This window comes from Diceros bicornis, chromosome 17 (genome assembly GCF_020826845.1).
Source record: "Diceros bicornis minor isolate mBicDic1 chromosome 17, mDicBic1.mat.cur, whole genome shotgun sequence".
In the NCBI taxonomy this organism is placed as follows: domain Eukaryota; kingdom Metazoa; phylum Chordata; class Mammalia; order Perissodactyla; family Rhinocerotidae; genus Diceros; species Diceros bicornis.
The window spans coordinates 52474259-52545760 of NC_080756.1; the positions used below are offsets into that span (position 1 = coordinate 52474259).

At 35.6% G+C, this 71502-nt stretch overlaps 1 protein-coding gene across 1 annotated transcript; it reads left to right on the forward strand.

Moving 5' to 3' along the window:
• The first annotated feature begins 28892 nt into the window (after positions 1-28892).
• On the forward strand, positions 28893-48882 carry LOC131416357 (killer cell lectin-like receptor subfamily F member 1). The gene is made up of 7 exons (XM_058558828.1): positions 28893-28925; positions 29022-29222; positions 32410-32496; positions 33638-33736; positions 38172-38341; positions 43865-43977; positions 44604-48882. The coding sequence occupies exons 2-7, from the start codon at positions 29162-29164 to the stop codon at positions 44719-44721; spliced, it is 648 nt and encodes a 215-aa protein (XP_058414811.1). The 5' UTR covers positions 28893-28925; positions 29022-29161; the 3' UTR covers positions 44722-48882.
• Positions 48883-71502: the final 22620 nt, after the last annotated feature.

The window sequence follows — 71502 nt, forward strand, 5'->3', positions numbered from 1 at the left end:
AGCTATAGCAATCAAACAGTATGATTTTGGTATAAAAATATACCTATAGATCAAAGGAACTGAATAGAAAGTCAAAAATAAACCCACACATACACAATCAACTGGGTCTTTGATAAGTGTGTCGAGAATACACAACAGAGAAAGGATAATCTCTGGAATAAACGGTGTCTGGAAAACTGGATATCCACATACTAAAGAATTAAATTGGATCCTTATCTTTCACTATATGCAAAAATTAACTGCAAATAGATTAAAGATTTGAGCATAAGATCTGAAACCATAGAACGCCTAGAAGAAAACATAGGGGAAAAAGCTTCTTCAAATTGATCTCCACAATGATTTCTTGAATATAATACCAAAAGCACTGGCAAAACAGATAAGCGGAAGTACATCAAACTAAAAATATTCTGCACAGCAAAGGAAGCAATCAACAGAACGAAAAGGCAACATATGGAATGAGAAAAAATATTTGCACACCATAAATCTGATAAGGGGTAAACTTTAAAAATATATGAGGAATTCCTAAAACTCAATAGCAATCAATCAATCAATCAATAACCTGCTTAAGAAATGGACAAAGGGGGCTGGCCCCATAGCTTGTCGGTTAAGCGCGCGTCCTCTGCTACTGGCAGCCCAGGTTCGGATCCCAGGCACACACCGACACACCACTTCTCTGGCCATGCTGAGGCTGCATCCCACATACAGCAACTAGAAGGATGTGCAACTATGACATACAACTATCTACTGGGGCTTTGGGGGAAAAAAAAGGAAGAGGATTGGCAATAGATGCTAGCTCAGAGCCAGTCTTCCTCAGCAAAAAGAGGAGGATTAGCACGGATGTTAGCTCAGGGCTGATCTTCCTCACAAAAAAAAAAAAAAGAAAAAAGAAAAAAAAGAAATGGACAAAGGACCTGAATAGACATTTCTCCAAAGAAAGCATTTTTTTTTATGTAGCTCACTGTCAAAGGACATGACAAAAGTGTCTTTGTTATTCTTTACACTCATATGACCTGTGTGTGTGGATAACGAACGATACTTGATTTCAGGAATGCTTCATTCTCAGATTCATGGATGCAAGCAACAGTAGTCACACTGTCTCAACAATACCCTTTATATTTTTTCTAGTTACAAAAGGAAATATCTGTTACCTAGGAAAAATAACCTAAACCCTGAAAAGACCTCACTCAACCATGTTTCTCAATATCTTCTGTGATAAGTAAAAAATCTAATTAAAATAATACATGTAAAAATGCTTGTACATGTATTATGTATATGTACATATATGCTAATGTGTTTTGTATACGTTAGAGCACTATATTACTATAAGCCAACATACTTCAAAATTTCCAGCTTTTGAGAACTGATGGTCTGATTATTTTATATATATATATATATATACACACACAGATATATATATATATATAAAATAACTTGCAACTAACATGTAGAAAAGTTTACAGCATATAAATGTAAGTTCAGTGATTTTCACAAAGCAAACATCTGTGAAACCTCTACCCAAATCAAGAAGCAGAATGTTGCTGACACCACAGAAGACACCCTCCTGCCCCTTCTCAAACTCTATCTATTTAGTCTTTCTCGGATATACAGAGATATCTATTTTCCTAATTTCCAAAACTGATGTTTGAGGTTTGTTTTTGAGCCCTCTATGAGTGGAAACATGCAGGATATATTCCTCTGTGTTTAGTTTCCTTCAACACAATATCTTAAGTTCAAATTCATGGTCAACATTATGTGAGCGAGTTTCATCCATGCTGTTATGTTCTGCTATAGTTAATTACTTTTCATTACTACATAGTGTTTCCTTGTATGAATAGGAAATATTGATAGATTAGATATTTGGGTTGTTTCCTGTTTTCTACTATTTCAAATAATTCTGTTATTAGAATTCATATACCTTTCTTTAGGTATATGTATGCCCAATTTCTGTCAGCTACGTACTATATTATATGATCTGGATATATTCAATGTTAATAGGTAATCCTGAATAGATTTTCAAAACGGTTTTATCAGTTTACACCCGCATCAACAGTATATCGTTTTCTGTAGCTCCATACAACTTGCCAAAATATGGTAGTTCAGTCTTTTAATTTTTAGCTATTTTATTGTGTATAGAGATATCTAATTGTAGTTTAAATTATTTGCATTTTGTTTATTACTACTGAGGTTAAGCACTTTTTCATAGGTTTATTATTCATTTGGCCATTATATTTTGTGTTGTGCCTTTTCAAGTCTCTTGCATATTTTTCTTTCAGTCTTTTTATTATTGATGTGTAGGAGTTTGATACATAGATAGATAGATAGATAGATAGATAGATAGATAGATAGAAAGAAAGAAAGATAGATCCCTTCATCTGTTACATGTGTTACAATATCTTCCACTCTGTGACTTGCCTTGTCATCCTGTTAATGGTTTCTTTTGAGAAATAGAAATTTCTAATTTTAAGGTAATATAGTTTATGCATTTTTCTATATTTTTGCACTTTTATCCTTTTAAAGAAATATTTTCCTACCTTGAGATCACGTGTTTTCCTGTTATCTTCTAGAAGCCTTATTGTTTTATGATTCATTCACACTTGCATGTATAATCCACCTGGAATTATTTTTTGTGTGTGGTGTGAGGTATGAGTCAATTTCTCCTTTTACTTAAATGAATATCTAGTAGTGCCAGCATCTTTTGGCAAATTGCCCTTTCTCCACAGCTCTACACAGTCACTGTAGTCATAAATCAAGTTTTCATGTAGACATAGTCATTCTCTGGACTCCAGATGCTATTTCATTGATGTATTTGTCTATTATTCTGCCAGACTACATGGTCTTATTACCATCACTTTATAATGAGCCTTGATATTTAGTAGAACAAGTTCCCCCCCTTTCCTGTTCTTTATGAGTAACTTAATTATTCTTAACTCTATTTTTCCATTTAAACTTTAGGATTGTCTTCACAGTTCTCACAAGAAACCTGCTAAGATTTTAATTGAGATTCAGTGAATTGATAAATCAAGTTGGCAAAAATTGACATCTTTATTAAGTGTTTTAATCCCTGTTCATGATTTAACCTCCTTTTATTTCAATCTTTTAAAATTTCTCTCTTTAATTTATTTCTATGTTTTATAGATTTTGGTATAGAAGTCTTGTATTAAATTTATTTCTAGATGTATTGCATCTGTGATGCCATTGCAAATAGTATTTGTGGTGGGCAAGATGCCCCCCAAAGATATCCACAACGTTGGAAAATGTGAATATGTAATGTTAGATGGCAAAAGGAAGTTTGTGGATGTAATTAATGTCATATATGGTCAGATAGAGAGATTATCTTGGATTGTCTGGGTAGTCCCAAACTAATCATATGAGCCCCTAAAAGCTGAGAAATTTCTCCGAGTAGAGTTAGAGAGATCCAGCAGAAGGAAAAGTCAGAAAGATTAGAAGCATGAGAAGGACTACACACACCATGACTGGTTTGAAGATGAAGCACGCAGTGTGATAAAGAACACTGTTGGCCTTAAGAAGCCAAGAGAGGCTCCCAGCTGACAGTCAGCAAATAAACGGGGACTCCAACCCTACAGCCAAAGAAACTGGTGTTTCCAACAACCTGCTTAAGCTTAGAAGAGGTTCTTCCCAAGATCCTCCAGAAGGAAACAAGGCCCCACTGGCACCTTGATTTTAGCCTTATAGTCCCCAAGCAGAGTACCAGCTGGGTAACACTGTGCCTGGACTTCTGAGCCATAGAAACTGCAAGATAATAAATATGTCTTGTTTTAAGATGCTGAATTTGTGGTAATTTGTTATGGCATCAATTGAAAACTAATACAAGTATTCTTTACATTTCATTTTCAGCTTGTTTCTGGTGAACACAAATACAATTGATTTTTCATATTGACCTTACATCCAGGTACCTTCTCAACTTACTTGTTAATTCTAATAATTTATCTATAGATTCTCTTGGGTTTTCTATAAGCAGAATTGTATCTGTGGCTATTGTGCACTATGTTTTTTTCTTTCAAATCTTTATAACTTTTTAAGAACTTATTGTATTTGCCAAGGCTACCAGTAATGATGTTGAATAGATGTGATGATAGGGAGCATCTTGTTTTGTTCTCAAAGAGAAAGTTTTGAACATTTTACCATTAATATGATGTTTGCTGTAGTTTTCTTGGCTTGTTTGATTGTTGTTTTTTGAGGGCGGGTGAATATATAATATCAGATTAAGAAAATAAGAAAAATTTCTTCTGAGACCTTAATTTTAATTATTATAGTTATTTGTTCTAGAATTTCAATTTTCTTCCTTTTTATTATTTTCAAATTTCAACCCAAATTCTAATAGAGGTATTTTATTTTCTTGAGCTCATTTTAAATATGCTATTATTTTTTAATATTTATGTGTTTGATATTTTAGATATTATTTAAAAAGCATAAGAAATAATTTTAAAAAGTATAAAAAATAATTATATATATACCTAAATCTAATTTTCTTTAAATAATATTTGAGTATACTTATTTTAAGGTCTGTGTCTGATATTACATTTTCTCCTGCCCTTCGAGGTCTTTATCTGCTGCTTATTATATCTATTTGTTACTTTTCTTTTTGTCTTGTCTACTCAAGTGCCCAGTTATTTTTTGTTGAGTTCTAGATTTTTTCCTGTGAAAAACTGTGGTAATTATCTGAGAATTGGAATGATGTTATATTCTTTGACCTTAACGTTCCCCTCTTCTTAACTAAACTCAAACAGGTTTCCTGACTTTCCTTTGCTTAAAGCATTTACTTGAGAAAACTTGTAATTGCAAATTCTTTTTTTGCCCCTTTGAAGTGTAAATCTTCTCCCAGCCTCTTACCAGTTTTTCAAGCCAAGAATGTCTTTCTCAAGGACTTGGGAACCATCCCTTTGAAATGTAAATCAAGGAGAGGCACCCCTACCTCCCAGTTTCTGTGAGAGAGTAGGAGCCTAACTAATCAACAGTTGGCAAATACAGATGGCCTATTCACATTGACCACGCCCCCAACATTCTCCAGAGCCTTTCCACTAGCTTATCCCAGCACATAAGAATCCTCTTGCTTTTGTTTCAGTGGAGTTGAGTCTAATCTCTCACTCCTATTGCAATAGTCTTAAATAAAGTCTTCCTAGTCTGTTTAACTTGTTCAGTATAATTTTTCTTTGACATCTTGTGGAAGTTAATTTGCTTCTAGCAGACCATCATAGTCACTAGCAATCTGGAATCACTTCCCTTCAATTTCAGTAACTGAAAGGATTTGGAGTTGAGCGTCATCTCCTTCAAAGGCCAGTCTATTTTTAGCTCAGCCTTACTCCTAGGGCAGTGTTTTTCAACCCGGAATGATTTCGCTCCTGAAAGGATATTTAGCAATGTCTAGAGATACTTTTGGTTGTCCAACACCGTGAGGAGTCAAGGTTGGGGGAGGCTCACTACTGGCATCTAGCAGGTAGAAGTGAGGGATGCTCCTAAACGTTGCGCAATGCACAGGACAGCCCCCAACAACAGAGAATAATCTGGTTCAAAATGTCATTAATGCCAAGGTTGGAAAATCTTGTCCTGGGATATAGCCTTTTGGTGAACCAACCAGATGCATTGATTTTTCAGTCCCCACACCCTGCTTGAAGACTGGGAATTACCCTAGCTCCTAAGCTGCCAAAAGCTCCTAGGCTGCCGAAAACTCTCACCAATTCAGCTTTTCCCTCTCTCTTTGAAAATCTTCTATAGGAAAAGCAGCTCTTCTTTATGGGTTTCAGCTTTCTCCTGGATTTGTATTGTATTATTCTTTACTAATTTGTTACCTCACTGATGCCTTTAATATTGTTTAAAATATTTTACTGACTTTACAGGTTGTCCTCAGTGGGAAGAGCCTAGGTTAATACCTACCTAGTGAATGATTATCCATGCTTTTTTTTGAATAGCCAAAGAAAATTACTTGAAGTCTCATCCTGCCTTTAGAATCTCTTCTGAGTAATTCTCAGAATTCTCAGGGATTGATTAAAAACTTGTTGGTTACTTAATACCTCCCACTCTTAGCTGTTGCTCTAGGCTGCTCCATTGGTCACATTTTCCTGATTTATACCTACTTCCATGTGGTGCAGTCCTCAACCCATACCACTTTTCTAAGTCTGAGGACACTTGCTTCCTGTATTATGCAAATCACCAAAAACATAAAATAATAAAAGTTTATATTGGATGATGATATTGTTATAATAAAGATAATAAAATATACCAATAATTATAACCAACATTATATAGTACTACCATATATCAGAGATTAAATACTTTACATATAATTAATTTATTTAATCCTCACGTCAACCCTATGACTTAGGTGTTATTAAGGTCTCATTTTATACATATGGAAACCAAGTCACAAGTCACAAAGAAATTAAGTACTTTGCCCAAGGACTTTAAATTTCAGATCTAGAATTTATACCTAGGCAGTCCGACACTTGGGAGAACATGGCTTATTTTGGCACATGAAAATATAGAATACTTAAAACCGAATATCAGGTTTCACTGCTGTTAAAGTTATGGCACCACAATCACACAGGGCCTCCCACTGATAGAATGTCTGCTTTTCCTCTAGCTTACACCCTGTTGCTAAAGCTTGCTACTCATCTTCAGATAGGACTTTTAAAAACAATTTCCTCTTTTTCCAATTCTTATACGTGTTTGTCAAAAACATCAGTGACAATTACTTAACTTTCTGAGGCAACAATAATAGCAGCAGAGACAAAAAACTGACCAAAACTTAAAAGGTAAAACTTCTTTGATCATCAGTAGATTTTTGATACTTACTTGTGTTGTTGCATGTGGGCTTTTAAAAGCTATAGAGGGCATCGAAAAGTGGGTTAACATACTCCTGGGAATCTAGAAGTCATACACATGTGTAGCACAATATGAGTGGCCAAGACTGTATGCATTTCCAGGAATGACCTGAGAAGGCCCTAGGCTCTCACCTCTGACTGACCTTGAGACTCTGCACAAACAGGAAGGGAAGACTAAGAAGTGTTTTAAATTGCCTAAGTGTTGAAGGTGTGTCCCCCTAGGCACACAGCAAAGACTGGGAGATTTATAGCTTAAAAAACTTAGAAACCAATAGGAAAAAAACAGACAACACAAATTTTTAAATGTGCAAAAGACTTGAAAGGGTATTTCACAAAAAAAAAAGGACATTGAAATGGCAAGTAAGGTCATCAAAACAGCCAAAATTGTCATAAGACAAATGGAAATTAAAACTAAAAGGAGTTCCCACACACCAGCTATATTGCCTAAATTAAAAAAAATAATAATAAACAAAAATAAAAACTAAGAATACCAAATGTTGGTGAGAATTTGCATCAACTGGGACTCTTACATACTTTTTGAGGGAACGTAAACTGATAACTACTCCCTTGGTTTGGCAGTCTCTACTAAAGCTGAACATAGGCACACCTTACAACCCAGCAATTCTACTCATTTGCTAACAGAAATAAATGTGTTTGTGTATCCAAGAGAGGTACAAAACATTCATAGCAGTTTTATTCATAATAGCTCTGAACTGAAAACAACTCAGATTCCATCAACTGTGAATAGATAAGTTGTGGTGCATCCTTACCATGACGCACTGTACTCATTACACAGGCAACAACACAAGTAAGTGTAACAAGTCTACTGATGAACAAAGAAACTAGACATAAAAGATTATCAACTGTATGATCCCATTTTTACGAAGTTCTTTAAAAGTCTGAAATGACAAAGGAAAACAGCCCAACACAAATTGCTGCATAATCTGAAAATACTTTTTTTTTTTTGGCTTAGGAAGACTCACCCTGAGCTAACATTTGCTGCCAATCTTCCTCTTCTTGCTGAGGAAGATTAACCCTGAGCTAATGTCCACTGTCAATCTTCCTCATTTTGTATGTGAGCCACTGCCACAGCATGGCCACTGACAGATGAGTGGTGTAGGTCCGTGCCCGGGAATGAGGCCCAGGTTGCCAAAGCAGAATGTGCTGAACTTAACCACTAGACCACCAGGGCTGGCCTCCAAAAATACTTCTTTATGGCGTATTTCAGTGTGGTTAGGTAACTTGTTCGTCAGCTTTGTTTCTTAATAAAACTAAATGCTCTGTTCTTTCAAGGTTCACATCTCATTTCAAGTGTCGTTTTCTCTCTGACCCTTCTGGGCTGAATGGACCTTGTGCTTGCCCTGTTGGAGTATTTTTTGCTTCCTATATTAATTGTTAGTAAGTAGTCTGTCTAATTCACTAAGATATCAGCTCCTTCTAGAGAGGACATCATTTTCAATTTCAACTTCCAGGTCCAGGGCAGCAGCAGAGATTAGCCTTTGAGTTTATAGGCTTTAGCGTCAAAAAATCTGGTTTTAAATTTCTGCTCTACTCCTGTTCTTGTTTTCCTCATGAGTAAATAGAGACAATAAAAGTAGCAAGCTCCTATATTTGTTGTGATGTTGTAATATTGTGATTTATAATAAGAAATATATATTTGGCCTTCCTCTCAATTTTTAGAACAGAGGTCCTAAGATCTTTGGAATTTCCTCAGTGATAAAGGTATATTAATATTCATAACAAACCCCTTTCAACCACACCTGAGTTTATGTTAATGAGCTGACTTTTGGAAAGCACCTAAGGATGGGGGCTGGTTGCTGGGGGAACCCACCATGTGATTGGAGAGTTAGAACTTTCAGTCCCGCCCCCTGACCTCCAATGGCCAATGATTTAATCAATCATGCCTCTGTAATGAAGCCTCCATAAAAACCCAGAGAGCTTCTAGGTTGGTGAATATGTGAGGATTTAAGGGAAGTGGCATGCTTGGAGAGGTCATGGACGTTCCACGCCCCTTCCCCACACCGTGCCCTATGCATCTCTTCCATCTGTCTGTTCCTAAGTTAATATCCTTTTATAATAAATGAGTAACCTAGTAAGTAAAATGTTTCTCTGAGTTCTGTGAGCTGCCCCAGAAAATTAATCAACCCCAAAGAGGGTTTCATTGGGACTTCCAATCTTTCCAATAGATCAGGAGCACAGGTGACAACCTGATCTTGTGACTGGTGTCTGAAGGGGTGGAGTGGGGTGGTCTTATGGGACTGAGCCCTTAACGTGTAGAATCAGAAGATATCTCCAGGTAGGTACTGTCAGAACTGAGTTGAGTTGTAGGACACCCAGATGGTGTCTGAGAATTGCTTAGTGATATGAGGGAAATTCCCCTTCATGCATTGTAATTGGGTTAGCAGAACCTGAGATGCCGTGAGGTTTAAATGAACGAATATCTAAAACACATAGCATTCTTAATAAATGTTAGCTTTTAGCTAATAAAGTCACCAGGGTATATTTGTAGGTTTCATGTAAATTAAGGTTACTGCTTTTATGTGACTATCTTTACATTAATTCATGAAAATTTTGTATAATTTTATAAACTGTACATAACATTTAATGAAATTTAATTTACTAATACCAATACAACCCAATGTTTCCTGAACAGAAAATGTTTTGGTATATTTATATTTATTTTGTATATATAAAATGAGCTTGAAAACTCATTGGTTAATACTATAAATTAAGTTGTTCCTTAATAAAGTTAAATAAAGCATTAAGAGTTAAGATATTATGGCATTAAGACATATTTATCTATGTTTTTATGTTTTTTCCTGTGAATGTAAAAGAATATTTTTTTAATTGCCAAACAGACAAAGCCTACTTAAAAATTCAGTAGGGGACTTTCAGGTGAACTTGTAATATCGAACAGGTATTTGCTTCTTCTTTCTTCAAAAACTCCATTAAAACAACTTGAATAAAAAAAATTATAATGGTGTAAAAAGGATTAGGAGAATATAGACACAGATGAGAAATGTCCATACATTTTGGAATGTCAAGTGACTTAAACCACAGAGTCTTGGATGCTAAGGAATTAGAGAGACTATGAACCTCTAAACTTTGGTGTGATGGACAAACTGCATGGTGGCCCCATGATCCTTCCACTAGGGTCTTCATGCCCTTGTGTGATCTCTTCTCCTTGTATGTGAATGGGACCCACAACTTGCTTCTAACCCATAGAATACAGCAAATATAACGGGATGTACATGATTGCATGTATCCAATACTGTTATATAAGATTGCAACATCTGTCTTGGAGAAGACTTTCTCCATTGCTGACTTTGAGAAAGCAAGATACCATTTTGTGGCAAGAAATTGAAGGCTGCCTCTGGCTAGTAGTCAAAAAGAAACTGAGGCCCTCAGTTTGACAGCACAAGGAACTGAATGTTGGCAACAAGCACATGAGCTTGGAAGCAGAAACTCAGATAAAAGCACAGCCCCAGCCAACACCTGGAATGCAGCCTTGTGAGGGCCTGAAGCGTAGAACCCATCTAAGCTATGCTCAGACTCCTGAAACATAGAAAGTGAGATAATAAATATGCATTGTTTTAAACCACTAAGTTTACTGTAATTTGTTGTTCAACAATAGAAAACATACAGTAGGTGTGCAATATGGGGAAAAACAGGAAGATTTGTTAAAAACACATGTAAGGAGCAGTTTGGTCTCTTGAGACCCTTCTCACCTTAGACAACCAAACTACAACCCTACATCTCTGTAGAAGATTGGAAGTGTACTGCCTGGCATAGCTGAACCAAAAGGAATCTGAATTCAGGTTGGGAGTCTCTAGGAAAGGCTAAAGGAGGAAGTACCTTATTAAAAACAGAGGAATTAATTTAAATTCTGAATAAGAGTTGGAAAGACCCTTGGACCTATAGTCTAAGCAGCTTCAAGATCCTTAACAACCAGGCTTATGGCAATCAGGTAGAAAAGTGAATTCCTCTTTGAGAAAACTGACCATAAAAAAGACCTACAAATACTGAGAATAAGAAGAAATGAACAGTCTCCACCTGAACATCCACAGTGATGTCCACTGGTTCCAGACACAGAACTTCCCTCTGCTTATTTAGTACCTCACTCTCACGTATTAATAGACACTTAAGGATCATTAGATATTTAGGAAAGCCTCTTTATAAAGCAGAGATCAAAAGAAGCACATATAAGATGAAGTTCACATGAAAATTGATGATAAAGGATAATAAAAATTTTAAATATTCTTATAATTAGTAATCTTGGGACAAGGAAGAAGAGAAAAAAACCATCACTTAAACCAAAAGAGTAAACTGAAAAAAAGAACATTTAAAGAACAAGGCAGAACCTTGGAAATTAAAGTTATAATAAAATAAATTAAGAAAAAGGAATTCTGTGAAAGGAGTGGAGGAAAAACTTGAGGAACTCTACCGTCTAGTAGAATCTAAGAAGACAAAGATTAAAAAGTAAGAAAAAGTATAATAATATTAGAAAGCCAACCCAAGAGCACCAATATCTCACTAACAAGAATACCAGAAAAAGACAGTAGAATAAAAGTCGGAAGAAAATTATAAAAGAAATATGAAAAAAATTTTTTAACAGTTAAGGATATGTTTCCTGTATAAAATATTCCACTGAATGCCCAACAGAAAGAGTGAAAATAAACCCACAAGACTCCTCACTATGAAGTTGCAAAATTCAAGAGATAAAGCAAAGATTCTTAAAGTTTCTGGATAGAAAAGTTAGATTGCAGACACAGGATCAGAAACTGTGTAATATTGTATTTTTTAATAACAATTATGTTATCTGACAGAAAGTGCTACTAAAATTCAGAGGAAATGTGATTACCAATCAAAATTTTTACGTTCAGTCAAACTATATTTCAAGTTCACAAGTATAATAAAAACTCATTTCAGGCAAATTATTGAAAACTGTCATCTCTCTGTCTCTCACTCTCTCGGTCTTGCACTCTCTCTCCTCTCTCTCATATATCTTGTCTTTTTGACAAAAATCTGTTGACCTCAATGTGAACAAATTTCTGTGCTGATGAGTAAATGTCTCTGAGTTACTTTCGACATCACTTATTAGTAAGAGAATATTGGTCCCTTGATGTTTGCTTAAACTGCTCAATTTCTTTTTCTGTATTTGAAGTTAATGATTCTATGGTTTCTTTTAAGCTAAAATTTTACTCTGTATTTCAGAACATATTTCCTCTTTTTGTAACTAACACTCCTGATTTGCACAACTTCCCTTTCCTTAGATCCCCCCCTAAATCTGTTTAATTACTTCACGCACTATATTGTCTGTGTCTTTGACATTTTAACACTATTGACATTTAATCTTTTTTTTGTGTGTGTGAGGAAGATCAGCCCTGAGCTAACATCCATGCTAATCCTCCTCTTTTTGCTGAGGAAGACCGGCTCTGAGCTAACATCTATTGCCAATCCTCCTCCTTTTTTTTTCCCCCAAAACCTCAGTAGATAGTTGCACGTCATAGTTGCACATCCTTCCAGTTGCTGTATGTGGGATGCCACCTCAGCATGGCCAGAGAAGCGGTGCGTTGGTGCACGCTCAGAATCCGAAGCCGGGCCTCCAGTAGCGGAGTGCGCGCACTCAACTGCTAAGCCACGGGGCTGGCCCTGACATTTAATCTTTTATTGTGCTGTTGTATCTTATTTTCCTGCCTTGTATTTTAATGATGTTCTTGGAGAAAGCGATCTTTCCAAAATCTTAAGAGTGTGTACAATTTTGTGTTAAATAACTATTATTCCTTAAGTATTACTATTTTTAGTCTCTTTTTCTAAACACAAAAATGCCTCTTTTAGAACATCAGATTAACTGAAAAGGAAAAATAAAGTAAAACCCCATTAAAGGGTGAGAGGAGTTAAAGAAGTACTAGGGTAAATGTTGTCACAGGAAGTCAGTGGTGAGCAAGGGAAAAATAACAATATTTATATAGTTTATTACATGTTACAATGTCTCATATCTTACAGTAGTACTCTAATATTATATCTCTACTGTAGATTAGAACATTGGCATTAAAAAGATAAATTTGTCCAAAGTTGTTTAACTACCACATTTTTAAGTCAAGACTCAACCGCAGGCTTTTTAAATTCCATATCCAGTACGCTGATAATGGATTATGATGGAAACTTGAAACCAAATAAAATAGAAAAAATAAAGCCAAAACAATTTAACAATATAATATTCACCTTTTAAAAAAAATATTTGTTTATAGAATATAATATGAATGGAAAATATGTTTAAAATGCATAACACCGTAAGCCACGATAGAATAACAAGAATCAGACTTAACCTCCCTTTATAATCAATGAGAAAATTCAACAAATATATCTGAAAATGCTTTCATACATTATATAACAGAGAGCTCAGGACTGTGATCCTTCAGAAAGGGAATCAAATAAGGTGAGCGCTAAGCTCACCCAAGACTTCACTGGGAGCAATTTTCCACAATGCAAGAGCAGGAAGAAGCATCCAGAGAGCCAGCAGCCTCACTGAGGTTGAGGAGACAAAGACAGGAGCTTTGGGAGTCTCAGGCAGCCGGAAGTTGTGGGAAGACTTCTAAAAAATAAGTTCACTTGATTCTGCTGAATACTATGATGCTTATATATAAAGAACAAAAATGCACAGAGCTGGGTAAATACCAACAAAGCAGTTATCTGCAGACCAATTCTCAGAGCTCAAACAGGATGGGGAGGCATTCAAGCTCTTATTAGCCAAAATGGAAAGTCACCAGTGATCACCAGGGCCATTCAGTACAGAAGCATCAGACCTTAGTAAGAGGAATAAAATATCCCTGAAGAGAAGGCTACATTAGCCCATACCTAGCAAAAATTAAAAACAGGTTTCAAAATTGTTAAATTTATCTGCAGGTACTTAACCGCCTGACATTCCTTAAATGAAGACAACAAGGCTAACATTCTTTGAACAAAGACCATAAAATCAGGCAACCGTAAACATAAAATTACAATATCCTGCATTTAATCAAAGATTATCTAACATGCCGAGAAGCAGGAAATGTGAAAAATATCAAGTAACTATGTAAATAAAAACAGACTGAAATGATACAAATGATGCAACTGACATACAAAGATATTAAAACAACTATCATACCTGTATTTAAATATTTGGGACATTCTTCTTTTCATACTAACCATAAAAACCCTCCCTTTCAAAAACTTAACTACACAACCCAAATGACCACCAACTGATGAAGGCATAAACAAAATGCAACATATCTATAAAATGGAATAGTATCTTGCTGTAAAAAGGAATGCCACTATCCATAAATGAAAATATATACATCATAAAGCACACAGCCCCTCCACTAAGAGAAAGAATGCCATTTCCAATCCATAGACTGTGTCTCTGTGTTGTATATAATAATAAGGACTCCTTTCTCTGATGCTGGAAAACAAATCCTTAATAATTCAACCTGGTGGTGATGTTGGCAAGAATGGTGGATTTGGTTTGCTCTCACCTCTTCTACTCAACATTGTACTGGGGATTCTTGCTGGAGCAATGAGGCTAACAAAAAGAAATAAAAAATACACCCAAATGGGAAAGGAAGAAGTAAAACTATCTCTATTTTTAGTTGACATGATCTTGTGTAAAAAAATCTTAAGGAATCCACAAAAACACCAACAATTAGAACTAAGAAATGATTTCAGCAAGACTACGGGAAACCAAATCAATATACAAAAATCAACTGTATTTCTATACATTAGCAATGAATAATCCAGAAATGAAATTAAGAAAAGTTTTCATTTACAATAGCATCAAAAGAATAAAATACTGTAGGGGAGGAAGAAATTTCCCTCTACTCTTCTAGGTTCTTCTGACTGATCTAAGAATTAAATTGACACGAGACAGATTAACAGAAGAAAAACTAACAAAGTTTAATAGCATGTATACACAGGAGAAACCGAGGAAAACTGGGTGACTTGCCAAAATGGCCAAAGCCACCCCCTTAAATACCATCTTCAGCTAAAGACAAAAGAAGATATTGGGGATGGGAAAAGTCAGGACTTCTTAGGGAAGGAAGGCAATTTACAGGTCGATGAAAAAGAAGAAACACTTGGAAAACAAGCATTTATTTGCCCACAAAGAAACAGAAAAACACAAAGGAGAGCCCCCAAAACAGGCTTTTCCAGGTTCCTCCCTCTCTACCATCTAATTCATGTTATGATAAGATGATAGCTGGCTTCCCAAGACAGATTTTTTTATCTGAATTCTTTTAGGCATTTAAGTGGGAGGTAACCAAAAAAACTTTCTGAGTCATTTGTTTCTTAAAAATAATCAGCCTTAAATAATACTCACATTAAAGAAACACATTTTGGGGTGGCAAATTTTGTTTCCCTTCAGTACTTAAGAATAAATTTAATAAAAGAAGTGAAGAGTTATACCCTGAACAGTGCAAAACATTGTTAAAATAAATTAAAGAAGATCTAAATTAAGAAAAGATCCTGTGTTTATAGATTGGAAGATTGAATATTATTAAGATTGAAATACCTCCCAAATTGATTTACAGATACAATGTAATCTCTATCCAAATCTCAGTTGTTGCTTTTTTTGCAGAAATTGACGTACTTATCCTAATTTTATATAGGTAGTATCAAAGGACACTATTTTTGAAGAAAATGAAAATAAAGCCTCAAAAGTGGAGAAAATACCTGCAAATCATTTATCTGATAAGGTACTTGTATATAGAATACACAAAAAACTCTTACAACTCAAAAACAACAAGAAAACCCCATTAAAAAGTAGTCAAAGATTTGACTAGACATTTCTCTGAAAAAGATACACAAATGGCCAGTAAGCACATGAGAAGATACTTTAAAACATCAGTCATTAGGGGAATATAAATCAAAACCACCGTATACCACTTCACACCCAGTAGGACAGCTATAATCAAAAAAGTGAAAAATAACCAGTGTTAATGAAGATGCGAGGAAATGGAATACTCATACATTGATGGTGAGAATGTAAAATGGTGCAGCCTCAGTAGAAAATTGTTTGTCAACTTCTCAAAATTTTAAACAAAGAGTTACCAAATGACCCAACAATTCCATTTCTAGATGTATACTTAAAAGAATTGAAGACATGTTCACACAAAAACTTACATATGAATGTTCACTGCAGCTTTATTAACATAAGGCATAAAGTGGAAATAACCTGAATGTCCATCAACTGATGAATATATAAACAAAATGTGATATACCCATACAATGGAACAGTGTTCTACCACAAAGAGGAACTAAGTACTGATATATGCTACAACCTGGATGAACCTTGAAAACATTAAATAAAATAGCCAGACACAAAATGATTCCACTTAAATGAAATGTCAAGAATAGGCATGTTATGCAAATTATATCAACATAAGAATGTTACATTAAAACAATCCAGCTAGCTGCCCCAGTATTTTTACTCTGGGGGGATCTTCCTTGTTCATTGTTCTAAATCATCACTTGTGAATGTTTCCTATCTGGGATTAGTAGCTGCACTTTTTGATGTTGCAAGTTATGAACTAGGGAACACTTTGATGGTTAAAGGGCCACAGATTCATTGCTCACCTGGCTCCAATCTTTTATGGAAAAATTCACTTAAAACTTCAGAAATCTACAGTTCTATTTGATTTCTGAGAATTTCTTAGGCTAAAAACCAAAACTAAGTATCCTGTTCTTTTTAAGTCCTTGCTGTTTCTGTCTTCACCTAGGATTGTCAACACAAATAATCCATAACCAATCTATACAGAAAAATTGGGGTGAGTTTCTTATGAGCCAAATTTGAGGACCCAATACCCTGGGGCCTACCTTCCCCAAGGCAGGAAGGGCACCAAAGAAGTGGGGTGTACAGAGTGGTTATATACCATCAAAGAACATGTATTACATATGATTGGAATGTCCCTTTTACAGCAGTCACGAGATTGCCTGGCCTGCCTAGCCAGCACAGTGATTCATACAGAAATTGATGAACACAGCAGGTAGCAGGTCTGTGGTCTCCAGCTGGGTGGTCACAGCAGGTCAGCAATCAATCCCTAGCCTACAGAGAGAGATGTTTATCCTTAAGGAAATGCTGATGTGGGGAAGTTACTTTATCTTAAGGGCATTTGTTCTTGTCTTTATGACATAGTAAGTGCTTAAAGCAGATATTCAATGCATGCTCAAAGGTCACATCGGGCCCTTTTGGAAAAACAAGGTCAGGCTAAATTAGTTTTACACCAAATGACTCCCTCATATACTCCAATATATCCTATTGCTTGACATTTATTTATCATTTTCTCCCTTTTGATCTATAATCTTTCAATAGAAAGCATTGTTGATCAAAATATTGTCCCTCAGCACCAGGGTGGTTGCTGCCTGCCCTGGGTCCATCATGTCCTTCGATGGGGTTTTTGTCTCATTTATTTGCCCAATGTCCACATTGAGGGGAATTAATCAGATATAGTGGACAAGCATAGAGGTACATATACATATATATTAACAGAGGAAGCACTTCATAGGTTTTAGATTAATTTTAGGTTGTTGCACAAACATTGTATATGTGCTTTTCTATGACTCCTTATGTTTACATTGTTCAAAATTATATAACAAGTACAGTAACAATGATAATAATTCAATATATTTGAAAATATTAGTTTAAAATGAGTTCTTAGGCCTAGTGCTTATGAGAAAAGGAAATTTGTCCAAGGTTTTAAGATCAATCAACCACCTCAAGTTCCATTACTCTAGCTTACGTGACAGTCTTACAACACTGAGTAAAGAAAATAGCAATTAGTTTAAGTATTATGATTAGTACAAGAATTCCAAGAAGTAATAGAAATAGGAATTGCAATCTGGATTGGAAAAGGGAACCGATACCAGAAGGAAAAATTAAAAAAATTAAAAAAAAGGAAAAAAAAAAAAAAGAATCAGGAAATTCTTTCCTATTCATCGCACCTCTGGATTATGGCACTTAATAGGCTCAGGTTTTTTTATGGTCTTAATACCAGATTAAATAAAAGGAAGATACAGATCCTCCTATTTTTTGATATTAGGACCTTTTGGAAGTTATAAATTAAGAAAGACTAACGTTTTCTATTCTACTCCATAAGACTATAAGATACTCACGAAAAGAGGATTTTTTTCTATCTTTTGAACTGTTAGTTATTTAGCTTCTATAACACTGGCATGAGAAAAATACAGAGACAGAAACAGTTTATGGTCATGGTCTTTCCCACTGTTGAAACACCACCCCATCCCCTCTAATCAACATATGTATTTGCTTCTGGTTTAAATGCTACAAGGGCCACAGATTTTCGTGTAATTTTTTCCTAATAAAGCCACGTTGCTAAGAGAAAAAAAAAAAAAAGCAGGAAGCCAACCAAAAAAATCAAGACTGAGTGTAGGATCATTTAAGGCATTTACCTGATTTTTCATCTGCTTTAGCAGAGATGACACATTGGAAGACTCATCAGGTATAAAAACATAGCATTCAGTTTGAATGATATATATATGTACCACCTTGGGGTGCAGTTAAAATATCTAAGGCCATTCTATTTTGAAGGGCAGTCTTTTTCATTAAAGACATTTTAGTATTTAATAAGGCTATTTCTGCTTGACTATCCTTAAGGGCTTGTGTGTGTGATATGACATCCCTTAGCCTCAAAGAAGGAACAAATATAGCTAGCTGCTTGGTCGCCATACCAGCGGAACACTGAATGAGCCCATCTGGCCTTAAAGAGAGGGAGATTGGCAATAAGTGTTAGCTCAGTGAATCCTTCCCCGTACCCAAGGGAAGCTCAGGATGTAGTGTTTTAGCCATCCAGGCAGTAGCCAAAGCCACAGATTTGTTCCACATAACCACTGAGTTCCATTAGGAGCCACCCGATAAACGCCTGGCCTTCGAGACCAGTCTGTTCCAAATCAATCGTTTTCTTTAAGTATGATAGTATTTTGAAAACCTTAAATGGAACAATTATAAAATAGGTATACAGTTTAAGCATAGCAAGGGTTTAAATGAGGAGATATAAGGTTGGGAATACAGGCGTGGTCTGGAGTCTTGGGACAGATGTCTACAGCAGATGCCATCTTCTTCTCATCCTGGTTTGGAGATATTTGTATTGGCCAGTTGAAGTCAGGTATCAGAAATATGAACATAAACCCACTCAGCTGGAGAAACCTCTTGTTAAAACAAGAAATGTGAATCCATAAGTCAATGTCTTTTGATTCAGCAGTGTATGAATTCGTTAAAAGTACCTGGTATGGTCCTTTCCAACAGGACTACAAAGAGTCTTTTATTTGATGTCTCTTTTGATAAATAAATTCTCCAGCTCCACAATCCTTAAGATGTGGGAGCTCTCTGTGAAAAGAATTAGCCACCAACTTCTCATTTTTTTTTCTCAAGTGTCTTAATGAGACCTTGAGAATAATTACGAGATTTTCTTTAAGCAAAGTTGGTTCATACATTTCTTTGTCTAATTGCATAGGTTGTCCAGTTCTTATCTTGAAAGGAGACAGCCAATGTTTACTAAAGGGTGTAGATCTAAGATTGAGGAGCACTAGTGGAAGAGCTTTTGACCATGAGATTAAATGCTTCTGAAAGCTTTGCCAATTGAGTTTTGATTATGCCATTAGTTCTTTCCATCAATCCTAAGGATTGGGGATGGTAAGCACAGTGGAAATGTTGCATTATTGGCCAAATATTACAAATATATTTAATTACTTGTCTGGTAAAATGAGTTCCCTGGTCACTACATAACTCAGTAGGAATTCCCCAAACAGGAATTATTCTCTCTAATAACAATTTGTCTAAAGTCATCACTCTTCTTCAAGGAAAGGCCTCAACCCAGTGTGAGAACAGAGAGATCATTACAAGATATATTTATATCCTAGACATGGTGGTATTTGGACAAAATCCAATTGCCATACCTCAAAGGGTCCCTTAGGAAGGGAAAGTGGCCTTGTGAGTCATGAAATAGTTTCCCTAGATTATATTTTGGGCATATAACACAACGAATATAGGCTTTATGGACCCCTGTGGGAGAAAGTTTTCAAAAGTATTACTTTCCCCACAAAACTACCTTGTCAGGTGCCCAATGGGTTAATTGGCATATATCCTGGAGTGGTGGCAATTGTGTTCCAATGGGCACTATAGGTTTTTCCTTTATTGGGCCCAAAGCACATCTGTGAGGGGGGGACAAAAATTTCCCCTTTTGATTGCCATATCTGTTTCTCTTCTTCCACAGTGATTTCTTGAGCCTGTAGAAGGAAATCTTTTACTAGATGAGCAGAGTTAATGCAAAGTAGCAGGCATTCTTGAGGCTGGACAGCATATCCAGCTTGATAATGTCTTGCTTATCATTTAAGTAAGACCCATCTGTAAACCAAATTAGATAATAGAATGCAGTCATGGTCTTTTTCTCTTGTGATGTTGGAAGCAAGGTAGCAGGGTTAAAATAGTGAATAATAGTTACCTACTCAATATGACCTAAGAAGGTTTATCATTTACTTGACAATGCTTCCCATGTAATTTAGCATACTAAACAAACCTAATTAGTTGAGTATCTCCCTCTTTATAGGAAGAGAGAACAAATTTTTTTGAGAAGTCCCAGAGGCCCTTTGAAAATTCTCAAAGAAAACAGTAAAAAGAAAGACTTTATTTAAGATATGAATTTTGAGGAGCTTGTCAAAAATATCAAAAGGTTTTAAAACACTTGGTCAGACAAGATCAAGGGGTTGCTGATCTTGTTGCTATGAAACAATGCTTGGTTATCCATTTAACAAAGTAACAACGGAAATAGTCAAGGGCAAACAAAGCATTAAAACAGTAAAAAAAGAAAGCCTTAATAGAGAGACCTCAGTCTTTTGAATATAGGAAATTACCTTAACAAAACATAGATTTCTATCTTTTAGGTAAACTTACTCAAAGGTAAGGAAAAACATTTTTACATAATAACCTCCTTATCAAGAGCAGACTAAGAGTTTAAGAAAATTATCTTTTTAAGAGAAAGAGAAAACCAAATTCTAATTTTTTGTACCAGCTTACTTCTGATATTAAAACTTATTCCCTTAATTAAATTTATTTTAATCTTAGCCAATTTGACCATGCATAAAACTCTTTCCTCAGGATTCCTCTTCAACAAACCTCTTATAACTTTCTTTTTACATTCAGAATTTGTCCTATGCCTTTCCTTTTTCTTCCTGGCACTTTGGGACAAATTTAACTTTCTGAACCAAACGAAGACATTTCCATTCTTTATTCCTTCTCTACTGAAAACATACATCTTACTTTCCTTGAATACAAAGATGTTTCCCTTATTAATTTTTAGTAGCTTTAATCATGTATTAGATTTTTTAACCCTTAGAAATCTTAATTTCTAAGTAAGAACTAAATAAGCAGTTATAAACCATCTTTTGCATTAGCATTTTGTGGTTTGGCAAATTTATAAATACTTTTTATAATTTTTAAAAACACCTTACACCATAGTACAATCTCTTAATAAAACACAAAACTCGTTTACCAATAGACCCCAAACACCTTCTAGTTTCTCTGTAATAAGTCAAAAGTAGATAAACTTATAATTAATGTCTAATATTTCATATTATTTGGAAATGATGTAGATAGTCAATGAATTTTTATCATTTAATTTAACCTAGCAAAACCTCAAAGTTTCATGCTACCAAAAAGATTTTGGAAGTTATTTTAAGTACATACAGGATAACACATAATTATTGTTAAAAGTTCACCCAACACTCATCTTTTTCACATCTATTTAGTTACTTGTTTCCAATAATTATTTAGATTGCCTACAAGCCTTCATGAAAAATTAGACAAAATTAGCCATCATTTTAAGTTATTATTTTTGTTAACCAGTTTTGTAATAGGATAACATCAGCTTATTTGACCAATAAACGTAGAATAAAGGTTGCATATCTGCATCATATCCAGTGCTGACTACTCTGAGGACATGCTTATTTTAGTGAAACCAACAAACTTAAATGAGCTTTATTTACCAAAGATTATTTCATATCACATTAACCTGAAAGATATTTGGGTCAGTTGCATTTAGAAATCATTTTTGTAAGTGCTTACTTTAAGCCAATTAAACAGAGCTCTTAATTTTAGCCATACCATCTGGAGGTAAAATATCACACACATATAACATACATATAGACACACACATAAACAACAGAGAGATGCAACAAAGATTGTATAGCCTCTATTTTAAAAATTTTAGCAGTTTGTATCTGCAAAAGCTTCTTTTCTCATTTTTTCTTTCAGTCTTAGGAATCTGGAACTGGCTAGATATTCCCCTTTGTTAAGCACTTGCACAAGTCTCTGAAATTTAGAGGGGAGGCTGGTCATTTGAGAAATAGTCGGGCTTTCAGAAGCTCAATTTGTTTTGCTATAAAGTCTGAACAACATCTAAGAGTCAGAAGTGTGCTGCTTGTGAGTGTTACACCCTAAAGAAAGGTTGTAATCACTCTCTTTGTGCCTCCATTTCTCCTGTCGGCCATCTAAGACCACTGTAGGGACTCAGAACACATGGGGACCAACCCTCATAGGTGTTTCCCCAGATGAGCCTTTAATTAATTAACATGAATGATAGTGGAGTTCCTTATGGGACTGCTACATGTTGTGAGGATTGCCTCTGACATTCCTGCTAAGATTCTCAGTCACCTGAGAATGCCTTTTGGTTGAGAGGAGTGATGTCCCTTTTCTTTGGAGCTGAACACATTCAGTCTCTCATTTCTCTATCAAGCATTTTGTTCAGACTGTAAACACAATTCTTTTCAATTTAAAAGCCATATTACAAAGGTCAGCTGGCTCCATTCACTCTAAAGTTCCCCCTAGGATCCCCTGGCCTAGGAAATTCCCCCTAGGTTTCTGTTTCTTAGGAATTCCTCCCTAGGTTCCTGTTAACTATGGTATGTACCCATACCCCCTTAAGATGCCTAGCCTTAAGGTTTGAAACAGCTCTTATAAACTCTGGACCATCAACTTAAAATAAGGAGGTCTGGGTTTCAGGGCAACTCACCAGGATCACCTGAAGAGTGCAGTAATCTAGCTGGCTCAATGGGCCCCTATTGGTACTGAATGCCCATTCAGTGTAGATTCCAGATGGTCTCCAGTGGGTTTCTCTGAAATCCTGCCAACTACACCAAGAAATGTCAATGCAAATAATCCATAACCAATCTATAAATAAAAATTGGGGTGAGTTTATTATGAGCCAAATTTGAGGACCATATAGCCCAGGGTCTTCCTTCCCCAAGGAAAGAAGGGCACCAAAGAAATAGAGTGCACAGAGTGGTTATATACTGTCAAAGAGCATGTATCACATGTGATTAGAATGTCTCTTTTATGACAGTCACAAGATTGCCTAGCCTGCCTACCCAGTGATTCATACAGCAATTGATGAACACAGCAGGTAGCAGGTCTGTGGTTTCCAGCTGGTTGGTCACAGCAGGTCAGCAATCAATCCCTGGCCTAGAAAGAGAGAAATTTATCCTTAAGGAAATGCTGATGTGGGCAAAGTTACTTTATCTTAAGAGCATTTGTTCTTATCTTTGTGGCATAGTAAGTGCTTAAAGCAGATACACAATGTATGCTCAAAGGCCACATCTGGCTCTTTTGGAAAAACAAGGTCAGGCTGAATTAGTTTTACACCAAATGGCTTCCTCGTATACTCCAATATATCCTATTGCTTGCCATTTATTTACCAGGATGAATGTTAGTATTTCAGGCAGAGCATACACAATAGAAGATATGTGGGAAATCTCTGGAAGAATGAATCTTATCCCAATGCCCTGACTCCTTCCTTGGACTCAATCTTTCCCCCAGTCCTTTTATTGCCTCCTTTTCTTTGTTTAAACCAACTTTTTTCAGTGGCAGATAATTTGTTTCTTCAGTCCTAATGGATGTAATTTCTAGCTGCAGAAAGGTATATCTATTAGACAGCTTCTATCTTTCCTCTCTTCTTTCAAGGAGGCAAACTTGGATTTCATCACTTCTATTTTTTTTGGGGGGGGGATTATAGTGAAGTCCTTCAGATATAAGCAGCATACTAAAACTTCTTGATCTTTTCTTTTAAGGTCTTTAAGCCTCCACCTAAGTAAACCTGTAGGCAGATATCTCCAAAAATGTTGCTTTGCTACAATGCAATACAAATTGGTGGCTGGAATAAGGAAATACTGACTATCCTGCACTTCTACTAAATTTAGAACATACAAATTTAGGACCTGTGACATGCAACATCATACTTCTCAAATTAATTCATGTACAGTAATAAGCAATGAAGATCCTCAAACACCTTACTTTTCCTCTGGCGTAAGGTGAAGGGGAAGAGAAAATTTCCCTTCTTCCTCTCTAGGTTCTTTGGCTGGGCTAATAAATAAATTGATATGAGATAGAATAACACACACACACAAAAAAAACAAATTTTGTATCTATGGGAGCCCCATAAAAATACAAGACCCAAACAGCAGGCAGGTATTGAGGCTTATATAACATCCTAAGCTAAGGAAATGTATAGGAGTCTGGGGATATAAAGAGAAAGAAGCTCTTTCACAGGAAGATAGAGGAGATGTTTGGAAAACAAAGATTGTCCTGTTATGTAGATAAGTTTCTTAGGTAAAAAGGTGTCTCTGGTAATTGCTCTCTGGCACAGGTGCCCTTTCAAATGTAAATTTAGGCATTTGAGTGGGAGGCAAAGAACTCTTCCTGAATCCCTTGGATATTGATTGGCTTTACCCAAAATAATTTTTATGCCAAAGAGACATATTTTAGGGTGGCAAAATCTGCTCCCCTTCAAAGGAAAAGTGTTATTTCCACACACACTCCCTCAATTGTTTTATTTCTGTAGAATGAATTTCTGAGACACATTCTGTAGGGCATAAAGACAAATGGGAATCCATGGATCAAAACCAATCCATGGAGGCATTTCATTTAGTTTACATTAAGTCTCAGACTTACAGAAAGATATCAAACCAACTTATGAGAGTCATATTTTTTCCTCAGGTTTGGCCTCTAATACAAAGGAGATTCCTTGGTTTGGGGAAGATGTTAGATCTTGTTATCACTGTTCCTTTGATGTGTAGGAACCCTGGTCTCTTATACATCAGTGCTGCTGCTATTTCTCCTTCTGTTATAGCTGCCTGATTTACTCTTCTCCTTATTTCCAAATCTGTACTTCACTCTAAAGTCACATGTGGTAGCTTGAAAGTTCTCAACTTTGGCTATATATAGAATCATACAAGGGAAGATTTAAAAAATTCTGATGTACCAAAAAAAAAAAAAAAATTCTGATGCACAAACCACAATCCAGACAAATGAAAATCAAAAATTCTCATGTGAAGTTCCAAAATCAGTATTTTTTTAAAACTCTCCAACAGATTTCAATGTGCAGTCAAGGTTGAGAACCACCAGCCTAGAATATTTAGCAGTGTTATGGATTACTGAAAAAGGCAAAAGACATGTCATTTCCATATAAAATTAAACTTTTTCATGTAAACATACAAGCATACACTTTTTAAAAATATATATATGTTGTTGGACTTAGAAATCTATATGCACACATGCATGGATACAAATATATCATAGGACAAATAATTCTTTCTCTGTCCCCATGTTCCAGCCAACCAGCAAAATTAAAGTTTCTTTCCCCTCAAAAGTTTTCAGAGAAAACGTACATTTTTCTACCTCTCACTCTTACTATCATAGTAGAAGTTACTTATCTGATTGGTAAACTTTCAATCATTCTCTATGGTTTCCTTCCTAACCCCATGTGGCATTATCTTTCTCTGATCATATTCTCTGTCAAATGCTCATCTAAGTTGAAAAAGACTCCTTCAACTCCAATGAATTGTTATATGCCACCCTCCATCACTCACACATACACTTTGGAAAGTGACAGAAGGAAGGATACAAAGGAGAAATACTAAGCCTGAGTTTCTGCAAAAGTAGGGGGCCACCAAAAGAAAGAAGTGAAACAGTGGAAAGAGTGGTAAAGTTGTGTAACAGAGAAAAAACTAAAAGTCTTGTAACTTCTTTCTTGATGCAGGCCCTGATACCAGTTCCCCTACATTGAACCCAGCATATATGGGGTTAAAAACCAAAAAGCACTCATTCTCTTTTCCAGATCCTCTAAGTTACATTCACATGTAGATATCGGTTGTTTTAACCTTTGTGTCCCTCAATTCCACAAGGTAAATGGAAGTAACAAATTGTTAAAGCCCAGGTGGCCTTGCACTGGGGCTCACTCTGAAGTTACAAGACTTCACTCCCGTGAAGTCTTGTAACTGGGAAACTGATATCCAGAGAATATCAAGAAGCTGAAGCTTCCCCAATTCCTTGGCTTCCTGGTGCCGAAATCCACCGTTCATCACAGAGGCAGACAACTGAGGACACCTGCAGCTTCCCTCATCTCCACCAAACACAGGCTGGTGGGAGGATGCGGAACTGCAAAGCCACAGCTCCCCCTCCCCTATCTAAAACCTTATAAACTTTGTAACCATTAATTGTTGGCTCTCCCCGGGGCCCAATGTCAGGTGGCACAGGAAGATTGATCAATGGAGCCCTGAACCTCCTGCTGTAGGTAGAGATAACAGCTGGCCTGGTGCCAGAATGTCTGGGAACCTCACAATATTCGCGCCACCATATGGTTACAGCCATGTAGATAGCACATTCTTTTCCATAGTTTTTCCTTTAAACACCCCAACTCCTAATGCCTTGGGAACACTGTGTGTTTTGTAGCACTAGCCCACTGCAGCCTCATTTTGCTAGCAAAATTCAAGCTCTTCCTTTTCCTCAATCCCTTGTCATTGAGCTCATTGATTCAGCTGTGGGACAGGGTCCCGGTTTTTTTCTGGCAACGGTTGGATCACTTTTGAATATTTTGAGTTTGAGGTATTGAAAGCATTGGAAATAAGGACTTATACTCCAGGAAATAGAGCAGGATTGAGGATTTAGTTTGGAATCCATGCACAGAGAAGTGATTAATAAAATTATTATTAAAGTTAGGGCAATGATAAAGCATATTTGAAATGCATAATTACTGCATTAATTAGAAGTAGTATTTATCGATAATGATACCTAAACACCATACATTTAAATCACTAATCCTTAATTAAACTCAACACTCAAAGAAGTTATAGCCCAGGAAAGTTGTGTCACCAAATTTGAGAATATCATAAGCATATAAAACATAAAATACAGCAGCCCAGCTAAATATTTGTTATTCTTTCACATCTGTACTGATGAACATTTGATGAGTCTAGACTTCTTAACTGAACAGCTTTATTTTGTTTCTGGACATATAATGGATTATTTAATAACATGCTTTTTAAGGCACCCCTATTTCTAATATTCCATTATTTAATACATCTACAAGTTGATTTTATATAAAATGATCTTTTTGGCTAAGTGAGCCCTACGTACAAGTATCATGACACTCAATTAAAAGTCAAACCTCAACAAACCTACCGATTACTAAATAATGCATACCTTTGGTTACCTGGGGACAGAGAGACAGAGCAGGGATCATTAATATTTTATTTGTAAATAAATCAAGGATTTATTACATAACATAATAGATTCTCCATATGCTAGTATTTTTTTTTTTTTTACTTTTATATGGCTAGATCATCAATCATATTTTTCATAGGAATAGAAGTCTACTTTTTAGTAAAAAATGATTGCTCTCATTCTGGAAAAATGTTAGAGCCCAGTAATAAAATTCAGGGTAGCATTAACCGATCCAACACAGTAAATGTCTATTATGTTTCAGGCATAGATTGAATGATGGAAATAACAAGAAAAATAAAATGCGATTCTTACTCTCAAAATCTAGAAAGCATTTTTGCATTATGGCGTGGGCTCGGACTCAGTTTGACAGGAGTTCAAATCTTCACTCTGAAAATGTACAGGTTACGCGGCAATCTGCAGATCAATATATGAAGTGTTAAAACAGGAAAAGAGGGAATTCATGGCGCTCTTGAGAGACAGAAGTCAGTGTGCAAGGCCCGTCCAGGGTCAGAAGCCTTGTGGGGTTCGCCATTACACTGAGGTACTCCTAAATGCCAGAAAGTCAAGATCTATTTTTTAGTTATTTGATCAATGTAGGTTAAATTACTTCAATTTTGTGAGGGAAGGATAACTGCAGTTTAGATAATTCTATACAATGCATTTGGGTAGATATTGAAGAAATCAACTTTTTCATGTTCAGAATTCCAGTTAATCTACTGATCATAAACTAATGTCTCCTGAAATTTTTCATATCTAAAATTTCTGAGCTCTGAATCTTACGAGGGTTTCACAAAGAGCTGGGCTCCCTCCTCAGTGATCTCCCTTCACATATTCTAGGCTTCACTTTTCTCTGCTTGGTTTCATAGATTATGACATATCCATCTACTCTCCATATTTCAGGAATTTGTTGAATTTTTTCATCATCTGTTGGAACTCACTCCATTTTTCTTCTTGCTTTAGGCTTTCAATTTTTATTCCTTTAATATAATTTTAGTGGAGTTTTAGAATAAACAGTAGATAAAAATCTGTACTAAGTATATTGCATTCAAGATTCAAGGGGAAATTTCTATGAACTTCATTTAAAAATTAGATTAATTTTCTTTTATGACCTAACATTGAATTATTTTGAGGTGAGTGTTATTTCTGCCTCTTAAATATAATTTTTCATTCTGGAAGTCCTCTGCATGATCCATGCTTCACCTTGGTTTGATGTTAGTATTATAAAGTGTGCGAGAGAAGAAATGGCTTTAAGGAAAATTTTTAAGTATTATCTAAATAAATACAATGCATTTCAAGATGAGGATTCTATCAATTCTTTCTATTACATCCATAATAAAATCCTTCTTTTTCCTTGTCCCCCCTTCCAAATTACTATTCCACTTTGGAGAAAATGCTGGATGGTCACAGAGTGTCTGCCAGAGAATATATGTCTAAACTAAAAGAGGAAGTGGTTTACAGAAGAAAGTGGTGAGAGATATTCTGTGGTACTAAAAGTTAAAATTATTCCAAACATAGGCAGAAAACTAACTGAAGGACAAGACACTACTGTAAGGATAGCAGTTTTCTTCCATATCATGCGTGTTCAAAAATCTATTACCTCAATTGATAAGACTGAACACATTACTTTTGTCTTTTAGTTGTAGAGGAAACCCACCAAACGGGTAGGTGGAAGGAAATTGTCCATCTCAATTTACTCAAGTTACCGGAAGTTTGTTTGCAGAAATATAGGACTCCCTTTAGCAGAACATCATTTGCGGTCTTCTCTCTCTTTTTAATACTTGCAATGGCTGGAGATATAGTCTATGCTGACATCAAAACTGTTAAATCTCCACTGCAGAGATCTGGTAAGTTGGATTTAGGACTACTTTTAAAATTAAGATTTGACTTTTAATCTCTTTTATTTCTGTCCTCTAAGTTTGTATGGGAAATAGGAGATTGGATTCAAAGCAGAATTTAGTGAATGCAAGAATAAGAGTGAATGTTTTTAATAAAACAACATGTTCATAAAGTTAATTGTAACTTTAGTCTTAATACATAGAACTTTGCTTTTGGTTTTCATAGCCTCTCTGTCCTTTGTATTTCTTGGGGTAAATGTTTATACTCACACAGTGACATCTATACTCATGACCCCTTTTTGCTCTACAGCTTTACTCACCCACAATCAAGTCTGTCCTTTTAATGTTATATGATAAATCTATTTACACTAAGGAAAATTTCTCAGGCAATTATTCACACTGTTATTTATGACTTTGGAATTTGCATATATTGATAGGACAAAAATGTTAAGCTAAACTAAGGAGACATGAAATGTTAGTATTTTATTTCATGAAGTTTATGATTAATGACTGTCTGAGTAGTGGAATATTTTTGGAATTGAAGAAATAGACATATAGCTAAAGATACATTGTATCTTAATCACAAACCTCTTCAAAAATAATAAATTTTCAAATCCAGGGTATTTTCTATTCTCTGAAGCATTAGGGAAACTTCCGTGTTGCATTTCCATTCTCTCCTCTAGAGTAAAATTTTTTTATATTATAAAGTTTATATAAAATGCTTAAATAATTTAGTCTCCTCATTGCACTTGCCCTTGTGGAAAGAATCTGATGTATTGCTTTTCTCTATTTCCAAAGAATACGTTTCTTATTTTATATTTTTAAGTTTGCATTTACCAAGTAAATCTGATGTGTGGTTTTCTCTGGTTCCAAGAGCATATTATTTCCTGTTTGTTTTAAACATTACTTCTCTAACTTGTCCAGTAGAGGCATATTTGTTTTCTTTTCTCCCTAGACTGGGAACTTTCGTTTTATATGACATTATGGAACTGATTTTGAAAAATAACATGCACGAGAACTTCGTTCTTCTTCCTCCATTCCCAAAAAATCTCACACAATTGATCCAATTTTCTTTATTTTTTTTTATAATTTTTTTTTTAATTTATTTATTCCCCCAAAGCCCCAGTAGATAGTTGTATGTCATAGATGCACATCCTTCTAGTTGCTGTATGTGGGACACGGCCTCAGCATGGCCGGAGAAGAGGTGCGTTGGTGCGCGCCCAGGACCAAACCCAGGCCGCCAGCAGCCGTGCGCTGGCACTTCACCGCTAAGCCACGGGGCTGGCCCCTGATCCAATTTTCTAAAGGTTATTTTAACTCAGTTCAAGCAACAAAATCTATATTTTTGATTCTGCATTCCAAGGTTTGTTATCTTTCTCTTTATGGAAAGAACATTATTCCTTTCCTGGTTTAGAGATTTGGGAACAACATCTTTAATACTATCTAGTCCAATCTTCTGAAGTTAAAAATGAAGAAATATAAATATATAAAAATTAAATTATCTACCTATAATCATGCTTATGACCAGAAGTCAAAAATCTTACTACTCTCTCACTGCATATCTCTATTGCTGAATAAATGCAACTTCTGTTCTCATGTGTCATATCATTGTAGAGGGAAAGAACTATTTGATACATTGGTGTGTCGTGTCCTATAGAGACCTACACAATTGTCCTTGGCTTTTCTCTTCTAATTTCCTACGCTTCGCTTATTTTGCTCTAGTTGTTGGTTTGCTCTTTGCTCCTGAAAATTACCATATCCCTTACTATTTCAGAGCCTTGTATGCATTGAAACCCTCCCCCTAATCTCTTAATCTTCGTATTTCCAGCACCTCACACAGTACTAAGTACACAGCAGGCAATAAGTAGATGCTTGATAAGTGGATGAATAAATGAACGGATCTCATTAGACACTCAATAAATATTATAGGTTCATTGGTTCTCCAAGATATAAAACAAAGCAGGCTCTCACTATGAAATTGAGCAGAGTATCAGTGAAAACGTGTGATTCCACTGACAATATCCCAGGCAAAGATTCAGAAATTCATGCTTTTCTTAAATCTTACTTCAAAGGCCTAAAAGAATGACCTAGTATCCCTTATATCAGTCCTTTCATGAAATCTAAAGTTTTATTCTGTAAGTTTTTAGGTCTGCCATCACAATTCTTCATATTAGAGACATGTGTAAGGATATCATCACTTTCTTGTGATTGCCTTGACTGGCACAATTTGCATTGTTTTGCCTGATAAAAGAAAATTTATGGACTTCTTTTAATGTTTTGATAATTAATAAATTCTGTCTAAAGATATTTTACTTACCAGCAATAATAATTTGAACATACAATAAAACACTCTATAATAGTATTCCACTAAATAAACATTTGGGTTAATCAGTCTTGACACTTGATTTTGTAATTGGTTGTCTCAACATCAGTTATTTTAGTACTTTGTCAGTATATTGTTTGATGTGTGTATACATCACGTATCTAGTGGAATTGGTATACTGTAATTATTTTGGATTAAAGACTTGTTTTTAACTGTGAGCCCAAAGCTAAAAATGCAGTTCTTCTTATGATTTATTTATCTTTTGAGTACTCCAAAAGCAAGAGATAGTGTGGATAGTGAACACAGCACGGATTTGCAGTTAAGAGACCTGAGGTCTGATCTCAGCTCTGCTATCAAGTCACTGTGTGATTGTGGACTTGAATATACCCATTTTAACCTGTAGATGTTGGACACTATAATTCCTAAAATTATTTTTACTTTAAATTGTATGATTTTATGAAATTACAATCATGTATCACAGAAAATAGGTGCATTATATAAGGGAAGGGCCATAAAAGAATGGATCAATCCAAATAAGTTGGTATTGTCGATAAGCTTATTAGAGAATCTTGAGGGTTCCACAGTTTTATATATAAACTTAGGGAGTATGTATCATGAGCCCACAAGGAAAAATTCATATCCATTCACAGTTTTATATGTTCCCCTTTTCGCCAACCGGAGAACCAAATACGTTCTGTGTGTGTGTGTGTGCGCACGCGTACGCGTGTGTGAAAGGAAGCTGGATCTACACATTTCAGTGGAAAGTAATCAGGAGCATGATAACTGAGAAAGTTTATTCAGGCCCTCTGCTACCTCTCACTACCTAAGAAATTATCTACTGGGATTACTAGTGAAATTTATCCAATTTTATAGATTCTCACCACCATGGAATTTTCCTGAAAGTTGAGTGTGCAATGATTATCATCCTCCTTGTGATAACAATTGTGCTGAGCATTTTTGGTAAGTAATTATCAATACTATTCATTATCTCAAAGTATTATTCTCTCATGTCGTGTTGTAATTGTGTTCACTGTTCAGGTGGTTTCTGAACAATACAACACAACTTCATAAAAAGTGTGAAATTTGATACACAATTAAATTTAGAGATTTTTCCATAGAACAACAGCATGTGATATTATATATATTACGGATTCATTGCATTGATAAAGAAAAGAGATGTCAAATTAGATTTATATTTTACAATCAAGATCACACAATGAGTTTCCCAGTGCAGTTTGATAGTGGGTACACACGAGCTTCTCCAAAACCATATTCAGATGAAAACAAATTAAATTATGAAGCATATTTCTCTGTAAGCTTATTCATACTGACTACTCTTGGGCATCATCCGTCTTGTATCCATAGGTGGTAAATTTGTCTAAAATCAATCAATTCAATCAAGCATTTAAAAATTATACTCATATACTGTGGTCATAAGTAATGGATTTGTTTGTTACTAAAATAGTAGTTTTAGTAAAATATTTGTCTGTTACTAAAATAAATTTGTTACTAAACTAGATGGTAAAGATTTAATTGCCTAACACACTATTGTGAGATTATAAACTACCAAAGATAATTTCAGTTAAATGGCCATCAGAAAGACAGATATGTGCTTCAATATAGAAAAGTACTCTGGGCTCATACTACCCTCCTATATGCAGCATTTACATGCAGAATCTCAAAAAGAACAGAATCAGGAACCAAAACCAAAACACATGAAACCCTTTCCAGGAATCAGGTGATACTTGATATAATTAACAGGAACTTGCTAAACACAAACTATCCAAATGAGGCTTATATCTAGAGCTGGTTATTTTGTATTTATTAAAATAAATACAAAAGCTCCAGGAAAAAAAATCAAGTGGGTATCCCTCTGGTCCCAGGTCATGTTTTTCCAATTCTCCTAAAGTTAACATTAATGAGATTAATAAGAGTGCAAAGGAAAGTCCAAATCTTGGAAAAAATAATGTTTTTCCTGTTAAATTTTTAATCATTTATCTTACTACGGAATTTCCACATTAATGAACTTCACAGAGTCACTAGAACCCAATGGTTTTGTGCTTTGCATTTAATTAATAAAATCTATTTCTTCTTTCACTAGTTATCCAACTCAAATCTGCAAGACATAATAAGGTGGATAATGAATCAAAAGAGAAATACTGTACTGGGAAAAATAAATCTGGAACAATCACCTCCATAGGTAACATTATTTTATATTGCCTAATTGCTGAGTAATCAAGCAAAGAAGTAGCATTCGTTTTAATTGAATATATCTGAATAGAGGAGAGATTCCTCTACCCACACAGAGAGATGGTTTAGCTCATTGTTCTTCATGGACCCGCTACATTCCATGACAAAAATATTTGAAGACCCAAGGCAAATGAGCAAAATGAGCTTATATAATGAGGTTTGAATTAATTTAAAGGTATTTCATTGAAATAATTGCATTTGGTTCTTTTTTTATTTTTACTGGGTCATCTGCAGGTGCAAAATGTGGTCAAAATATTTTTATTCTTAAAATTCAGCATCATACTACATAGTTTTTTGTCAACTTTTTAATGTTATTACATGCAAAAAAATTGTAAATGGTAATCTTATGTTAGTTTTTCTTTTGCTGTCTCATATGAATGTATTTGCATACTTTTAAAAGTCAAAAAAGACTCAATTATTTGGCCTTTCTATTTTATTTTTTTTCCTAGCTGTTTTCTTTATAATTTTTTAATTTAAATTTTAATTCTATGTTGAAAAACTATATACCCTTCTTCTTTTGAACATCCAGATATAATTCTATTGGAAACACTTACCAGTCCATATTATAAAGTACGTTCAAATTTTGGGAATCCATTAAAACTTTAAATTGGATTTTGATGTTTCTGAGCCACTTCGACCACATTCTAAAAACTATCTGGTACAACATACATTAATTTTTTTTTTAATTAGTGTGACTATGAGGGCAAACTTTGTGGGACATTATTCACAAAGCAAAAGCACTTTATTGTACTTCTTGTACCTATGATGCAAGTGGTAATAATGGTATTAAATAAAGCTCTAGTTTTAAAATCTGTCAAACTTGTTTTCTAATCCTCATGCTGCTGTTACAGATGTATAGGTCACCTCTCCTAGAGTCTTAGTTCCAATTCGTCATGAAAGGATACCAACACTAAGTTTGTTTGGTCTTAATAAAAAAATTAAATAAACAAAATATATAAAATAAAATTTAGTAGATCTATTCAGCCATCATTCCTAATTCTTTGTCTACCTTCTCTATTTTCTGTCTAGGACTTAAATTAGACATGCAATAGGCCTTTGCTTTGTATCTTCTATTTCATGTAACCTCTCATTTTGTCCTCATTGTTGTCATCATTTTTGTGCTGAATTCTTAGCAATGTTTTCAGATATGTCTCGCTGTTCACAAATTCTCTATTTTCCCCTTTCTAAGCTGCTGGATCATTTACTGAGTCTAGTTTAATGATTATAGTTTTCAATCCTGAGGACTTATTTTCAAACCGACCTGTTAGCTTTTGATGGTCTCCTGCTATATGATCATTTTTTATTTCTTAAAACAATTTAAACATTATGGTTTATGATAAATACGATTAAATATCTAAAGTCCTCGGTGACCAAATCTACTTGTTGTATTTCCTGCTGATATGTTGGCTTGTTTTTTAAAATATTTGATTTTTTAAAAATTTGATTGATCTCAGTCAACGGGATTTCTAAGAGAAACATTAAAGATGCTTTCTTGCAAAGATTATTTGCATTTTTATCTGCAAGGAGGCAGTGGGGAGTTAATGATTTGGGTGACTTGAGAATCTTTTGAAGACCCTGGAGTAATGAAAGAGTCTCACAGACTCACTCCATCAGTGAATCCAAGGCTTGGTCTTAGGATCCTAGCACTGCTATAAATCATCAGCCTGGAAGGCAGTCTTACCTCTTGAACTCAGTTACCCAATCACTTCCCCATTCCACTTCTAGCTAAATGCTTGCCTTTAGCAATTTCCTCTTATTTCTTACAAGCTAAGCAATATTTTTTATCCGATTCTTTTAGGTTCTAATTATCTTGGAGTGAAAGCATCTTCAAAGAAGAGATTTCCCAATAGTGTGCCCTAACATATTTGTATGCCTGAAGGTTCCCGAGTTAAAAAGACCCAGGTAGTTAACTAGTAGACTAAATAGACTATTATTTATTTATTTTTCTATACTTTAGAAATATATTTTTGTATTCCACGACATAATAATAGTTGGGAAGCCCTGCTTCAAAGTATCTGCTATCAGAGATATAGAAGTGAAAATATAGCAGTTTTTATTAAATATGTTCTAAAAAGTCCCAGTTGCATTGTTGCTGTGTCTTTAGCAATAGTTATAGCAAGTATTTGGAATTATTACCTGGAAATAGTTTGAATTAGAGATATTATATCCATCTAAGGAAGGACTTAACACGCTAGGCAAGAGTGTGAACTCAATACTGAAAGCAAGAACAAATATCTTTTGAAAATATGTTGCTTACCTTATACCATTATGTTTACCCAGATATTTACCATTTCTGATGTTCTTCTTCCTTAAATAATCAAGTTTCCATTTAGAAACATTTTCCATCAGCCTAAAGAATCTCTTCTAACATTTGTTGTAGTGACTATCTGCTGGCAATGGATTCTTTTAGTTTTCTTTTATCTGAAAGTGTCTTAAATTTGCCATGATTTTAGAATCATATTTTCACTACATACAGAATATTTTGTTGACAGTTATTTTTTTTCCTTCAATAATTTGCAGATATTTTCCACTATATTCTGACTCTGTGGTTCATGACGAGAGTGAAGGGTTTTTGAATAATTGTTTCTCTGCAAGTAATCTTTCTCTGCTTTCAAGATTTTTCTATCTTTGGTTTTAAGCTATTTAACTATTTCTTTTTTACATATTATTTTCTTCATATTTATCTTACATAGGGTTTTTTGAGCTTCCTGAAAGTATAAATTTATGAATTTAAAGAATTTGGGGAAATTTTAGCCATTATCCTTTTTGTTTTTCTTTTTTGTTTCTTTTTTGCCTTATCTTCTCTCTTCTCTGATTCTAAGACTTCAATTACATGTGTGTTAGATATTTTTATTTTGTCTTGCAAATCTTTGAGGCTCTGTACATTTTTTCCAACTTTTTTTTCTGGGTTTCATATTGGACTATTTCAATATGAAAGCCTATCTGAATAACCTATCCAATGAATTTTTTTTCTATTATATATTGTATTGTGTTTCTCAATTCTAAATTTAATTCAGTTCTTTTTTCATACTCTCTACTTCCTAGCTGAAGCATCCTATCTTTTCAGTAATTGCAAGCACATTTTCTTTCATATCCTTGAGCATGGTTATAATGGCTACTTTAAAAGACTTGTCTGATAATCTTAACATTTGCATTATTTTCCTGTTGGGCTGCATTAATTCCCTTTCTCTTAAAAATTGGTCATATTTCCCTGGTTTTTCTTATGTCTGGTGATTGAAAACTGTGCCCTGAACATCGTGAAAATTATGTTGAGAAGTCTTTGGATTCTGATATATTTCTTCAGAGAGTGCTGATTTTCTTGTTTTAGCAAGCACTTGGTACAGTTAGACTCAAATTTAAATTTCTATCTTTTAGGCAGCAGCTCAAATCTCAGTTTAGTTTTTTTTATCCTTAGCTGTAATCTAGCTTTGACACACATCAGCCAGGGACTTGGAAACATTTTATGCACAGAAGTTGGTGCACACCCTTTATGTTTCCCTTTGATGAGATTCACTCTTCATTTTCAGCATCTGTGGTTGCCTCAAACTCAGTTCTCTGGTTCTTCAGGCTAGTAAAACTGTAGATTGTCTATCGAAATTTTCCTTGCTCTACAAGGCACCAACAGGGTGTCTTAGGCTAAAAGTTGTAAAAATGGGAAACTTTTACCTTGCCATACTTTATTTCAAGTGCTAGCTCCCCTCCAAAGTCTGCCTGCATTTGTTGATTCTGTAATGGTTTCAGGTCATTGTGTGTGTGCATGTATGTGAGTGTTTTTAAAGAATATTTATTTGAGGGGACAATAAATTGCTGGTATATCTAGGATGCCTCTGTGTCATCATGTAAATCTAATGGCAAATATTATAAATTAGAATGACCTGTTACTATCATATTTTTGGATGTTAAGATCCTTTTGTGTATGGGAGGACCAATCTATCTGAGTTTTGGGAGCCACCTATTACACAAATTTTGCCCAAGGAAAACTACTCCAGTATGATATATAAGTCCCAAAATGTGTGGCTCATTGGTAGACCACTAATTAAAATCTCTAATTTCTATTTTTCCTTTAAAATGTCTATCTCCCTGATGCTTGGATGTTCATTATTTTATCCTAGTGTCTGATGCATTGCCTAGTTGATAGAAAACATGATATATTTTTAAGAGAATAAATTAAATGAAGAAAGAACGGAAGAAGAAAATGAATGAATATACACATGGTTACAATTCTGTTAATCTTAATTTTTTTCAAATCTGCCCTGAGAAAAGCACATACTTTTGTCAAAGAAAGTTTCGACCACAATTAACAAATTTTGAAGGGCTTTAATCAGTAAACAACTTTGGGGTACAGTTTTGAATTTCTTGTAATTACTTATCCTTTTCCTTCCCAGTTTCTTCTAACTCTTCTACTGCTCATAAATCATGCCCCTCCAAAGATTGGAAGCTACATGAGGGAAAATGTTACTGGGTTTCTGAAAATAAGAAATCTTGGAATGAAAGTAAAAATGACTGCGCCATGAAAAATTCACATCTTATGGTGATTCAAGACTTCATTGATATGGTGAGATATAAAACATAAAGATATAGCATCCTTCACATTTGCAATACATTCTTTGTGCTACAAACTTAAAAATTTCTGTGAAAAATTTTTTTAAAACCTCACTGTTCCTAACTACACAAATATTAGTTGAATGAATCATTGAACTACATGATTATTGTAGACTTCTTTTTGGCTAGGGAGAGGAGGAATTCAATTGGTATTACATATCTAAGTTCTTCTCTACAAGGGATTCCCCACTGCTGACCAGATTCCATTTTAAAATGTAAGACATTAAATATCTTACCTCATCTCCCACATTTATTGCAATGCTCACAAAGGCTGCAGTCAGATATCATGGCAGCTCAAATTAAAGATAATGTTGGGAGAAAGGAAATACAGAAGAGTCCTTCTCATTAAGATTTCATTCTTCCTTGAGGAGAACTGATATTTCACTAACTCTGGCTTAATTTAAATTAAAGTTTTGCTACATGAAGTTTGGATACCAAACTTCTAATTAATTGGCCAACATCAAAAAGAGTTGTCAGCCTGAGGATTAGGATGCTGGAATCACAAGCTATGTGAATAGCCCAATTGCTGAAAAGCCAATGTCTAGCAGTGCTTTATAATCCTGGTTGAACAATAGCCATTTCAGGGGGATTTACAACAGGGCAGCTGTTGAAACTTCTGAGGGGAAAAGAAAATCTTTCTGAGTTTCACAGAAATCCACAACAAAAAAAACAAAAAGAGAAGTAAATCATCTTCAGTGTAACCAATGTAACCTCAAATGTCAAACGGTAAGACTCTCGGTCACATGCAGTGCAAATATGAACCAAATCCAGGATGGATTAAGAACTACAAAGAGACTTTTTTTTAAAATAAGGTTAGTTAACATATCTATCACCTCACACAGTTACTTTTTTGTTTTTTGTGGTGATAACAGTGTTTTTTTTCCCCCAGGGAAGATTTACCTTAAACTAACATCTGTTGCCAATATTCCTCCTTTTTTTCCCTTCCATTTGTTGCCCCCAAAGCCCCAGTACATAGTTGTGTATAGCTGTAAGTTCTTCTGGTTCTTCTTTGTGAGCTGCCGCCACAGCATGGCTACTGACAGACGAGTGGTATGGTCCCATGCCCTGGAACTGAACCCGGTCCACTGAAGCAGAGAGCACCAAACTTTAACCACTAGGCCATCAGGAAAAGGCTCGAAAAGAGACCTTTTTTTCTTCTCCTAGAGGTCAATTTTAAGACAAGAAAGAGGAAGCAAGTGCCAACTGAAAAGCTTTTAATAAGAATGCTTTCAAAAGAATAAACAATAAATCATTGCATGGAGAAACTGCAATGAAAGACTTCACTAAGAATTTCATCTATTTCCTGCTCACCATCAAAGGAAAGAATGCTGAAATGCAGAAAAGATATGTCTCTTGGGCAATCAATAAACTAGATTTTAGAGAACAGTGGACTGAGACAACATATTTTAATGGAAATTTTCTTCCTCTAGTTTAAGTTACTCCTCTTTAAATGACTCCTAAACAAATGAATGGGCCAAACATAATTGTTCCCTTTCGAGGACCAATAAGAATTGGCATAGGATTTATGCATAAGGATTTCTATTTCCAAACCTCTTCAAAAAAGGACAAGTAAAAGTCGGATAAAATATATATTACGGAAGAATAATTACTCCAAGAAACAAAAAATAATTTTCCAGCAAATAGTTCTCCAGCTCTCAAATAAGTTAAAGAAAAAAATGACAAAAAAACTATTAGTCTATCTAGAATACCCATGGCGAAAAAGGAGAAAGAGGAGAAGGAAGAGGAGGAGGAGGGGTAAGAACAGGAGGAAGAGAAAAAGAGATATTTTAAAAAAAAGCAAGGGAAGTTTATGGCTGTCACTTCATGAATGACACAAAGATCTCAAAGAAATGTTGCTAGCACTTTTACAATGAAAAATAGCTGAGTTAACTTTAAATTGTCAACTTTTTTCAAATCCACTGGAGAGTTGAGGTTGTGGAGCCAAAATCTCTGGTGAATCAGGCACCTGTGGGAGAAAGGAGCCACATCTTCACTTACTTAGGATAGAAAAATCAGATATCAGACATCAGGGAGAAGAGTTCAGCCAGAATAATTGAAAAATGAGTGAAGGCAGAGTGTAGGGTGGCAGAACAGTGTGAAGCTCCTAGGTTCTGCAGAAATTGGGGAATTCTACAATCTCTTGAAGGCTACTTCTCTATAAACCTCACTGGCCCTCAAAGAAAAGATTGGAAAGAACCATAAGAAAGTGTCCATTGTGGTGCAGACCTGGGAGAAGGGAACAACAATAATACAGAAGTGGCAAGAAATTCCACCGAGACCCTTCTCGCCTATCTGCTATTTGCACCATGGAACAAAAGCCTTAATGTGTGTGTTGGAAAGAAGAGCAACAAACATCGCTGTCCAAGAGAACTGGTGAAACATCATTGTGGGTAACAAAGAGGATCAGGAAAAACATTACCCCTGTGGGAGAGGCAAGAATCCACACTGGGACCACAACTACATCCAAGATAGGAGCAGCACAGCTGAGAAAGCCACACGTTGAAGACACAGGGATTCAGTGCCTGCCTAAGACTGAGGCATAATCAGAACAAGAAAGACCACTCCATCCACTGCCTTTTACAACCAAGCTAGCAAGTTTCAAATAAGTCAAGAAGAATACTTCTGGGAGAGGGACAGGAGAGAAATAAGAATGTGCAAAGAGATCCTCTCTGAGGCACAGTACAAAGGGAACACTTAAATGCTTAAGGTCAAGGAGATATTCCTCTGGGGGAAAAAAACCACTAAACACTGGATATCATTACAGGAATTTGAAACCTGTGGAGCACTGAGGATAACCATAGCAAAAACAAATGAAAAACCCAATTCAACTCTTAATGATTATCTCAAACCCCAAATTAAAGACTTAGGAGAAGGAACTGTGTGTTCATTTCCAAGCACAAAATTATTCAGTCTCTACTGTCCTAGTAAAGATATCCAATTTTCAACAATCAAGTATGCGGTATATCAAAAGAAGGAACAAGACACTCCCAAGAACAAAGAGGAATATTATTAATGATAAAGGGGTTGTATGAGTTTGCTAGGGGTGCCATGACACAGTACCACAGACTTGATGGCTTAAGCAAAAGAAACTTATTTCTCATAGTTCTGAAGGCTAGAAGTCCAAGAAAAGGGGTTGGCAGGTTTGGTTTCTTATGAGGACAATCTCCTTGGCTTGTGAATGGCTACCTTCTTGCTGTGTCTTCACAGTCTTTCCTCTGTGTGTGTGTGCATCTGTATCTCTCTGTGTGTCCAAATTTCTTCTTCTTATAAAGACTCCAATTAGATTGGATTAAGATCCACCCTAACAGCCAGGTTTTAGCTTACTCACCTCTTTAAAGGCCCTGTCTCCAAATACAGTCACATTTTGAAGTACTAGGAGTTAGGGCTTCAATATATGAATTTTGGAGAGACACAGTTTAGCCCATAATCTTCCACCCTCTGGCCCCTGAAGCCCATAACAAGGGTCAATTATGTATGTGTATGCAACAAAGCAAACGGATAGAACTGAAAGGGGAAACGTACAAATCCGCAATTATAGTTGTGGACGTCAACACTCCTTTCCGAGTAAGTGAAAACAACTAGACAAAAAATAAATAAATAAACAAATAAAGATATAGAAGACTCGAACAATACTATCAACCAATTAGACCTAATTGATCTTATAGAAAACTCTAACAACAGCAGAATACGCATTCTTTTCAAGTGCACATGGAACTTTCATGAAGACAGACCATGTTTTGGGACCTAAAAAAATTTTAAGTTTTACAGATACAGATAGCATACAAAGTATGTCTCAGACCATAGTAAAATTAAACTGGAAATCAGGAACAGAAAGATTTTTGGAAAATGCCCAAATATTTGAAAATTAAACACACTTGTAAATAATGTATGGATCAAAGAGGAAGTAGAGATAAAATTTTAAAATATATTATAAGTTGAATGACAATAACAATATAACGTTAAAATTTGCAGATTTCAGCTTAAGCAGAGTTTAGAGAGAAATGTATAGTGTTGAATGCTTATATTTGAAAAGAAGATAACATAGAATCAATAATCTAAGCTTCTACTTAAAAAAAAAAAACCTAAAAAAAGAGCAAACTAAACCCAAGGCAAACAGAAGAATGGAAGACTCACACTACTCAACTTTAAGTCTTGCTATAAAGCTACATTAATTAATGTGGCATAGTATTAGCAAAGGAGAGATATATAGATTAACAAAACTGAATAGAGGCCGGAGATAGACTCACACAAATATAGTCAACTGATTTTTTGATCATAGTGCAAGGATAATTCAATGGAAACACACTATTCTCTCTCTTGTATGCCTAGTGACTATTTTCCAACAAACAGCTATATGGTTTAGCTATGAATCCAGCTGCATGTGACAGAGAACCAAAATTACTGTAGCTTGAACAAGATAGGTGTTTATGGAATATAAGATTAAAGATGTAACATTAGTACACTTAAAAGTGTTAGCACAATTAAAAAGCAAAAACAAAGCTGCCAATTAAACTACCACACGCCATAGATTATTAGATGTTTCCAATTTCAAAGTGTTAAAATAGGGAAAAAATCTGTCTTAGAGTATATGCAATAGATTATGTCACGAACATAGTAGTCCATACTGTTATGGGATTTCTACTCTCACTGGTAGGGTGCTGTCTGTGTCAACCTATTTCTGGTTGGTTCACTATCATGTCCACATTCCAGCCATCAGGAAAGAAGGAAATGATGAATGGAAGGATTCATTACCCTTTAAATGCTTGATTAGGATTTTAGTATCACTTCCATTCTATTCCATTAGTCAGAAATCAGGTCAGCCACATTGTCACATCTAGCCAAAGGGAGGCTGGGAAATGTAGCCTTTATTATGGCTGGCCATATACTTTGGCTCAGGGGTTACATTACTGTAGAAAAAGAGATATCAGGAAACTCTGAACAATATGTGCCACACCGGCTCAGATATTTCTTTCTTTAATTTTACTTGTATATTCTCTTGCTTTATATATTATTTCATACTTGTATTTAATAATAATCACTAACATTTATGTAATGATCATTTATTATGTGCCAGGCAGTGTTTAATTATATTATTTAACAACAAAACAATAATAGCTGTTTGATACAGGTACTATTATAATCTGAGTTTTAGAGATTGGGAAAAACAGAAGTAAAAAGATTTAATAACTGTACAATGATGGACAGTAGTAAACTGTAGAGCTAGGACTCAAATTAGGCAGTCTGACTCCACAGCCCTGAGTGTCTACTACTGTAAGCAATTCTACCTTGGCAGTCTCCACGCTGCAATGCAGTAGTTTGTCCTTCCACTAAGATTTATTAGAAAGCATGAGGTATGTCTTACCTGTTCATTCCCAGCTTCCAGCGCAGTGCCAACACATAGAAAGTGCTCTAGAGATGCTTTTCTTGTATCTGTAAGAGTTAGTCAGTTTCATGTACCATTTCCTATTTCCTTTAGAGTTTCCTATGGTTGTACCTAAATACTTCAGCCTTTTATTGGATTGGCTTGAGCATTCCCCCTGGAAGCCGCTCATGGACCTGGGTGGACAACAGCTCTTTTGATCCCAGTCTGTAAGTTTATTGTATTTTAGCTTTTTTTGTGGTTTTAATCCCATGTTATGTGACAGGAAAGAGCTGTCTGATGTTGTTGGGCTTGAACTGAGTGAACAGGTATAAATTTCCTGACTGACTCTTGTAATCTGGTAAATATTCAGATAAAATGTTTCACACATAAAATTGAGAAACAAAAGAAATCTCACTCTATCCACTCAGAAGATTTATGTGTGAAACAGGATTTGTCACTGCTGCCTTTTTATTTTATCTAAGAGTTAAATTGGCAAGTGTAAAATATCTTATGAGAGCATGTTTACTTCACAAAATATGAATTTCTGCTCATTTCTTACAGTGATCAATTTTTAAATTAAAAAAGTAAGAGGTGATATTTTAGCATTATTCATATACACCTCTAACTAATACTTATTAAATATTAACCTATCTGGAGAGAAGTTTTGAGAAATAAAACTGAGGGTGGGAAGAATGACTTTACCCATTATATTGTTGCGTATCGTTTAAATTGTTTTAATAATTATATTTTCATTTAAAAATTAGGAAATATTTACTGAGGTCTTCCTTAGTCTCTGGACATATGCATATTTTCATGGCTGATGTAAAGATAACCATGTGCTTTCTTTCTATAGGTTTTCAATAAAAGAAAAACAACCTCAGACCCGGAGCATGAAATGTGCCCATGTGTCTCTTAGTAGGACAGCTGAACAAAATTGTAAAGACAATAATCAGTGGATTTGCCAACTGTAACCCACTCTGCAAAACATCAGTCTCCATTTTTCTGACTGAAAGACACCAGGTGAAGGTTGAACTCACACCATAGGAAAGTCCAGAGGGTTGTGTGTTTCCTAGAGGGCTGTGTGTGTGCATGTGTGTGTGAGTGTGTGTGTGTTCCTTTATGATTGGTGTGAGTATAGTACTATTTCTCAGAGATATGGGAAAGGTGCCAGAGAAAAGAAAATGTTATATAAATGAGTAGATATGATGAATATATTTTTTCACGTGAATTATCAAGGCAATTATTCAATCATCAGTCTCATTATGCCTGTATTTTTGGAACTTCAGTCTTTATCTTCTTTATACCTTTCCTCTACAATATTCTTAGCTAATGTCTTACCTTCTCCAAGTTTCCATTACCACATGCAAAGCAACACATATCAAATTTATATTTCTAGCCCAGAGCAGCAGATCCATATACCGTACTGCCTATTTAACACATCAAATCTAAAATCTCAAAGGTACTTCGAACACAATATATAAAAATAATTCATTAACTTTCCTCACAAAAGAAATCATCTTCCAGTACTCCACATCTCAATAAATAGCATGCCATGTAAGAAAATTATGCAGTCTATAAACCAGCTGTCATCTTGTCATCACCCTCTCTCACACCCCTCTAGGCTGCTCTCCTCTCCTTCTCATATCATCAACTCTTATTATCTTTTTTACTAAATATCTTTCAAATTTGCCCTCTTCTCTCCATCACCACTTTAATGACATTAATACAAAGTAATAAAATATTAAATAATTACAATAACAAGGTCTTCACTCTTACTCCGTGTCTATCATTTTCTGCCATGAAAACTGAGTGATATTTTAAAAATGTATATTGACAATACAACCCTCCTTTTTAAAAACACTTCAGTATCTTCCTTAGAATAATATGGAACTCCATTACATGGCCTAGAAATCAGGCCGTGACAGCTGGTCTAACCGTTGCTTGCTTATTCAGTCTCTTCCTACACTGAACTTACCCAAACTCGCAGCATAACAATCACATTAGACTAATTTTAGAAACTCATACTGTATTTCACCACATTGACTTAGCAAAAGTTGTTCCCTAGACCTAGAATTCTCTTTCCTCTCTTCTCCATCAAGTTAACTGCCATTCTCTATATCTCAGCTCAGTTTCTAAGAACGTTTCCTTGAGCTCCATGATGAGGTCAAATATCTCAACATTATATTCCCCTGCCCAGCAATTATCACATTTTTGGTCTTACATATACCGGTCTTTGAGTAAATATTTGATTAATGTCCTCCACCCTCATTTGACTGTAAATCCCATAAGGGTCCAATATCTGTTTTTATATTTCTAGTGCCTTTTAAATGCCTACCACATAATAAATACTCAGAAATGATTTATTGTATTAAGTTTTACGTAAGAGATTGCAGAAGTAGGATACTGATATGTGGCTGGGGAGATAAGATGCAAAAGAACCAGAGACTGACACAAATGGAGGTCATTGAGTGAGTGCCAAGGGAAAACCGAAGTATTTGTCTGCTTGAATGATTGATATCGAATGAGAATCCCATAAATACCAAAGGAGTTTATGTGAAGGGGTAAGTGCTTCAGAGACAAACATTTTTTTGTGATGTTTATGCTCATCTCTTAATGGTGATTATATCCTTACAAGTTTTTTTGTGCATCATATCATTACATGACAAACCACCTTATATATGCTGAGTGTGAAATTGTATACAAACTGATGAGTAAAGCATTTATGTTGCGGCATGTTGGCACTACATCCCAGTAAAAACAAAATAACTGTTTTATTTTATGGTCACAGTGGTGTTTACAAAAATATATGAATATTTATTAGATTGATTTTTCAACTAACTACTTGAAAACACAAAGATACTTCAGGGGACAAAAATAACCAAGGACTTGCTATGCAGAGGAGATAGACACAAGACTACCTAACATGTTCATTTATGCTGCAAATGGTCTACAAAGGCATTGGGATTCAGACACTTCTGATGGCTGTGCAGAAACTCTGGTTTGAGTTAAGTTCACAGAAGGGCATGGGGGTTATTGTTTCCTGTTCATGTGATTCTAGGCTGGAGTCTAGGAAGTGATTCTAGGGTGGCCTCAGAAGAATTCATTTGGTAGCCTTGCCTCAGATATTTTGGAAATATCTCTCCTTATTTTCTTTCTCCTCTCAAATTTGGAAATCCACTGTTTTTTGACACATGTATCCAGGAGTTCCTGGACTTCTGTCCTGAGGAGATAAAAGCTACAAGCATCTACACACCTAGCAGTAAAGTCTTCCCAGGGAGAGGCCTCTGATTGATGAAGAGACAAAGCTCTCACTTGACTTCATAGTTCAAGCAAGAGGGATAGAACAATTCCTTGGCAGACACCAGCCAGCAGGAGATAGCTGAAATAAGCAATTACAGGATTGTTCAGAAATCAGAGACCAATCAACAGGAGTTATCTGAAAATAAACTCTCTAGAACAGTGTTCATCAAATTGTCACACCTTATTTGAGTCAGAGTCAGTTTGAGTCAGAGATAAAATGAAGTCTGAGGATGGTGGGATAGAGAGATTTGTGGTAGTAGATAAAAGGCAAATGAAGCAGTGCGATCAATGGAGAGGACTAAGTGTGGTGAGAAGATAATATCCTGAGAGAAAGTGTGGTCAAGCGAGGAGGTAGAGTCCAGAGACAAAGTGAGGTCTGTTTGGGGAACAGGATCCTGTATCTGTATGTGCTTCAGAGAAAGAACAAAAGCAGCAAGTGGTAGAGGGAGAAAATGGTCCAATAAGAACATGAAATCTAGTCACGGAAAGACTTCAAGTGTCACAGAGAAACAAAGTGGTGAGAGTAAGCCAGAGGGAAGATGAGGGAAGCTAAGATTAGTAGCAGAGAGGACCGTGGTTGCAAAGATCAGAAAGTCAATTATGAAGGTGAACAAAGAACGTATGAAGGGTTAACAGAACTCACTGTCCAAGAAGACTCTGAAGGCAGAGGATATAAGACCATTGCTGGGGCACGGGGAAACTAATCAGTTAAAATGTACTGGCCAGTATCAGAGTGGCCTCCGGTGGTAGAAAGAAGGCCAATAATGTGAGTAAAAGGAGCTCTGAGTGAGCAGGGCCCAACGCGAAGTTACGACAAAATGAGAAGAAGGGAGATAGTGAGTGGTTAGTAATTGGACCTATGGAGGATTTGCTGAGAAAGTGGATACCAGAGATAGAGAAGGACGAAACCAAAGAGTTGTGGAAGTCAAAGAGGACAAAGAGGAAGACACGTCCTCCAGAAGTTCCCCACACAGCAGCTCAACTTCCACCATTGCTACACCAGAGGTCTTGCCACAAGAATTGCTGACAGCTGCCCTTAAGAGAGAGCTTGCTCAAGTGACTGCAGGAGACAGAAGATACAAGCTCCAGCCAGGAGCAGAACAGGGACAGCAGGACCTGGTAATCCTAGCAGGATTCATAATTCCCCATATCCCTGACTTCACCAAATCCCTTTATCCGCACCCTAGGGCTTTCTTCACATTCCCTTCCCTATGGATTCTCCTACTCAATGCCCACCCAAGCTGTACTGGGCTTCTGGAACCTCATACATCATGTCAGGAAGAAGGATACAGGAAAGAATGTAAATAAATTCATCACTTTTTCAGAAGAGGAAACCATTCCTGTGCCATCTCAGTTCTTTTATGACATGCTTTCTAAGCTTGGAAACCAAGAGAATTTATTACAAGTGTTCAAGTTCAGGGGCATCTTATATGAGGCAGAGTGGCATTGGCCTTTGAGGAAGACTCTTGGAAGATTAGGCTTTGATAGCCCCAATCTTTAGTATACAAGGTCAAATAGTCAATTACCATAATAGTCAGGAGTGTGTGTGTGTGTGTGTGTGTGTGTGTGTTTCTTTATCATTTACAAAGGGGATTTTACATACATTATTCTATGCAAAACTCACAACAATTCTGTGTGGGATGGAGTCCAGTTTTTGGTTTTGTTTCTCTCAATAAGGAATCAAAGACAGAAAAATTAAACCACTTGTCCAAAGGCCAAGTCAAGTTTTGCCTCTAATGACACCTGAGATGGGAGACTGACTGATTAACATCGATAAGAGACTCTCATTCTGAAGGTATCCTGAACTCTTGTAATAAATCATGACCACTGAATCACTATGTTTGGAATTTTACTCTGGAGCCCTAAACCATACTTAGATAGATGGTCTGAGAGCTTCTATCCATACTAAGCCCTGCCTTGCCCAACATATCCCCTGAGAAGAATGATATTCAATTTTCTAGCAGTTTCCATCTTGGTTGTTTCTCTGTGTTTACATAATTAATGTAGAGAAGTGAGAAGAGTACAAAACCAAAATAAAGCTGATCTCTGCTAGGGGTTGGGCCTAGAGTTCCCTTACCTAATTGATGTCTTTCACAAATATTAGCAAAAACCAATACCATAGGGATAACATAGAGGAAAATAAATGCACATCACACTCCAGTGCAAACAAATTAAAAAGCCTCTCTTAGTAATTTTTTCCCCCAAATCTCTTTTTGACCACTCTGCCATTGAGGGCCTCAACTCTCCCCTCTTCATCCATGCAGTTCCCCACATTTCTGGGCCCTCTCTTTCTCAGGTCCCCATCCTTCCTCTAATATTTTTTACTCTTCTCATTCATTTTACAGAGAAATTCACCTCTCCCAAGTCTATTCCAACCTGAGCCCACAAATCTGTCATGTTTTAGGGAGTAAGTGGGAACCCTGGCTAACATAATACAATTTCTTGCAAGAGCAGTCAATGTTGTAAATAACAATGTATTTTGGTTACTTCCACTAAGAAGAGTTCTTTGATTTTTCCCATATACTTTCCATCTTTTTACAAAAATTCTCTTTTACTTATCAACACTCATTTTTTAGAAAGCAACTACTAAGAGATTTAAATCCAAATATACCAGTAATTACGTTGAATGTAAGTGGACAAATGCTACAAATAAAACAAGATTACCAGGGTATATTTAAAAACAAGGAAAATAAAAATGAATCTCCCTCAACAATGAATAGTACAAATAGAAAAAAATTAGAAAGCAAAATTAACAAACCTTACCTAAAGGACAAATCAAAGCAGTTTTGAGCAGTGCACAAAACCACATTTTTCTTTTCAATTATACAAGGGATATTTACAAAATGGACCTTAGATTGGGTCATAAAACAAATCTCCACAAATTAAAATGGACTGAAATCATACACTATACATCTAGAACTTAGTGGTATTAAGAAAGGGGAAAAAATTAACAGAAATATATTAAGAGAAAATTGATTTATTTGGCAATAGTTTGGACCATATAAAAATATTACAATGATAATTACAAAACCGTTTTGAATTGAATGATAATACAAATACATATAAAAATTTGAAGATTATAATTAAAGTTTACTTAGAGAAAAATGTATGTCATAAATGCATATGCTGAAAATGTTGAAAGTCAATGATCTGAGCGTTTTTACAATGATGTTTTAAAAAAACAGCAAATTAAACTCAAAATAAAGGAGAAAGAAAGAAATTACAAAGAGCAAAAATCAATGAACACAAACTATAAATAAGAAATATAATTGTATTTTTAAGGCCAATTATATTGTTAAAGCTACATTGAGATTGATAAAGATAAAAAGATGGAAAGCATGTATAAGTAATCTCAAGCATGTATAAGTAATCTCAAAAATAAAAAAGGGTCTATCTCATCAGATTTTGTCAATGTTAAAAAGATAAGAGGATAATATGAGCAATGTTATAACAGTAAATTTGAAAACTTAGATGAAACAGTTTCTATAAAAATAAACACAGCTTACAAAATCTCATACAAGAAGAAACTTTAAATTTTTTTTCTTTAGCTGTAATAAAATTGAAGCTATAAGCTAAAACTTCTCACAAAATTCCAAGCTTACTTAAGAAAGAAATAAAATAGCCTCTTTCAAAGGCTGTTGGAAAAGCAAACACATCTCAAATCACTTTATAAGGCCAAAATAATTGTGACACTCAACTTAAAAGGATATAAAGAAAGAAAAAAATAGGGGTCAACCTCAGTCATGGATGCAAAATCTTATCCAGTTTAGTAATATATACAAAAAGATTACTATTTATAACCAAATTTGATTTATTCAAAGACCCCATATCACTCTCTAGTGGCAGCCTTAAAGGATACATGGGGGCCCCGTAGCAGTGACCACAGAGGTATGGATTCTATTTGTTTCCAATTGAAGCCTTGTAGAAACAGCAGCAGGGATCAATGGGCCACTCATAATATAGGAGACATTACTTTTGTGGTGAAGAAAGGTCACCAGAATCAGTAGGATAGATATAGATAGATGATAGATAGATAGATAGATAGATAGATAGATAGATAGATAGATAGATAGATAGATGATAGATAGATAGATAGATAGATAGATAGATAGATAGATAGATGATGGATAGGTAGATAGAGGATAGCTACCCAGAGACAGAGAGAAATATATTGCAAAGAATTTGTTTATGCACTGTGGGGGCTAAAGAGAAAGACAGAGATTGATTGCAAGGAACTTGGTTACACAATTATGGGGGCTAGATAGGCAAATCCAAAATCCATAGGGCAGGCCATAGCAAGGACAGGCTGGAAACTTTCTAGCAGGAACTGATGCTTCAGTCCACAGGTGCTATTTCTGCTTCTTCAGGAAACTTTTTTTCTATTCTTAAGGCCGTTCAACTAATTGTATTAGGCCCACTCAAATTATCCCGGATAATCTCCTTAATTTAAAGTCAACTGGTTCTAGGTGTTAATCATATTTACAGCAACACCTAGATTAGTGTTTGACTGAATAACTGAGTACTATACTCTAGCCAAGTTGACACATAAAACTGAACATCACAGGAGCTGGCCCTGTGGCATAGAGGTTAAGTTCACAAGCTCCACTTCCGTGGCCCAGGGTTGGCAGGTTTGGATCCTGGGCCCAGACCTGTACACTGCTCATCAAGCCTTGCTGTGGTGGCAGCCCACATACAAAATAGAGGAAGATTGGCAACAGATGTTAGCTCAGGGCCCGTCTTCCTCACCAAAAAAACAAAAAATAAAATGGAACATCACATTCCACACTTTGTTGATTTGGCACCGATATTAATCTTCTTAAACCATGCTTAATCTCCAAATAAAGATATACTTCTGCCTAATATGATACAACTGTCTTACACACAACTGAAAACATGCTAAACCTTTCCCTAGAAGATGCAATGTTCTTGGGTAATGTTCACTCTTTTCCTTGATAATCCTGTAATTAAAATACTGAGATGAAATTTAATTATTATCAGTACATCTTATCTTAGATGATATGGGGATAAGAAAAGGAAGAAAAAATATATTATATATAAATATACATATACATATGCACACATTCACATATTCATAGCAAAATCATGAAGAAATATTTATAACAATTACAGTTCTCATTTTGCAAATGATCACATGATCGTAGTTGATATTTAAAACTACCTCCTTCCACCATGTGTTTCATATTCCCTTCTCCCTCAGCAAGCACCTCAGCTGGTTGTAATTCTTTTTCTAGTGGAGTGATCCAAACATTCATTCCTGAAGGGTCTGGGACATTAGCATTTCTGCCTGAATTGAGTGTTATAATTCTCCTTGACTTTAATCACAGGACACAGTAGTACTAAGAGAGGTCCTAAGGGCTTTCCTGTATTCCAGACATACTCTTCCTTTCCTCTAATACATAGTAGGAGTCCAATTTCCCCTTAAAATCGGGATCAATTACCCAGCTGATATCAAACCAAGTGGGCTTGCCTCCTGGTGAGTTAAATAAGACTCTACGCCAGTGGAAGTTGTCTCACAAAGTAAAGTGTATTTGCAGCAAATAGGAGGCCATGAGGAATCATTTCCAAAGTCATGGCATCCCGGAACAAAGGAAAGCAGGAACTTTTATTTGGTTGGGGAATGAATATTCAAAAGAAAGAGGCGGGTATTCGCTTGCACAGGTTCAGTTGGAGAACATGCTTCCACATAATGAGGCCTAAGCTCCTCCTGGAGAGATCTTTGCATTAAAAATAAGGCAAAGGTCATGGGCATAGCTCTTGTGGTGAGGCTTGGTCAGTTTCAGGATGGCTGGTGGTTACATCTCCTTAACACACAAAAGAAATGAAACAACTTGGAAAAACAGTTAATTGTTTCCAAACCCACCTTTGAGTTTCTAGAGACACCTAGTCCGTGACACAGCCCGTATAGTAACTCCCTTGTTTGCCTATTGATTCAGAGGCATGAGGAGCCCAAAATGGCCATGTGGTAGTCTTAACTTCCACTTCAATGGAATCATTGCTGTTGTCCTGGTGGAAGCATACCTCCCTTGGGAACTAAGACCTCTAGACCAGTAAAGCGTAGAGTCACAGGGACAGAAAGCAAAAATTTTTCCAGTGGATCAGTAAAGCTAATAGTGAGTGGAAGAACTCCCATTTCCACTCCTCGATTCCTAGGCCCTTGAATCCTGGCTATGGAAAAAACAGGATGATATATTATATTCTGATTTCAAGCATACACTCCCTCCAAAACTGGTTGTAAGAGGGACCAGATACAATAACTTATCCTTCACCTTAGAAAAGATATCTTGACATGCCCTACACCAGTAGACCCCTATAAATTTGACCAAGATAGAAAGCCCCTGAATTTCTGTTGGATATATTTCCCATCCTCTGATATGCAAATTTCTTACCAATATGTCTAGATTAACTGATACTTCTTGCTACTAGATCCGATCAGCAAAATATCATCAATGTAATGGACTAGTGTGATGTCTTGTGGAACAGAAAGGTGATCAATGTCTCTATAGACTAAATTATGATATAGGTCAGGAAAGTTGATATATTCTTGAGGTAGGACAGTGAAAATGTATTGCTGGCCTTGCCAGCTGAAAGCAAACTGCTTCTGGTAGTTTTTGCTAGCAGACATTGAGAAAAAAGCATTTGCCAGGCCAATAGATCATACCAGGTACCAGGGACTGTGTTAATTTCCTCAAGCAACGAAATGACATCTGGAAAAGCAACTTCAATAGGAGTCAACACCTGATTAAATTTACAATAATTCACTGTCTTACTCCAGAATTCATCTCTTTTCTGCACAGGCCAAATAGGTGAGTTGTATGTGGATTTGTTGGAGATTACGACCCTTGTTTCTCTCAAGTCCTTTTTGGTGGCACTAATTTCTGCATTCTCTCCAGGAATGTGGTAATGCTCTTGACTTACTATTTTCCTTGGAAGAGGCAGTTCTAGTGGTTTCCACTTGGTTTTTCCTACCTTAACAACTCTCACTCCACAGGTCATTGAGCCAATGTGGGGATTCTGCTAGTTGTTGAGTATGTCTATTCTAATTAAACAATCTAGAACTGAGAAAATAACCATGTGATGGGTTCAGGGACCCACTGGACTCATTGTGAGGCAGACCTAAGCTAAAACTTCATTGATAATCTGACTAGTGAAATACAATGATATTTTGGGTCTCCTGAAATTAGTGTCAGTTCAGAGGCAGTACCCAGAACTCCCCAAAAGTCTAAATCTTTCCTTCTTCCCAAGGTAAATGGTCATAGATCTCTTTAAGGAAGGGTGGGAAAAAGATTATATAAATTTTACCCTTTAGCAGAGACCTTCCTCAAGGGACTTGCCCCCCACTTTTAATTTAAAAGGTTCTGACTCTGTAAACTGGCTCAAGTCTGGGAATTGATTGAGGAGACATGACCCTCTGTTTTGGTCATTCAAGTTAGACCTCTGTTCACTCAACCTAGAACTTTTCCACTCAAGGGAGGCCATTACAGATTCTTCAGGCAAAACAAAGTTAACCTCCTCGCACAGGGGTAGAAGGGCTACTTCTACTGGCAAAAAGGACTCAATCGAATTTAGGGTCCTATGTCCCCAGCTTGATTGGAATCTTCCCAAATGTCCACATTCTAGTTTTCAAGATCTCATTTCCTTCCCAATCGGTGCCCTCACTTTTACATAAGACATCTGCAATTTTGGGGATCCAGAACATCCCTCTCACCAGTCTCCTCACAATGCAGCTAACAGCAGTTTCACTGTAGGCCAAATTCCCTGGAAATTTTTCAGATGTTTTCAGGGGCTCGCCTACTTTGTCCCTGCACACGTTGTGTCTGATAACAAAAACAAGCAGTGAAGACTCTCTCCAGCAGATGGAGCCATTAAACGAAGGTGTTAGAAAGGTATCGTTAGAAAACTTTTCCTGTTTTCTCCACAGCCTTCTGAGACATTGAGAGCAACTATTAACATCAGTAACTGACTTACCCACTATAGCTTACTTATGAGAAAGAAAAAATAAAAAATGCAGTGAGTAGACACCATGTAAGAACTTAGGGAATGAGAGAAAGTAGTTAAACTTTAAAAATCCTGACATCAGCCGAGGCAAGCTGTTACGGATGCTAGAGCATAAAAGCATGAGCTGACCTGTCTTCAGAGCTTGGTGACACATTGTGATCTCTGATGATTTCCAGAAAAAATGTGAGAGAGGTGTGCGTGCACGTTCTAGAGACTGGGGCTGGGAAGGGGCAAGGAGGAGGTTTTAAGTTCCCTGTGGCCAGTCAAGCTGTCTACTGATATCGCTGAAATAAAACTTGTACCCAGGAACTGTGAAAACTGAGATGTATGAGGATTCATAATGAAATCCAGAGAGTGCAGTGGAGGAACAACAGTGTGCCAACACAATTTTATGTACTCCCTGTCTCTTAATTTACAGTGTTTCATAGACCTGTTCCACGTTGCTATACAATGTCAGCATTTGCCATTTTAGAGTATGTCATATTAATTAGAGCAATGATCAACACTTTACATTACCATTCACCTATTTTTTTGAACATATTTTTACTAATCTTTTTCTACTCTAAAGAATGTTGAATTAAAAAATGTCCCTCCATTATTAACAATAATGAGTTTATTAATTTATCAATTGCATCTTTTCTACTAAAATAAATCATTTTTCTCAAATGCCTTTAAGAAGAAAACTGATTTGATTTATGGACTAAACTGACCCATGAGTCTGACAGATAAAAAGAGGTCTTAAGATTAACATTAGAATATTATCTGCTTAATCAAATTTTATGAATTCAGTCTCAGGTAGTGTATATACCGAATATGTGTTTGCTGAATGAGTAGAAGAATAGATGAAAGTATGGAAGGAATCTGGCTTTTACAGAAACCTACAAGTGACAACTGCTCAGTAGTAATGTGATTTTTATGTTAGGAAACTACAGAGTGAGCATAACATAACAAATATCTAGCAGAAAAAATGAAAAGTAACAAATTTGGAGTTTTGAAGGAATTTTCATTCAGTTGGATTATAGTAAAGTCTTTTTCTTGATTTTGGTATGAGTCAGAAGTACTTGCGTGATTATCAATTGTATATAATCATTGGAGTATGTGATCATTTCAAAGAAGATCCAAATATATCAATTCCTTAGTAAGTTTAACACCAATTTACTATAGTTTCAAAATTCGAATTGAGGATTGACTGAGATTAGGATAGAGGTTTTTCTGGGCTCCCAAACTATGGAAGTGTTGAGAAAACACAGAGCTCATCTGTCGCTAGTTAGAGCACCATTTTTTCATCTCCATAGTTCATCAGGTTCCTTGCACAGCTCAATCAAATAGTTAAATTAGCCTTAAACTTAGAAAAATGTGAATCATTGGAAACATATAAGCAACTAGTCTTAACATCTGATTTCTCACAGTTTCCATTAACCAAAGATTAATCATACCTCCCCACTCTAAATATAGATAGAAGTGAACTTTAAAATGACACACAGATGGTGAGAATTACATTGTTATAATAAGAACAGTGGCAACAGAGCCCGGACTAAGGATTTGAGCTATGCCAGCTCGGGAGAAAAGATCAAGCCACTACATGATCAACATGGCTCCTGTGGATACTTTTGTGAAAAAGAGTTGGCTACAGAGATATGACTTAGAAATTCAAATTCATCAGGATATTTGAAAGAGTTGAAGTGAACAGCATCTCAGCTGTAAATTGAACAAACCAATAGAAGACAATAGTGCAAAATAATCACATATTTGCTTTAAACAACTCACTCTCCGGGGTTCCAAACTCAAATAATAAAAAAAATCACCACTTAAATAGCACTTAAGTATTTGTTGAGTGTAGTTCTAAGTGCTTTTATAATATTAAATATATTTGAACCTCATCAAAAAACTACTAGGTAGACACTGTTATTATTACCATTTTAAAGATGAAGAAACTTATTCTTCTGGAGAATGTGAATAAATTTTACAAAGTCTCACATCTAGTAAGTGGCAGAGCTGAAATTTAAACTCAGGCAATCTGGTTTCAGAGTCCATGCTTGACTACTCAGTTATACTGCACCTAAGGGCCAGATGGTGAAGTTAGTTGAGTGAAGATAAGAGTTTTGGGGATCGTGGTAAACTGAGGCGGACGTTCAAAATCAGCACTATTGTTGTTTTGTAATTAAACCTCCTGTGTGACAAAAAGCCCGTAATAGTGAACCAAATACCCTGGTTATCCTTGGTATATAGCCTGCCTTGGCCCAGCATTGTATAAACTTTATCATGCATGTCATGCATATGTCTTAGCCCACAAACATTAACAACGGCAATCATTAATGGTTACTTTAGTTCTGGAGGAACCACCTGTGTTTCAGAGACAGTGTGTCAGGGAAATAAACATTTGTCTGTGGTTTAATATATCTCAATACGGAAAATTTCATGTAGGAAGTACACTTTTGAAATTAGAAAAATAACCCCTAAGAAATTGATTTGCTCCATGATTTTAACAGTGAGAGCTATATAAATAGTCATACTTTCCTCCTAGTTCTGGCCACCAGAAATTTCAAAGTTAAATTCAATATTTAATAATCATAATTTTGCTTAGCTTTACGGCTGTATGTTAAGCTGCTTCCCCTTCTTTCTTCCTGACAATTAATGAATATTTCTCTAAGTGCACGTTTTTTTGCAAATCAACCCAAAAACTTCTAAAATAAATGTTGGTAGAAATAAATGTGGTTTTTTTGTTTTATTTTTTGTTTTTAAGGCATATCCGGGATACTTTTTCTATAAGCAGCTGTCTGGATTTGGATTCATCCCCAAGTATCTTCCAGAATATTTTGAGAGTAGGTTAGTGACTGTCAAGAGCCCTATTTTACGCTTGTTACTCTCCCCTGAGGAACCATATATTTTACATCTCCTGTAGCACTAAGCACAATGCTATGAACAGAGTAGGTGTTCAAATGAATTAACTAATAAATGACTGAATGAAGTTAATATCTTCATTTTCAAGGTGCTTAGAAGCACCAGTTAAGCCTCTAACTCTCCTTTCTTTAGGATTTAGGCAGCAATTCTCTAAATTCAGAGGATTCGGTATTTTCTCAAGTTCTGTAAGAGTCCTAAGAGTTCATATGAATAACTGGTCTAGGAATTGGGCCAATTATCAGTGTATTGCCTCTTAGCTCCAAATCTACCCTTCATTCCCTGCTCTGTTATAATGGAGATGGACTCTGGAGATATTTCTCCTCTGCCAGTCGGCACGACATGAAGTTTTGTCAGTTGAAGGCACTGGGGGGATACTAGAAGAGGAAGGAGTCTCCTCCCTGATTCCAGCGTGCTTTGCTCATCAGGCTGTTGCACAGTTTGGGTTTTCTTCAGTACCCAATGGCCAGCTGCATGTAGCACCTTTCCCTGGGCCAATTCTAACGGTACCCTCTCAGATGGCTTCAGAATGGAGTTGTCCCAGCAGGACAGCTCTAGTCCATGATGGGCTTCCTCTCACTAGATACCCTCTGGTAGTTGTAGAGTCAGTTCCCAATTGTAGCACCTTCCTGTGGACATTTTCCCCAGCACTCCAGAGGGCAGATTTGCAGATTTCTGCTGACATGGCACCTCAGCTAACATCTCCGTTATCTACTGAACCATGCTGGTGCCCTCTCTATTGACGCCTGGATTTCAGTCCATAGTTTGATATGGGATAAACTTCTTCCTTGAGTGTTCTGTCTCAGCCTGAGGGGTAGTGACTACTCCCTGTGTCTGATATTCTTGTATTCCTTCAAGTTTTCTTTACCTCCTTTTAACCAGTGTCTCATTACTTCAATCCCCTATTAATAATATTTTTGTATTAAACTTTCCCAAATTATTGTGCATTTCAGTCCCTTGATTAGACCCTGATTGATATAGGAATGTAGTTAATTCAACTGGAATTTTACTTGATCCATTTTGCTTACCTCCAATACCACTAGAATTTCTCTCTAATTCAATGGTATTCAAACTTTTTAAGTAATGGAATCCTATTTAGAGACAAAAATCTCATGTGGAATACCAATAGGAATGGCACGTGAAAAGCAGAGGTGCTTGGATTTGGATGGCAAGGTGCCCCATGTATGGATCCTCCTCCTCCTCCCTGCTCTTTGCCCATGGTGGTCTTGAAACATCTCTCCAGAATATGAAAGAATCTCAAGACACAGTGTCTTAGTCTGTTTTGGCTGCTGTAACAAAATACTACAGACTGAGTGGCTTATAAACAACAGAAATTTATTTCTCACAGTTCTGGAGGATGAAAGTCCAAGATCAAGATGCCAGCATGGTGGGGTAAGGGCCCTTTTCTGGGTCACAGACTTCTGGTTGTATTTTCACGTGGTGGAAGGGGCTAGAGAGCTCTGTGGGGTCTCTTTTGTAAGATACCAATTCCATTCACGAGGGCTTCACCCTCATGACCTAAGCACCAAATACCATCTCCAAATACCATCACATTGGGCATTAGGATTTCAACATATGAATTTTGAGGGACACAAATATTCAGACCATAGCACATAGCTTGAGAATCAGAGCTCTGTACCCACCTTTTATATAATAAAGTGAGGACTCTTCTTCCAAATTTTACAAATTATTTTGGCATATTCAGTATAGCCAGCGTATACTGGATGAATATCCAGTTCCTCTTTTATTCAAGAAATGAAATAATGTCCTTTTAGACTGATCCTGTTATCCAATCCTGGAGCAATAGGATATAATCACAAGAACTTGGGGATCTCTGAAGGAAATGTCTTTTGTTCTATTAAATCGAAGAGTTGACTCATAATGAGAGAAGATAATGGAATGAGACGGGATGTTTATGGGGCAGATTTCTAACTTCAGTTCTCGAGATTGAAAAATATAACTTCTGGTTTTACTTCTTGCACAGAAAACAATGAAACTGCCATTGTCTCTCTGGAAAATCCCCATTCTTACTGTGACAGAAAGGGAAACACAGAGAGGCAGCTTTTTCCTTTCATAGAGACATGTATTAGACGTACTTTCTCAGGGGAGTCCTCAGTCTGAAAGGTCCTCACCTCAAATCTGCACATTAACTTGAGATGATCCAGCCTGTAATTCAGAGAATGATAGAATATGAGCTACACTGCAGAGATCTCTTTCTATGGAATCAACATAAGAGCACTGCGCTCTGCCAAGCACATCAATATTCTGAAAAAAAGTGGAGTAAAACTAGCTATTTATCTTCACAATTTCTTGCTTTTCTTATGTCAACATGAAATAAACCTGGTTTTCAAAATTGGTATGGAGAGGGCTGAGGATGTAGTGATTATACAGTACAGATTTTGTGTTCTGGGAAAATTTCGTGGAAGGAGGAAAGCGTAAAATGAATAAAGAAGATAGCATTCTCCTGAGTCTTCCATGGAATTGGTACCTTCTGGAAACAAGAAAAAAGATTTCATTTTGTTTGTTAGCAGGCTTATTGTTTATGTAAAATGTGATCATCCGCAAAAATAAAAACCAAACAAAAAACACTTCTCCCCAGGTCATATTATAAGGAGAACTATAGTAAGAGGGCTTATATAAAATAATTTCCAGACTATGCATTATTTCCCGTTTGAGTTCCCACATTTAAAAGGCCAATGACACAATTTTCTGAGTACAGATAAAATTAAAACAAATGAGCTTTAGATCGTTGAACACAAAAGTCCAAATTGTCAGTTGAATTTATGAATTGAGAATGTGACTAAACAGAGTTGACAAACTCAAATATCTACAAAGGTCGGGAGGTCATGTGAGTGAAGAGGCTTAGTAAGGACTGTGGCAAACTGAAGAACACATAATCCCATATCAGCGGTTGCAGGTAGAATTAACAGTGGCTGAGTTTCCATTCAGAGATTATGGAATAATTGGTCACAAGAAGACCCAGGCATGTGTGTGTTTTGAAACTAAAGTGTTTCTAATGCAACCAGATTCGAGGACCATTACCCTCTTCCATTCCAGCCCTCAGCTCCCATAAATTGCTGCTAGGATGGATTACAGGCTGATGATGCTGGATTTTCCAGCATTTCAGGAAACTCAGCTTTTTGTGTGACAGCTTTTGATTTTTAAATGTCATCAAATGATACAAAATGTTTTTTAAAACATTGTTTAGGCAAACAAAGGAAGTATACAGGATAAATCCAATCCAGAGGTCACCAGTTTGTAAGTTTCGTGTTGGAGACTTATTTTCCTAAGGAGATATAAAATATTCAAAAGGGAATTTAACTTTTGAAGAGAAGTACAGTAGGAAAAAACATGCGCTTTGGAATGAGACAACCTAGTTTCAGCTGTGTGAAACTGAGTTGTTTCGTCTTTTGATTCCTGATCTGTAAAATGCATATAATAAAATATGATCTTCCTATAAAACACAGAATTATCATGAGAATCGATTAATGAATACGCAGGAAAGTATATTGTTTAACTAGCTCTGGCTTCAGGCTGGATGTGGGGACTCAACTGGTGTCTTCAGGGGTCTGTATTTCTCTTTATCTTTTTATTTTCTTTTCCTGTGAATCTGGGCTTTCTTTGTAGGTTACTTTCTCCATGAGGCTTGAAAATAACTTCAGCATAGAGACTCTTCCCACCTCCTAATCCTGGAGAGAGAGAAATAACCTCCCTCTCCTGGTGTCCATATACTATATATCAGGTAAGACATTTAAGAAAGACTTAGTTCTAGAACACCATCCAGTTCTGAAATAATTTTTGTATTATGGGAAATGGAAAACTAATTGGTTGGTCTGGTTTATGCACATAACCCTTGGTCGCTCTGGCAGGAAGGGAGCACCATACACGACAGTCCCAATGGGTACAGCTTACTTTTGGGAGAGATTTTTCCTAAAGGAAAATTAAAATACTGAAAGCTATTACCATATAATACGTGCCTGTGAAAAAATAAGAAAGAAAAATAGATATTTAGTACAGAGAGTAATTAAAGAAATGGCTTCAAATACAGTGCATGAAAAATTACTGTGTAGCAAAGAGTTACAATTAGTCTTTCTATGTCCACTAAGAAAGAAAGAAAAAAATTTTATTGGATTTTCTTTCTCTGATTTGGAGAAGAATAATTTCTAAACACGAGGAATACATGCTAAATATATTTTTCTGAAACTTTGACAAATTTTTTTAGGTTTCGGGTTTCACACCACACTTTTGATCTCAAACTTAGTTTCCCTTTTGGAAAAGAGGAAGAGGTAAAGAAAAGCACAGATTCGAGAGTCTTGTCACTCTTATTCAAGGCCCATCATCATCTGGATCATCTTAATTCTCCAATATTTTTACGACTTCTCTTCAATGTAAACCTACCGTCCAGCTAGGCCACTCACTTTCCTGTTAATTAAAAAAGACAACCATAATTATTCCAGAAGAAAAGGGCTGCAGCCTTTGCGTAGGTCTGGATTAGAAGAGCAATTGTTCCAGAGAAGCTGAGAAATTGTGATTCATGAACAGGTGGCAGAAGCACCTGCTCCCTGCAGAAAACTTAGAAACCAAGTAGCAAAGTAAAATTGCAACACTAAGTGAAGGCTCCACTTCAGTGGAATGTTAACTCTATCCTGTCCCTCCAAGATGTATATTAGTGCCTGAACTTGGGGGCACTAAGATATTGGTGGAAACAGCTTCTGGGAAAGGAAAAGACCTTTATCGGTAACAGCATTAGCCTGGGGTCAAGGTATGAAGAAGCTCAGGGTGACAAAAACAGCAAGGACAAAATTACTGGTTACTTTCTCATGAAAAATCCACATATCTATATCTTCCTTGCTATCTGTGTAAATTATCTGATAGAATGATGCCAGCTGATACAAACTCCCTTGTATAGACAGCATCCTCCCTCTTTCAATGATTCATCCTCCCTCATTCATATGTTCCATTCTTCCATCTCCAATCACAAAAACAGAAGATTGGATCCTTGATTACCCAAAGGTCAATGCTGTGAAGTAAGAAATGTTCAGCTCCTGTACTAAACTGGTAAAATCTACTCCCATTATACTCTTATAATGAGAAAATAAACACATTAAAAATAAAAATTAAACTAGTTTTTGTCTGCTTTCAAATATATCAATCAAGCAATCTAGTGCCATTTAGTGAGTTGATAAATAGCTCTCCACACATTAAATGTCTTAAGGAAAGCTGAGTTAAAGAAAAGTAAAATAATTAGTATTCATAACAATATATTTGTTGCTAAAAAAAAATAAATTATCTAATATTCTATACATGGGTTTTAAAACTCAGTGCAGTAGATATTGTCTTGGAAAATTGCATGTGAGGCATTTATTTATATACATGTTCATTCTTAAACATAAAAGTTAAAGTTATCCAGAAAAATTTCTTATGTACAAAATGCTTAATTCTATGTTAATAAGTAAATAAATTAAACATTTTTTGTTATAAAACAAAAATCATTATGTCATAATGAAAATATTGTATTTGTTATACTGTGAGGTAGTTATTGAATTATGGCAGAGAGGATTAAACTTTCATTATGTTCTGTTGCTTTGAAAGAATCCACAGTATCCACAAATACAAGTGTAACGATAAAATATTTACTCTTCCTAGCAATTTGTTCAATTCATTTATAGATAGGAACTGAATTTGGCCAAAATAAATTTAATTGAATTGTTGAGGGGAGGTTAGCCTGGGCCCGAGACTCAGGTTTCATGGAAGAAAGAAGCCACACTGCCTAATAAAGCAGTGAGAATGAGGAGAAAGAGACCAAAGAAAGCAATTTTCCTTTGCTACTTGGTTTCCTTCCAACATATTAGGGAAAGGGTACAAAGAATTTTCTTTAAAAAGTGAAACAGAGTTTTTGAAAAAAAATTAGTTATAAAATAACATGAATAATATGATACCACTATATAAAATATTTGTTCTTACACAGTACCTATATTCTTATTCCACACACTATTTGTGTGTCATTTCCTCCATACCCAAAGCTCCTATTGACTCATACGTGCTGACAATTTCAAGCCGTTAACTTTGATTAATATCTCTTCCCTAAAATCTAGAATCTTGTATACAAATGCCTACTAGACAAATTCACCTAGATATTCAGAGAAACTTTAATAGCAATGTGCTTCAAAATGAACTAATTATATTCTTCGATTAAATATATTTCTTCTGTATTTCTGATCTTAACTGCAGAAAACAGAAACTGCTAGCACCAATGGAAAACATTTTTGGCTCCTTCAATACACTGGAATCTAAATATCACCCCCACCCCAGACTGACTTCTCCACTCCTCCTGCTTCTGTGCATAAATAGCTCCCTCTGCAAGATTTGAGTTGGGTACATCCAACTGGGCCTAGTTCACATGCCCCTCAGCACCCTCAGTTCCAGGCAAGGCTGGGAAGGTGAAAAGCTTTTTTAACTTCTACAGTGGGTGAAGAGCTTGCCTACCATCTGGACTCATGTGAAGAACTGCCTAAGCAAAAGAAAGTGGCTCAGTTGCTGCACATCTGAAATAATGACAACTGAGTACCCACCACAGTGTATCCTCTGGTCATCCAAGTGAAATGCCCAGAAGTTATCCTACAATTGTCTGTCTCTCGGTATAAATATTTGACGGGATGTGTCTCAATGGGAACAAAGGAAAGTGGAGTAGAGGGCTTTAGTGTGACATTAAAGAGGGTAAATAAAGAGAAAAATTTTAAAAGAAAGGCATGTAGAGATAACTGATGAGATAAATTCCAGTTCTAAGGCTGCCAACAAGTGATAAAGATGTCCGACATGAATGAAGCCCTCTAAGGGGCTGGTGAAAGGGACAACTCAGAAAACTAAAAAGAAACAGACACACAAACACAAATACACACACACTACCAGATTTTTGTCTATGGTTCATGAATCCCTTAAAGTCCAAAAACTTATTTTGTTACACACACTTGAGTTTAGCTCCTTTTCCTTTTTTAAAAAAAGAATCACAGTACTAGTACAGTATTAAGTTGTGTGGTTTCAAAAAAATTTCTAGTCTTTTTTTTTAACAGTTTTATTTATTTATTTATTTATTTATTTGTGAGAAAGATCAGCCCTGAGCTAACATCCATGCTAATCCTCCTCTTTTTGCTGAGGAAGACCGGCTCTGAGCTAACATCTATTGCCAATCCTCCTCCTTTTTTGTTTTCCTCAAAGCCTCAGTAGATAGTTGTATGTCATAGTTGCACATCCTTCTAGTTGCTGTATGTGGGACGCGACCTCAGCATGGGCGGAGAAGCGGTGTGTAGTTGCCCGCCCAGGGTCCGAACCCGGGCCGCCAGTAGTGGAGCTCGGGCACTTAACCGCTAAGCCACGGGGCTGGGCCCTCTAGTCTTGACTATAATTTCTATATTCAGTACTGATGAATTTAATTCCTATGTAAAATTAAGAAATTAATCTTTTCAATTAGAATTTATTAAAATAAATTGCATCGGCTTTTTTCCCATAAACAAAAAAGAAATCTCAATCATAGCAATGATTGGGCATGGTGAACAAAAGCACTGTTAATTCTGAAAATATAAAAAGTGATGCAATTGAAGTGATGAAACTACCTCCTCTAACATTTTATAGTATACTTTTCATCTTCAGTAGCTAGTACGTTCTCTGGTTAACTTTAAGAGGAAGATGGAGGTGAGCAAGAACTTGAGCAACACTAGTCTTTCCTTTCCTTTGACGTGAAATAAAATTCTTTGTCCAGCTTGAGGCAGAGCTATATAGCTGCCAGCTTCTATCACACAATCTCAGCCAAAGCAGCATAGACTGGTGAGTGAGCCAGGGCTCTGGGTATAGTTTGTAATTAGCACTAATGTGGCAATAGCTAACTGGTACATAAGCAAAAGTTATGATTTTATAATAGCATATAAAGTTTTGGGATAAATTTGTTCTGCAGATAAAGGCTTGAAAAAAATAATCTAGCCATAGTTTCCCCAATGTCTCTCTTTAACACACACACACACACACACACACACACACACACACAGAATCTACTTGGCTCCTGAAATAATCGTTCTGCAGATGTGAAATAATATTCATATATTGAAAACTTGAACACACAAAATTATAAAGAACTCTATACCTTATAATCTAACTTTAAAAAGTGTCAACCCATTACTTTCTCTTTGTCTCTCACGGAGGTAACTTTGAAATATAGGCTGCCATGTATTTTTCTTCACCTGTGTCAAATGACATTACATGATCATAATCATCTTAGCATGATGCCAACAGCACAATCCTTTTTTTTTATTGTTGTTGTTGAACTTGAGGTCTGCTTTCTATACCTGGAAGTAGAAGTTCAGCATATGAAATCACTCATGGCAAGGATCTGAATACAGAGGAGCAGTAGAGTAAAGCCGAGTCATTAAATGATCAGAGCCAGCTAGTATCTAACCTCGGCCACATATTGGCTGTGTTACTTTAAGAACGCTTTTAACTTCCCTCTCCCTTTGAGGAAGTTTCCTCGTTTGTAAATGAATAATAATAAGCTCCTATTTGATAATGTAATTGGGTTTAAATTGAATCATAAGTGTTAAGAGCTCAGAACTAGGCCTACTACAGAGTAAACACAATAAATATTAGCCATGATTCTTCCTATTATTATTATTAAAATAAATTCATGCTCTTTTCAGTGAAGTCTAAGTTGCTGTTTCACACTCAAATCCTTCAGAATTGGATCTCTGGCTGGAATCCATAATGATCAATATTAACCAAAAATTTTGGTAGCTTCAGGGTGGTGGTATAAAGACTCAATCTGTTGGTTTCATAAACCACTGAACTTCACTTCCTTTCCACTGAATCCAAAAGTCAGAAGAATTATTTCAGAGTCTCCAGCCACCTCCAGTGGCTCCTCAAACTGCAGTGAGATAGAATGGTTTTTGGATGGCAATGTGCCTAAAGCAACAGAATTATGTGATTGGTCAGACTTCTGAGGAACTTTCATCATAATTTTTATATTAACGTTGTATTCTCAATTTAGATTGTCGTCTTTTATATTATTGAAGCTACATCCAAGTAGTGGGCAGGGATCTTGAATCCAGTGTGATCACTAGGATCAGTCTGTACTATTTTACTCAAAAAGAGGCGTGGATGGTCACATAGGGATAATGAATGCAGGAGATTCCCAGTCTTCAGGTAAGAAGCACGTGTAGGACAGACTCGAGATGCTATTTGTGAAGTAAAAGAATTTACGTTTGGTGAGTCCCTGCTATCAGGGAATCCTAACCCTCTTGAGACAGTCAATGTCTCCATGCTCTTCCTCTCTTCTATCCATGCCAAATTATTTTCAGCTATCTATCCAAGGTATCTTATAAACAGATCCACACTGTGTGAATAAAACATAACTGATTTTTGTACTATTTTTGACAGCTTTATTTAGATAAAATTGACATACATACATTAAAATGCACATATTTAAATTTGATAAATTTTGATATACATGACATCACCCATGAAATCACAAATACATTCAAGGTAATGAACATATCCATCAAGGTCAAAAGTTTCTTCATAGCCCATTATAATCTTTTTCTACTGCCGCTTTCAGCATGCCCTCCTTGAGACAACTATAGGTCAGTTTTGTGTCACTATAGATAGATTTGCATTTTCTGCAATCTTATATAGATGGAAACATACAGTATGGACTCATTTTTGTCTGGCTTCTTTTATTGAGCATAATTATTTTAATATTCATCCATGTTGCTGTAGGTATCAATAGTTCATTCCTTTTTTTTTTCTGACTAATATTCCCTCACATGGATGTACCACAGTCTATTTATTCATTCATTCATAAACATTTGGACTATTTCCAGTTTGGCATTACTACAGATAAAGCTGTCATAAAATTTTATATACCAGCCTTTGTATGGACATACACTTCCATTTCTCTTGGGGAAATACCCATGAGAAGAATGGATTAGTCATGTGGTAGGTGTATATTTAGCTTCTTAGGAAATTTCTGCACTGCTGTCCAAAATGTTTGTACCATTTTACATTTCTACTAACAATGGATGAGAGTTCCAGTTCTTCCATATCCTTACCAACATTTGGTATGGTCAGACATTTTAATTTTAGTCATTCTAACAGGTATGCAGTGGTTTCTAAATTTGGTTTTAATTTGCATCTTCTTTATGACTAATGATGATGCACATCTTTTTATGTGCAATTTGCCATCTATATATCTCATTTCATGAAGTGTCTGTTCAACTCTTTTGCTTATATTTTTTATTGTGTTGTCTGTGTTCTTGTTAAGTATTGAGAATTCTTTATATATTCTGGACTTAAGTCCTTTATCAGACGTTTGATTTGCAAATATTTTCTCCCAGTCTCTGGTTTGTCTTTTCATTTTGTTAACACTGTCTTTTGAAGAGCAGAAGTTATAATTTTTGGGAAGTCCAATTTATTACTTTTTAATGAATCATGTATTTAGAATTGGATTGCAAAAATTCTTTTCTAACCCAAGATAACAGTGAATTTTTCCTATGATTTTTGCACATGGATATCCAATTATTCTAGCACCATTTATTGAAATGTCTATCTTTCTTTGTGTCTTTGCCAAAAATCAAGTGTCTACGTATGTATGGGTCTATTTGTAGACTATTTGCCTATCTTTATACCAATAGCTGTAGCTTTATAAGTCTTTAAGCTGGATAATGTTCATCCTCCAACTTAGTTCTCTTTCAAACCTGGTTATCTTAACTCCTTAACATTTTCATATATATTTTAGAAACAAATTGCCAATTTATACAAAAAAAAAAGCCTGTTGAGAATTTTGCTTGGAATTGTAATGAAGCTATAGATTCATGTGAGTAGAACTGACATCTTAACAATACTGTGTCTTCTGACTCATGAAAACACTACCTCTCCATTTATTTATGTCTGTAATGTCTTTCAGCAATGTTTTGTAGTCTTCACTGTACTAGTTTTACATGTTTTTTGCCAGAAATATCCATAAGTATTTAATATTTTGATGTTGTTGTAAATGGTATATTTTAATTTCCTATTGATAATGCCTAGTATGTAGAAATATGATCGGTTTGTATATATTGATATCAAATCCTACAACATTCTAAACTCACTTATTAGTAATGAAGAACTGACTAACTTTTCTATACAAGATGTTATCTCTTCCAACTTTACTACAGAGTCACAAGAACCTACAAAAAAGAATAAAAAGAGACTTTGTATCTCTAAAATTATCACCATTGTCATCTTCTTTCTGGTGATTCTATTAACTACACTGGCCACAATCTTAGCAAGTGAGTTGCCCAATTCCCAAATATGCTCTTGTTAACTCTCTGATAAAATATTTCATCATATGAGTGCCTTTCATACTTTAGCTCAGGATTAAGGGTAATTTCAGACATCTTTGTACACGGAACGAGCATATCATTCCTCTTCTATAAAAGAAGGATAATAGCTGTACTAAATATGGTGAGGATAAAAATAACAACATATATGAAATTTGCTTCTAAACCAATATTACTATAGCCCTTACAAGGTAAGGAGTTTGTGACGAAATGTAGATCACCACATTGCTTCCTTCATCAAGAAAAGCTCACTATGAAGAAGTATCAAAAGAACTAAACAGTATATTGGTGACATAGTCAATTAACAATGTGCCATGAGGTCCTTATCTCACCGTGGACTAGTAACAAACAGTTTGTAGAACATCATCTGGCTGTGGACTACCTCGCTTTCAACCATATGCTTTTAGATAGATGTTAGTATGTTTTTTCTAAGCTGCTTCTAGTTGATGGCTATATTTATAAGAATGAAAATTGAGTTCAAGGTGCATAACATTCAACCTCTCTCTAGCTGTGCAGCTTGTAATGATAGGGTCAGATTTCCAAGCCCTATTCATAATTCACAACTGTACATAAGGGTTATAGAGAATTGGATAATAAAAAAATCATTGTTATCCTAATGACCATATTTTTCACACAAAATATAGATTACTTTTAGATTCTAAAAGCAGCATGATACATCTAACCTTCATAATAGTAAATTATGGACATATATTCTACAAATAACTTGAAACAATTTTAATGATATGTTTGAAAATATATACAGAAGTATATATGCATATAGACATGTGTATATAAATGTATACATGATTGACACATGAATATATGTATTATAAGTGTGTATATAGAATACACATGTATAAAGTAACTTACAGAAATTAATGTGCATATATATTATATATGCGTGTATACATAAATGTGCACATATGTAGGTATAAATGAGTTTATATTATAGATATATTAATCAAGCTTATTCCATGAACTAGACATTAATACATACATTTATATATATATATACATGACTATATATGCACATATGTATATATGTATTTATATGCATATGTTCATATACTGTGTGTGTGTATATATATATATGAGAGAGAGAGAGAGAGAAGGAGGAGATGGAGAGAGAGAGAGGGATCATTGTGTGAATGAGGCACTATACTAGGTGTTGACAACAAAAAAGACAGATATGGTTCTTGTCCTCATGGAACTTACTCAACAGGAGAAAAAATCATGAGTCAAGTAATAAGAATGATGAGTTCTAGGAGGAGGACATAGGTAATGAAATGCAGATAAGTAAACAATTTTGCCAAAGAGACTACAGCATTATATTGTGTGAATGGGCGTCACTATTTACATTAAAAATTTTAGCACCAAATTATTCGTTTGGGGGGCATGGTACAAAAGTTGTGATTTTATACCTAACTATAAACTACGAAAACTGTTGCTCAAATAAAATCACAAATAATATCTATGGGTCAAGCTAAGGAAATAAACATTATTGATATTTTTATGTAGCTTAAATTAAATTAAATTTAAGAAAAAATAGTCATTTAGCTGTTCTGAGCAAAATAAATAAAGAAGAAGAAGAAGAAAAAGAAAAACAAAAAATTTTGGTAAAACAAAATGTATATTTTAAAGCATTTTACAAGATATTTTCATACACAATATCCTATTTGTGTTTTTGAGTAATCCAGAGGGGTAGGGAAGTAAAGTATTATCCTTTTTTTCTTTTGTTATTTGTGAGGAATCTGAACTTCAGAGACATTAGCTGATTGTCTAGACAGCTAAGTAGAGCAAAGTTACAACCTGAATCCAAGTCTTCTGATTTTTATTCATCGTTCTTTACAACATTTACAATGTGGGCTCTCTTTCTGGTTGAGCTTATTTCCTGTGGCTTATGTAAAATAAACACCCACTAATTTGTTAAAGGAGCTGAAATATATCCAACTTGTTCTTAGAAAGACAGACTTTCTTCCAGGCCACCTGCTGAAGTCACTGTAGTCCATCCTAACCAGATGCTTCTGATTTCCCCCAATGGAATTTATTCAATGGAATTCCCAGGAGCCCTCATTCTTGTTCTCCTGGTGCAAGACATGTTCAAGAGAGTATTTTATAAACTTGCTCACACAAAGGTATAGACAATTTGTAAACATTAATATGTTCTGTTCTACAGTG

Excerpts from the sequence above, each read along its gene's own strand:
- LOC131416357 (XM_058558828.1), top strand. The coding sequence starts at position 29,162 with ATGGCTGGAGATATAGTCTATGCTGACATCAAAACTGTTAAATCTCCA. Across the intron at positions 38,342-43,864 it reads TTCAAGACTTCATTGATATG|AGTTTCCTATGGTTGTACCT; the intron begins GTGAGATATAAA and ends TATTTCCTTTAG. Across the intron at positions 43,978-44,603 it reads AGCTCTTTTGATCCCAGTCT|GTTTTCAATAAAAGAAAAAC; the intron begins GTAAGTTTATTG and ends TTCTTTCTATAG.